Consider the following 72,089-nt stretch of genomic DNA (forward strand, 5'->3'; position numbering starts at 1 on the left):
ATTATATCGCGGTAAAAAAATGGCGGGAAACAAGACACGCGAGCAGCTTGCTGCGAGCGAACCACGCGACATCTAGTTATTATAATACACTTTTCATCAAAAAAATCGAAACACCTTGCAAGTTTACGTTTTGTCAGGATTATCAGAAAAATGTGTACATCTATACTTATAATAAATCTGTAGAGAGGTCAATTCTGTACATTAAATATTTTTTCAAAATAACTATCAGGGGGTGATAAGTGATCGATACTGATGCCAAAAATGCAATCAGTAAAATTTTTGTCTGTCTGTCTGTCTGTCTGTCTGTCTGTATGTTCCTTATAGAAACAAAAACTACTGGACGGATTTTAATGAAACTTGGTACAATTATTCTTCACACTCCTGGACAGGTCATAGTATACTTTTCATCACGCTACAATCAATAGGAGCAGAGTAGTGAAGGGAAATCCTTTTGTATGAAAAATCTAAACCACTCAAGTTAGACGTTTGAAATTTGGCATGCAGGTACCTTAGATACCGTAGAGGTGCCCTAAGAAAGGAATTCCCGAAATTCCTACGGGAATGGGAATTAGCGGGAAAATCCTTTTGTATGAAAAATCTAAACCACTCAAGTAAGACTTTTGAAATTTGGCATGCAGGTACCTTAGATAACGTAGAGGTGCACTAAGAAAGGAATTCCCGAAATTCCCACGGGAACGGGAATTAGCGGAAAAATATTTTTGTATGAAAAATCTAAACCATTCAAGTTAGATGTTTGAAATTTGTCATGCAGGTACCTTAGATACCGTAGAGGTGTACTAAGAAAGGAATTCCCGAAATTCCCACGGGAACGGGAATTAGCGGGAAAATCCTTTTGTATGAAAAATCTAAACCACTCAAGTTAGACGTTTGAAATTTGGCATGCAGGTACCATAGGTACCGTAGAGGTGCACTAAGAAAGGAATTCCCAAAATTCTCACGGGAACGGGAATTAGCGGGAAATACCTTTTGTATGAAAAATCTAAACCACTCAAGTTAGACATTTGAAATTTAGCATGCAGATACCTTAGGTACCGTGGAGGTGCACTAAGAAAGGAATTCCCGAAATTCTCACGAGAACGGGAATTAGCGGGAAAATCCTTTTGTATGAAAAATCTAAACCATTCAAGTTAGACGTTTGAAATTTGTCATGCAGGTACCTTAGGTACCGTGGAGGTGCACTAAGAAAGGAATTCCCGAAATTCCCACGGGAACGGGAATTAACGGGAAAATCCTTTTGTATGAAAAATCTAAACCATTCAAGTAAGATGTTTAAAATTTGGCACGCAGGTACCTTAGACACCGTAGAGGTGTACTAAGAAAGGAATTCCCGAAATTCCCACGGGAACGGGAATTAGCGGGAAAATCCTTTTGTATGAAAAATCTAAACCACTCAAGTTAGACGTTTGAAATTTGGCATGCAGGTACTTTAGTAAACTTAAAGATTAGTTGCAACAGGATATTACAAAATTCCCACGGGAACGGTAGTTAACGGGAAAAAACATTTGTATGAAAAAATCAAATCTAAATAAAAGGAGAAACTGACTGACTCAGTGACTGACATATCAACGCATAGCCTGAACGGCTAAATGTAGGCATTTGAAATTTGGAAGGGACATAGCTTAGGTACCGTAGAGGTGCACTAAGAAAGGAATTCCCGGAATTCCCACGGGAACGGAAATTAGCGGGAAAATCCTTTTGTATGAAAAATCTAAACCGCTTAAGTTAGACGCTTGAAATTTGGCATGCAGGTACTTTAGTTAACTTAAACCTTAGTTGCAACAGGATATTGCAAAATTCCCACGGAAACGGGAGTTAGCGGGAAAAAAACATTTGTATGAAAAAATCGAAACCGCGTAAGATAGATGTTTTCAATTCAATTCAATTAAATTATTTATTGCATTCCATGTAGTACAATGGGGTGTTACATAGGCATAGGAACTAAAACATGGACCCTGTAGGGCACAGCAACGTTGAAGGGAAGAGAGGAAGTGTGTATTAAAATTAAAACTCAATGAACAATCAATTAAAAAAAAAACAATTCAATCAATTGATTCAATCTAGCATGCATGCATACCTTAGTAAATATAAAGTTTATTTTTGGCTGTATTTTGAAAAATGGGAGTTATTGGGAAAAAAAATGTATGAAAAAATCTAAACTGCATAAGTTAGATGCTTGAAATTTGATATGCACTCCCACACACACGAAGATCTCTCTCTTATATAACACGCCACGCGGACGAAGTCGCGGGCAAAAGCTAGTTTAGGAATAAATATTAAATGTCGTTTAATAGTGAGTAATATGAGCTTATCAAATCTTAATGTTAATGTTCTAAATTTAAATGAATTTTTCATAGGCTTCGTATTTTGTTAAATGAGTCATTTTTATTCCGTATGGAGTATAAAGGAAATGGATAAAACAACACACGTAAATGAAAAAAAGCTAAAAAACGTTTATTTAATAACTTGTATTCCCTTCCCGAGCTCTAATTACTGCTTCCATACGGTTCTTCATCGATCGGATGAGAGTCACGATCACATGCTGTGGTATATTGTCCCATTCCTCTTGGATTGCATCTTGCAGCTGGCTAAGTGTTTCTGGGGCAGGATCTCTTGCTCGAATTCGTCTCTTTAATTCATCCCACAGATGTTCAATAGGATTGTTCCTTCCGTCGTTACCATACAGCATAATTTTACACTCATCAGAAAAGAGAACTTTGCTCCACTGTAGGTATGACCAATTTAGGTGCTCACGTGCAAATTTAAGGCGCGCTCTTCGATGGTCTGCAGTTAATTTCGGCCCATTTGCTGGCTTATGCGGTACCAGTTCACGATCCTTCAACCTTCTTCTAATTGTAGAGTCACTTACAGCCACCCTTCGTACAACACGAAGCCGCTGCTGCAGTTGAAAAGCGTTAAGGCGTCGATTTCTTAAAGAAGTTGTTACAATAAATCGATCATCTCGCTCAGAAGTGACCCGATTCCTGCCAGATCCTGAACGGCGCGTGAACAAACCAGTCTCCCGATAACGTTTATAGACTCTATGAACAGATGACAGGCTTAGATGCAGTCTTGCAGCCACAACACGCTGACTAAGGCCAGAATCCAGCAATGCCACAACTTGGGCGGCTTCTGTGGGCGAAGTATCCATACGTTTTAGAAAAAAAACCTTTTTTCAGACGTCCCAAAGTCACAGTATTGAAATAAAAAACAAAAAGTTTAAGGATAGGCGCCAATTTTTAGTTTTTAAACGCTAAATGTACTCCAACCCTAAACACACATTTGTCTCAAAACAGTGATTCATTTCGTTTTATAAGATAAACAAATGAAATTCTAATTTTGAATTTAGAATTTTCGCTTATTACTGTAATGGCCAAACTGCCAGCTATACATTTATGTTTTTTTTTTTTCATCGTATGAATTCTTTTTTGTGTTAAATTCGGACAGAAACAATGAAAACGGAAGTGTTTCGATTTTTTGATGAGAAGTGTATATGTCACCGTAAAATTGTAAATAACGAATAAAGAGATTATAATCTATCTCGCGAGATTGTGAACTGTCGAATAATTATGAATCGTATCATATTGCTTACAATTTAACGTATTATTTTTCGGTAGATTATAATTTATCGAAGTGAAACCGTCAAATTGTGATACGAAACGCACCTCGCAGTAGGTAGTTATTGGGCATTCTAAATCATCTTTTTTTCTCAATTTCACTCACAGCTCGCTCGCCCGACGAGCGAGCTGTTTCGCTTCATTTCGAAAAAAGATGATTTAGAATGCCCAATAACTGATTCGAAATTGTGGAGACCGATTGCAATTGAAAATCAACTAACCTTTGCTTATTGTGTTGTTTCGTACTGTGAATCATTTTAACATATCGCACCCTTCGTGGAAAAACGCAGTAAGTTGATTTTATCAACTTTTCAGGAGCTAAAAAAAACTGTCCTACTAATTAGTTATAAGTCCTGGAAATAACCTTCAAAGAGAAAATAATAGCAAAAAGTAGCCCGGATTGACCCACATTTATTAATTTTTAATTAATTGTGTATATTTAAAAAAAAATTAAAAAAACACGGTTGCGTAGATATTCCACGAAACTATAATCAAACGTTCCGTTGTAAGTACAGATACTGCTTTATTATTACGTAGTGCAAACAACATTGACAGTTGTAACTTTACCTACAACGTTGTTCACCTTCCGATTTCATCTTACTCGGATGTTGTAAGTATTAGTTACTTCGTTCTTACACGAAAAATTTTAACAACATGTTTTGCGTAAGTTGAGAAACCTATTTGTTCCACGTGAAAGTAAATGATCTTTGATAGTGTAACTATAGAAATTGCTTTTTTAATAAGGAAATATCTCAAAATGATTGTATGTATCTTTAAATACTTGTTTGTTGCAGGGGTTAGTCTAGAATGTAGAAGTATGTATGCTCATACATTATACAGGGTAGCCCAGAACTTCAAGTTCAAAATGAAAAATTAGATAGAGTGGCTCATTAGCTACTAGAAACACCCCCATGTATGTTCAGCCATTATTTATAGTTTAGGAGATATGACCTATTTTGTACCTTTTTCTAGATTTTCTACCTTACTTCAGAAATAATCATTTTGTCGCTATCCCGTTCTTAATAATTATTTTATTTTACTTCACAACTATGTCTAAAGATATATACCGCTAGGTAAAAAAATAAAAACAGTCAAATCAAAGACAAAAAAAAAGTTATTGGAAGTCAAAGTGAGAATTGGACCAAAATTGTCACAGTTGTTAAAACTTCGCCGAAGAATAATTAACACATGAGATTGGCATGGACGCTGAAAGTAGGTATCTCTAAAAAACTGCTCCATTTAATAGCCTTTTAGACACATCAAAAAAAGTACCTTTAATAGAAGCAATAAACTAAATAATTAGACCTCAAAGATTGCAAGATAGACAGATTTGAAGGAAAAATTTACATTCTCATACACTGTAGGTAGCTGCTTCTTTCTAACGTTGTTCTTTAACAACCTTTAACTACCTTTGTGGTCAAAGACACATTTTCAATAAAAAAAATCACGCTCATAATCGCTAACAGGGTAGACATAGCAACAGTCTGAAGACAAAACTTGCAGTCACTTTTGGTATTCATATTGTAATGAAGGAAAAAGTTATCCCCAAACACTGTTGGTGATTCATACTATAAGATGCTAAAATAAAATCTGTCTGTCTTGCAATCTTTGAGGGCTAATTACTTAGTTTTATGCCCCTATTAAGGGTACTTTTTTGGATGTGTCTAAAAGCCTATTAAATGGAGCAGTTTTTAAAAACACTTTCAGGGTTCATGAAAATCTCATGTGTTTATTATTCTTCGGCGAAGACTTACAACTGTAACAATTTTAGACGAATTCTCACTTTGACTTCCAACTTCCAATGACTTTTTATCTTTCATTCGATTGTTTTTATTTTTTCACCTAGCGATATACATACTTAGGCATAGTTATGAAGCAAAATAATTAGAAATTAGAAAGAAAAAAATAGAATTATTAAGAAAGGGATAGCGACAAAATGATCATTTCTGAAGTAAGATAGAAAATCAAGAAAAACCCTGTATATTGAAACAAATAAAATCAGTGTTAAATTAAGTGTTTATTCTAAAACATAAACATAAATTCTAATTTGTATTAAAAAAAAAATATTTATTTACTAGCTGTGCCGAAAGCCGTTTGACCCGCATGGGTTTTTAGTTTTCAGGGAGTTATTTCTATTTGTAATTAAAATCCAACTTTTAATTTTAAAACGTTTATTAATTAATACATGCATAATCACAAAATATATTAATACGGTATGGCACTTGCCTTTATTAGAAAAACCTTCATTTTCAGTTATTACAGTTAGTCATTAAGTGTTTTCTTGAACATTTTGCTCCTTTCCGATCACCCCCTCTTTGCTTTTCGGTAGAACCTGCAAATGACAAAATATAAAAAACTATTAAGTATGATAATAAATTACTAAAAAGAAAAACAACCATTAATACCTATTATAGTAAGCTTAGAGATGAGCCAATTTTCCAACGTATCCGAAAAGCGACAGTGTCAGTGATAAAAATGTATGTGATTGACATAAGGTCTGTCACTGTCGTTTTACGTACTTAATCGTTTGCAACTTGGCTAAAATCCCATAAAAGCCAGTTGGTTTGCATAGGAGATAACTCTAGAAAAAAACTACATTAAGCAAATCAAAAATATATCTGTGGTTGTTATGATAAGAGGAAAATGACAGAATAATTATACCATAAATACACAGGCACTGACTATTTCAGAGAAACTTTACCACGCGCCGCTTCCAGGTTAGTAGGTAAATACCTATATCAATCTAGAATACAAATACTGAAAGGATATTTCGGCATACAAAACATGGAACGTTTTCAGCTGCTTAGCTTCCCGGCCAAGTCGTAAATCAGAAATGGTACTAATATTATTTTTTTTGCCCAAAAGTAAGATGATCTGTGCGTCGGAGGGCACGTTAGGCAGTCGGTTGCGGCTTAATTAAGTATGCAGGTATGTCGTCGTTACATGAGGCATGTCATGGACCTATAGCGGCTCAGTAGTAACCCTGATACCAGGGTTGATGAGGTCAGTCAATTATTGTCTCAACCCACACGAGAGAAGAACTTTAGTAGGATACGGATAGGTACATACGAACCTTCAAGAGAATGTGTCTCATGTTGACTACGACGAGAAGATATCCCATAGTTTCTTGAAATATTTTTGCATTTCTGGTCATTCTTCCACTGGGTTGTACTGGATTGGGTTGCAGTATTAGTGGAATCTGTTAATTGTAACATAATGGTTTAAATACATTGTTTGTAGGTAGGTACATAATAGACGTTAAGCAATAAAAAGGACCCATTACCAAATCACCCTAAAAATTAAACACAAACCTAGATATTTTATCGTTATTTAGGTATTAAATAGAAGGTTAGTACCAATGCGTTAATAATAAAATGTATATCAAACTCAAGCGCACAAATAACAACAAAATCAAGGGTGTTTTTGCAAAAGTTAACTTATATACCTAGGAAGATAATTCACAACCAAGCCGAAATACTACAGATGATCACGTAACAGTTTTTTGTTCAAATATCTTTATTTTATTCATATACCAGGTGCTATGCCAGGTGATAGCGAATGTACAAAAACGGCACACCCCAATTTAAATAGGTAGTTAGTTTATAGATTAAAAGCACCGAATAGGCACATAGGCATGCTTAGTTTACTTTAATAATTAGTACAGAATAGTGCAATCATCATCACGCATTAACCAAACCAACTTACGTCAAGTAGGTCGTCAGGTAGGTAGGTAGGTAGGGTAGGTAGGTAGGTAGGATCTGCTTCTGTGTAAACCTTACTGTTTATTCCTAACCGGGGAGGGAGTCGAGAAGACACAATGAAACAACAGAGCTAGATCGAGGTCTCTATTCGACTGCCAAGTCAAGCGTGAGAGGTCGCAGCTTCCTCACAAATTACCAACTACCCTCTTATCCACTTAATATCTAACATCCCTCCACCACTATTTCCTAAACTAAATCGTACTACTATAATACAATGTTTTTTTTATTTTAAAAGAATTTCCGGTAATCAACTACTTTGCGATTGCGTTTTGGAACTGTCGTAGCTGCCTGTGGTTCTTCTCGGGGAGAAAGGACACCGCTTGTTGGTTCATCAGTCCTCGGTTCGTTTGGAACAGAAGGCAACTGCTCCGGTTGGCTAGTCTCACACTCCGCCCATTGGTCACTAACACTGTCCTCATTGCCACCTGTCTGGGCGCTGGCTGGTGTAACAGTGTGCTCCTCCTCGCCGCTGATGCTGAAGGAGGGGCTGGCCGCGGCCTGCTGCGGAGCCTGCGACGTGCCGGTTGACGGCAACCATACTATGGGCGGCATTGCTAACTCCTCGGTTTCTGTTCCCTCCTGCTCATCTGATCCCTCATCTTTTTCTTCTACATATTCCTTCTCCCCTTTATATTTCAATAGTTGGTTTGAATGTTTTTTAATTTCTTGGTTATTACCTAGCACACGTACTAGGTACACTGATGATCCAAGTTTCTTCAGAATTTGTCCCTTTGTCCATTGTTTTTTTTGTTTATTAATTATTTGAACTAACACTAATTCACCGGTTACAAAGCTCACTTTCCTTTTCCCGCTGTATTGTTTACACTGTAAGGACTGATTATCTTTTACTACTTGTTCGAGTGCCGTATCAGATGATGAGAATGGTGTAGGTGCTACTAAATCTAATCTATTCTTTAATTTATGTCCAAACAGAATTTCTGAAGGAGATCGGTCGGTGGTCGTATGTTTTGAATTTCGGTAACTAAATAGAAACTCTTGTAATTTCATATTAAAGTCCCTTTGACTGACACCTGACAAAAAAAATGATTTTATAGCTCGCTTAATAATTTTTACGTAGCTTTCGGCTTGTCCGTTGCTGGCCGGGTGATACGTCGGTGTGGTAATATGTCGTATTCCGTTTCGCTTGCAAAAATCATTGAACTCAGTAGACACAAAATATGTTCCATTATCCGTGCATATGGTATCAAATACTCCAAATCTAGCCATAACTTCACACAACTTTTCAATGACTGTTCGACTACTGTAACCACTTGATACGTCAAAGCACTCCACCCATTTAGAGTAGGCGTCTACTATCACCAAATACGTCCTATTGTTAATCGGGCCGGCTAAGTCAAGATGAACCCTACTCCAGCTGCGCGCGGGGTAGGGCCACGGTGTCAGCGGAGCGCGAGCGGGAGCGGGTCGCAACGCGGCACATACACTACATGACGATACATAGTTTTCCAAATCCTCATTTATTTTTGGCCACCAAAACCTATCCCGGGCCTCAGCTTTCATTTTGTTTACTCCCAAATGACCCTTATGTAACTCGTTGATTATCCTTTCGCGATAATTTTGTGGAATAATTATTTTGTGTCCTCGCATAATAATATCATTTTCGACTGCTAACTCGTAGCGGCATTCGTGGTATGGTCTAATTAAATCATTTGTAATTTTACTCGGCCAACCCATTAAAACATATCGCTTAACGCTTGATAACACACCGTCCTCGCGAATCCCCTCCGCCAGCTCGGACACCGTTACGAAGCGCTCACCCTCACATACAAAGTTCACGAATGTAGTCTCATCGAACGTATCACAATTATTGTTGTCTAAAACCTGTTTCTCGTCCGCCGACCGGCTTAGAAAATCAGCTGAGTTGTGAATGCTACTCACATATTCAATTACGTAATTATATGCGGATAAGAAAATCGAATATCGTTGTAACCTATTTGCCGTTATTTCGGGCACGCCCTTATTTGGATTGAATATAGTTAAAAGGGGTTTATGGTCTGTCTTTAGTACAAATAAATGGCTCAGCCCGCCCAAATAGGTACTGATGGTACTTTCTTACCCCAAAAATAATAGCCGTCGCCTCCTTTTGTATTTGGCTATACTTTTTCTCCGCGACTGACAAAGATCTAGACGCATATGATACTGGTTTTTCTACCCCCCCTTCCACTTGCGAAAGGATGGCTCCCAACCCAGTCGGCGATGCATCAACGGTTAAAATTATCTTAGCGTCGGGGTTAAAATGAGCTAAATTTTTTTCCGACGCTAAATCTCGTTTTATTGTAGCAACGGCTTCATCATGTTCTTTTTTCCAACTCCATTTAACATTTTTCTGTAATAACTCATGCAAAGGACTTAATATTGATGATGCATTGCGGACAAAATTCCGGTAATAATTTACCAGTCCCAAAAATGACTTCAATTCTGATACGTTCGTTGGCACTTTTGCTTCTAGTATAGCCTTTACTTTCTCCGGTGATTTATGTATTCCGTGTCTGTCAATAACAAATCCTAAGTATGAGACAGAGTGTTGAAAAAAGGAACACTTTTCTTTTTGTAGTACTAACCCGGCCTGCTCTAGTCGTTGAAATACCGCGTTAAGCCTTTCTAAGTGTTCTGTTTCATTTTTACCAGTTATTAAAATATCATCTAAATATAACAAAACTCCCTCTAAGCCTGCTAGTATGGTTTCCATGGCCCTCTGAAAAATTGCCGGTGCACTGGACAACCCAAACACCAATCTCGTGTACTTAAACAAGCCTTTGTGAGTATTTATACACGTAAGCACCTGTGATGACTCATTTAGTTGAAACTGATTATACGCACGGGATAAATCTAATTTCGAAAACTGTTGGCCTCCTCTTAATTTCGAAAATAATTCATCTATTCTGGGAAGCGGATATTTTTCAATTAGAAGCTGCTTGTTAAGTGACACAGAATAGTCAGCGCACAACCGGATTGACTTGTCTTGTTTAAGTACGGGCACAATAGGGCTCGCATACTCTGAATATTCCACTGGTACCAAAATACCTAAATCTACTAGTCGTTTAATTTCCCGTTCGACTCCTTCTCGTAAAGCGAACGGCAGTGTACGCGCCCTACAAAAAATAGGTTTCGAGTCGGGTTTTAATTTTAAATCTATCAAAACATTTTTACAGCATCCTAATTGGTTTGAAAATAAATTCGGGTACTTGATAGTTATGTCCTTTACTGCCTCTTTATTTGCCCAATGTATTTGACCAACTTGCAGATTAAATTTTGAAAGAAAATCCCTACCAAGTAATAGTGGTCCATTACCCCGAACTACATAAACCACAATATTTTCCACCTGTTTTTTTATACGAAAAAGGTAAAGTTAGAGTACCTAGGGCATCTATGTTACCACCGTTATAGCTTCGTAATAAAAATTTACTCGGTTGTAAGTGGTAATTAGAAAATATTTTTTTGTATACTACCTCCGGAATTATAGTAACCGCTGAACCCGTATCAATTTCAAAATTTAATATGTTTTTATCAACCTCGACCGACTCCTTCATAGGCTCGCCCTTTATGGTACGGATATTACAAATGAATCCCTTACCATCGTCATCTTCATCATCCGCACTGCACTCGACTAAATGTTGCCGAACAATACGTTTAGAACACATTCTTTTTAAATGCCCTTTCTCGCCGCATCTATTGCACGTGTACGCCGCAAACCGACACTGCTCCCTGCGGTGGCCCATGCGACCGCACCCGCCGCAGCGCGCCGCGCCGCCACCGCTACCGCTCGAGTCTGCCGCCGCCGCGCGGCTGCGCTGTTGTGGGACCTGCTGACCCCTTGTTGACACTTTCAACACTTGCAGTGGTTCTGCCGGTGCGCACGGAGCCCCTATAACTGCTTGCCGTGCCCCCGTACGTGCACTGCGCATACTTTCTGCCGAACTTAACGCCTTGCTCAAGGTTAATTCCGACATCTCCTTGGTGAACAGGTGATCCCTCTCCGGCCCGACTACCATGCCGAGCACGAACCGGTCGCGCAGTTGATCATCTAGTTCAGTAGCTCCGAAACCGCAATGTACAGCGAGCCCGCGTACACGCGCTGCCCACTCCGCCATGGTCTCGTCTGCTCGCTGTGTCGAACTATGGAACTTGAACCGCTCCGCGAAACCGCACTTTTTTGGTTGAAAATGTCCGTCGAGTAATTTTACCACCTTCTGATAGTTTAACGTTCCCACTTGAGCTGGTAATGCTAGGTCTCTCACCAACTTGTACGTCGACTCAGTTAAACTACTCAGTAAAATAGCGCGACGTTTACACCCGGCTTTGTCTTCCTCCTCCCCGAGGTCATTTGCTAAAAACCATTGTTCGAGTCTTTCTTTATACACCGACCACTCTTGAATCTCGTGATTGAATGTGGATACCGATCCTACTGACACTTTTGCCATGATGCACGCATACACACAGTTTCACACGCGAAATAATTTCAATTATCCGATCCTCGTTGCCAGTGTTTATTCCTAACCGGGGAGGGAGTCGAGAAGACACAATGAAACAACAGAGCTAGATCGAGGTCTCTATTCGACTGCCAAGTCAAGCGTGAGAGGTCGCAGCCTCCTCACAAATTACCAACTACCCTCTTATCCGCTTAATATCTAACACTTACAAAACAAAATATTTATTTATAATATTTAAAATATTAATAGTCTAATAAATAGTAATATACTAAGTAGGTAAGGTAATAGGTACCTAAAATCTAGCTAGTCTATTTATAAGTAAATAACTCACCATCTTCGATTTTGTCCAAGTTGAGCATACGTATAATCCTTGGGTTTTTTACTTCCACACAAAGATATGCACGCTTCGAGTAGCCACTATGAACAAATTAAATAGAGAGATAATTATTACATCTATCCAACATTCGTCAATCATGACTTTTTATTCTAACAAAAATCGACCTTATTATTACTACAATGCGATCGTTATTTGTAGGGCCGTATGCTGACTGACGGAATACCGTGGTAAAACTACGATCACAAATAGACAATCAGCTTTCACTCTACAAATAACGATCACAGTGCAATAATAATAAGGTCGTTTTTTATAAACTTCGTCGGCAATAATTTTGTCTATAGGTGATCTTGGTTTTACCGTGTTAAAACCACAATCAGCATACGACCCTACAAATAACGATCACAGTACAGTAATAATAGGGTCGATTTTTGGTTGAATAAAAAGTCGAGATTGACGAAAAATTGGTGGATAGATGTAATACCTCTCTAATATCTTTCTAATACCTCTCTTTGAGTGTGCAGCCCGCCGCCGCTGGCACGGCGTAAGTACAGTAACTAAATAAAACATAGGGATTTACGCTAGTGATAAGTAAGTATATTTTTACTTAGGACATTAATAAGTAGTCTATATTTGCAGGTAATTAGAATAACACGACAAATGATTCAAATTATTGTCTTTAAAAGAGTTGTATTCATATTTACGAAGAGTATAGTGTAAAATATATCATCGAAAAATGAAGATAAATGAAATAACGTAATAGTAATATCAAACCTTGCTTGGAAAAAACTACGTGATTATATTTACACCAAACCGTTACACTAAAAGATTCGCAGAATAGGCAAGTAGCTGGAGTTACAACAAATAGTAACGCTAAAACATTCGTGGAATAACGAAGTAACTAGACGTACAACCACTGTCGTGTCGTATCATGTCGTGAAACATGTCAGTACGTTTACTTACGACTCGACCATCCTAAAAAACTTTCGTGTAAAATCGAAGTAAGTGTTATTATGACTTTACTATATGGGAAAATACCAAAAAAAAAATCACGTATTTATACTTACTTTCTTATTATGGGGGAAAAATATTTTTATCAATGTTGCACAATTTCATTGTTTTTGTAATAATTTCTTCATTTTTACTGATATCTTAATGAAAATTTGTGAGAAGGTGTATTCGTGTACGCTGAATTGAATGGTGCAATAAAAAAAAAATGTCGCTAGTCCACTTACTGCGTTTTTCCACGGGGGGTGCGATATATACTTAGGTCAACAGCTCCCGTAGAATTCATTTTACTTAAGATTTTAGTACATGACAGACGGCTCCGGAGATACACACGAGTGATGAAATTTATGAAACAAAAACAATCCTTGAACCTAAATAACGTTTGTCCTGTTACGAATGGTATAAAAAAAAATAAAACAAAGAAGAGGCGAATTAATTTGGTAGCAGATGTACCCATTGTACGCACAACTTTTGCTAGACATCAGTACAACTGGCTATCGGCTTTTATATACAATGGAATAAACTCGTCCATACCTATATACTCAATGATACACCGGGAATGTAAAATACTAACTACTAAACTACTAAAATCGAAAAACTATGATGAAACTGAAAAGATTTTACAATGCCAAGCATAAAATGTTTCAGTCATACATTGGTTACACTAGTTTCTGTTTTGGAGTAGTGTGGGTGTGTGTGTGTGTGTATGTGTGCGCTTGTACTTATGTATATATATGTATGGGTGCGGGTGTGTATATGTACATGCATGCATATATATATATATATACATCATCATCATCAGCCGTACGACGCCCACTGTTGGGCATAGGCCTCCCCCAAGGATCTCCACTACGATCGGTCCTGCGCTGCCCGCATCCAGCGGCTACCCGCGACCTTCACCAGATCGTCGGTCAATAATTAGTATTATTTGTTAATGAATTCTATTTAATTTTATTGTAAATATACATAAGCGCGCACACGTATGCATGCACTGCACACATTGCCTACATGCACACACACACACACACACACATCCATCTGCACTCCTAAGTACAGAAATAAAAATATAAAACAATGATAAAAATATACATTAAGGAAAGACATAGATATAATACATACATATTTGGTATAATAAGTCACTAATTAAGTAAGTTAAGATAAGGAAGAGCCAAGCCTCCTAACACAGACTTTCCCAGTTTAAAGGGGGGCTTGGGTCAACTAGCATTTAAAAGAAAATATTGTCTAAAACGAATAAAGATTTTATTTATTTATTATTTTATTATTATTTATTTATAAAATAAAAAAAAAAAAAAAAAAATGGTTCTAAAGTACACCGTCACGGTAAACTATTACCAAATTCAATTCGATGCATAGTTTGTGGTTCGTCAAACTGTGGAAAGACAAATTTAGTAATAGGACTTTTATTACATGAAGACGGTTTACGTTTTGATAACTTATATCATCATCATCATCAATTTAAGAGCCACGCTCTTGTCGGTGTAGCATTTTCCAAATACTCTCCATGCTACTTTTACCTTTACCTTTTTTTTTTTTTTTTGATAACTTATATATTTATTCAAAATCTCTTTACCAACCAAAATATATCTTCTTAGAAAAGGTATTAAAATTGGTACCAAACGTAACATTTGAAAACTATACTGAAAGTGAAGAAATTTAGAGTCCTCATCACGCCAAGCCTAATTCCATAATAATTTTTGACGACGTAGCCTGTGAAAATCAAAACAATATTCGAGATTTCTTTTCTATGGGAAGACACAAAAATATTGATTGCTTTTACTTAAATCAAACATATACCAAAGTCCCAAAGCAACTTATTAGAGACAATGCAAATCTGATTGTGCTATTTAAACAAGATGATATAAATTTAAGACACATATATGACGAACATGTTGGGTCTGATATGTCCTGGATACAATTTCGTAAAATGTGTTCTAAAGTATGGAAAAAACAATACAGTTATGTTGTGATTAATAAAGATTGTGAAAAAAATAATGGGTGTTATAGGATGAAATTTGATACATTTATTGTTCTCGATTGAACTGGTATATTAAATACATCATTGGATCTTAGCTTTCATTTGTAAACTGAACAGCACCAAAGTCGATCCCAAAATGGAAAAAGAACTTAAACAACGAATCATAAAATCTGCCTCTGCAGTGAAGAAAAAAGTCAAGATGATGAGGAATATAAAAAATAATAATGAACAAATTTTAGAAACTATTTTCGAACCAATATCCAAACCATTAAAGAAAATCGCAGCTAAGCCTGTGAGCCCTCAAGATCATGAGAAAGATTTTGAAAATAATTTTAAAATGGAAAAAGACGAATCAATTGAAAGCGATAGTTATGATTCTTTGAGTGAAAATGATTCAAATGATGTAACCCCCAAGTCTACACTTGCAAGTACTCCAGTCAACGACTTAAACGATCATTATTATTCTACTAATGAATCAAACAAAACATTCGAGTTGGACTCAAGTCCGCTTAAAAATGCATCATCGTGGTCGTTATCATCTGATGTTATACGAGATGTTCCTTTTGGATTAAGATATGATCGTGGAAAGCTTATGATGGGTAACACACGAGTATCAGATGAAGAAGATGGTTTACATATTGGTAATCTTAATTTCGAAAAAACACAAGGTCTTATGGAATTGTTAACAAAAAAGACACCTAATCTGTCATTAGTTACAGAACGGGATAAACAATCGTATAAGGCTGCGTTGCTTGAAACCAACGCACATCGCAGAGACTATGACCCAAAGAAACAGATAAAGAGCAATAAGGGTTTGAAATATTTACGTATTATAAAACCGCTGTTCAGACATTCAAAGGAAAGAGATTTTTCAAGTACCGAAAATCTTGCACAAGGATGAGGTCTTCCCATGTTTAAGATAGTGAATCAAAATACAGATTTCGTTTATTGGGATAATCCTAACGAACTGGTAGAAAGATTAAAATTGCTTATTGCATCCCGTGACGCTGGCAACACCGGGTTGGATAATGAAATTATTTCAATTATAGAAGAATTGCGTGAAGCTAATATTATTAAATAAAATAAGATATAATGACAAAATTTGTACAGTTGACTTCTATTTGTGCATTTGTTAACACAAAAATGAACATTGATAAATTTGGTCACCACGTACATAAACGTTTGCGTGTATCAGATTATTTTGATGCATTAAACCATACTTTAGTAAAATCAGATACAGGAGACTTTGATTTAAAGTTCACCCGCTTACGAGGACTACCCTCTCCATCATTAAATGATGAAGCAGTTAATAAACAATACCTTGATACGAAATTAAAACAAATATATTCTACAAAAGAATTTGAAGAGAAAGTTAAAAGTGAAGTAGATTCTTATTTAAAACATTTAAAAGAAAAATTATATGCAGCTTTGTCAGCTAGCTATTATACTAAGCCAGAAATCGATACGATAGTTGCAACTAAACTTGATATATCAAACAAAAACAAAAAAGCAGTATGAGTAAACAGAGCATCGTGGAAGAACTACATAAACCTGCGAGGCGGAATTTTCCTCGTCGACCAACAGTTATTAAAGGAATCGATGATTTATGGCAAGCAGATCTTATTGACATGCAAAAATATTCACATTACAATAGTGGTTTTAAGTATATACTGGTCGTAATTGATACTTTTTCTAAGTTTGCTTGGACTATACCAGTAAAATCAAAAGCAAAAAATGAGATTGTGCAAGCTATTTTTAATATTTTAAAGAATTCCTCACGCAGCCCTTCTTTTTTACAAACAGATCAAGGAAAAGAGTTTTATAACGCTTCTTTCCAAAATATGATGAAGCAATATGGTATTAAACATTTTATTCAACATTTTCTACAAAAAAGGCCTCAATAGTGGAGCGATTAATCAGAACATTAAAAAGTAAAATGTATAAATATTTTAGCTTAGAAGGTAAATATGAATGGGTGCGGAAAAATTTAGGTTTAGCTGTTACATCATATAACAATAGTGTGCATCGCACTACAAAATTTAAACCAATAGATGTAAATAAAGAAAATGAACACATTATAAAAGAAAACATACTCAGCTCACAAGTTAAAAGAAAAAAATCCAAAGCAAAATACCTAATAGGAGACCAAGTTCGTATTAGCAAGTACAAAAGTGAGTTTAATAAAGGGTACACCCCGAACTGGTCTACAGAAATTTTTAAAATTGTAAAAGTTAACGATACTAATCCTATAACCTATCATTTACAAGACAAAAGTAAAGAAAATATTCTAGGTTCATTTTACGAATATGAATTACAAAAAACAAAGTTTCCAGATGTGTATCTGATTGAAAAGGTCATTAAAAGAAAAGGTAATGAACTTTTTGTAAAATGGTTGGGATTAAATAAAAATGAAAATAGCTGGATTAGCATTAATGACTTAAAATAGGAAGTATAAAACAAAGATAACCGTTAATTTGTTTCATTAAATTTCTATCAATGAAAGGAAGTGGTCTTCTAAATAACATAATCAATAATTTGCCAGTCGAGTTACATTTACCTGGTTATCAATTCTGCGGTCCAGGAACAAAACTCAAGAAAAGATTATTGATAGGCGATAGAGGAATAAATAAATTGGATGAAGCTTGTATGCACCACGACATAGCTTACACTAACAAAAATTTAGATACTAGACATAAAGCAGATTTTGATTTAATGAACATTGCGAGTCGAAGATTGAGATCGAAAGATGCAGGAAAGGGCGAGAAAATGGCTTCTTGGTTAGTAAAAAATGCTATGAAGGCTAAATTAAAAGCCGGTGCTGGCGTTAGAGCATTTAAACATGGTGTTAGTAAAATACGTTCACACTTAAAGAAACTAAAATGTAAAGACAACAAAACTGCAATCAAAATTGCTTACTTAGCAGCAAAAAAGATATTCAACAAGAAAAAAGGAATACGTTTACCGCGTTTAATTCCCATTCCAAAAAAGACTGGTGGAATATTGCCACTGATACCTATATTTGCCGGATTATCAGCACTTGGGACTCTAGCTGGTGGTGCGGCTGGTATTGCTAAAGCAGTAAACGATTACAAATCAGCACAACAAAATCTTAAAGAATCTGAACGACACAATAAAATGATGGAATCTATTGCTATTGGAAAAGGGCTTTATGTAAAACCCTACAAGAACGGGAGCGGATTATATCTAAACAATCCAAAAAACTAAAAAAGCGGCTACCCAGACGAGCTCTAACCAATATAGACATATTAGAAAATACTCAAAACTTGCCTTACTTTCGTGGTGTTTTTATGAGAGATAATCTGCCGAGAAAGCCGAGAAAAATTGAATGCGCAGTTTTGAACCTAGATAGTTTTAAAAATTCTGGAACTCATTGGGTAGCTTACGCTAAAGTAAATGATTACTGTGAATATTTTGATAGTTTCGGTAATCTGAAACCTCCTTTAGAGCTAATTCAGTATTTGAAAAACATTTTGATTAATTATAATTACTGTCAATTTCAGACATTTGGTACCGCAAATTGTGGTCATTTATGTATTAAATTTTTAAGACAGTTTTGGAAAGAATATAAAATAAAATGATGCATAACACGTGATAGTATTCATTTCAACAATGGCTTTTACTCTGTCTATAACTGGATACGAGTCTACGTTGACTACATTTTATTCACCGGCTTTGGATTTAAAAGGAGAATATGAGTGTGCACTGTTATACTTTTCTACATTTAATTCAATACCTAACATCGATTCAGAAAATAATAATTTTTTTTACGGAGAAAATGAAATTCTTGAACTACCAGAGGGTTCGTATGAACTCCAAGATATATTTGATTATTTAAAAAATAACGTAAATGATTGTGTACTAAGATTATCATCTAATAATAACGCACTGAAAACTAAACTATATAGTTCAAAAGATATTCACTTTGAAAAAGAAAATTCGTTTAGTGATCTACTTGGTTTTAGTAAAAAAAGATTAAAAGCGGAAATCTTACACGAGTCACACTTTCCTGTTAATATTATAGCTACAACCATTGTACGAATAGAGTGTGATATTGTTAGTGGTTCCTTCGTAAACGGAGTACCCAGTCATATAATTTATGAATTTGTGCCTAATGTACCACCAGGCTATCGGATTATAGAAATACCTAAAAATTTAATTCATTTTCCTGTTAATCAAAATTCCGTTAGCCAAATAAATATAAGACTGCTCGACGCAAAAAACAATTTAGTTAATTTACGCGGTGAGGAAATACAGTTGTATTTACATCTCAGGAAAAAAATGTTAGTTTACAATAAAACCACGACAACAATTCAAAACACTGTTAGTTTACAAAGCGCTTCACGAAAAATAACACATACAAAACCACTGAAAAAAATATCTAAAGAAAATAAACAGTTTCTTAAATTAATTGGTTTACTAAAATGAATATTTTAAATGTGGTAGAGTCACCAGTGTCTGATAACAGCATCGAAAGTTTCGAATTTCATTCCTACAAACCATAATTATGTAACAAGTTTCAACAAGAACGATGAAATCCGTATCCCTATTAATCAACAAGATTTGTATGTGTTGCCTTCTGCGAGTACTCTATTCATAGAGGGTAAAGTAAATGTATACAAAAATGATAATAAAGCACCAGTTACGGACATACATTTTATCAATAATGCTATCTTATTTTTGTTCCAAGATATTCGTTACGAATTAAATGGTGTAGAAATTGATAAAATTAAAAATGCAGGTATAACAACAACTATACAATCATATTTGTCTATGAATGAAAATGAATCTAAAACAGCAAGAATATGGGGTTGGTCGATTAATGGTTCCATGAATTCCAACAGTGGAATATTTTCAGTGTCTATACCTTTAAATAAAATACTAGGTTTTGCAGAGGATTATAAAAAAATCATAATAAACTGTAAACACGAGTTGGTTTTGTTGAGAAGTAACACTAACTTAAATGCTTTACGGCTGAACAGTGGCGAAGTAGTAGATGATATTGTTATAACTAAAATAGTTTGGCGTGTACCTCATATCAAAGTTTCTGATCGCGAGAGAGTTAATCTACTAAAACATTTAGAAAAAGACCGTTCTCTAACTTTAGCCTTCAGAAACTGGGATGTTTATGAGTATCCTTTGCTTCCTAAAAAATAAATAAAAAAATAAAATAAAATATCTTTATCTCGGACATTAATCCATATATTGTTAGTACAGTGACTTACAAACTAGGTTAGTAAATTAATTTAAGTACGGATTGAATGAAAATTAATTCATATATGACCTACCCTTGGTCCCTGAACAGCACACATGCGTCTGGACCCAGTGTTTTGTAAACGGGCTGTCAGGCATCTCACTAATCAACTTGAGAATATTGTTGGAGCTATTCCTTACTCTGCTTAACAGTGACGCTACCCTTTTGCGTACTATGGCAAGGAACTCATCCGTGTGTGCCAGCGCAAACATTCCCGACGCACTACAGTAGCGCGGTAGCCCCAGCAACATTCTCAGTCCATTATTGTACTGAACGCGAAGAGCGTTGACAGCCCGCCGCGTGTAGTTGACCCACAGATTGCAAGTATACAAAGTTTGGCAGTAGGCTTTGAAAAGAGTTATTTTAACCTCTGCACTACACTTTGCAAATCTGCGAGCCAACATGTTGCAGCGGACTGCCATCGCCCTCCGCTCCCTTTCGATATCACTGTCGTCCCTTAAGTCCTCCGTCACAATGTGACCGAGGTACCTAAAAGACGACACTCTTACAAGTTCCACATTGTTCAAGAACACAGGTGGCACATTCAAGATCTTAAGTTTTTTAGGTTTATAAACCAACAGTTCACTTTTTTTGACATTATACAGGAGGCCGTGGGATTCTGCATACCTCTCACAGATTTCAACCAGTTTCCTCAGTGCGGAAATCGTTGGGCTCAGCAGCGCCATGTCGTCGGCATAACTGATATTGTTTACGCAGTATCCACCCATGTGACATCCAAAACCGGCACTGCTGAGCTCAATAAGCAGCTGGTTAACATACACGTTGAAAAGCGCAGGGGAGGTAAGCCCACCCTGTCTCACCCCACATTCAAGTCTGTATGCCTCGGAGAGTTCACCTTGCCATTTGACCTGGTTAGACTGGTGACCATACCAGTATCTAAAAATGTGAACTAACTCAACGGGTACTCCGGAGTTTAGTAACTTAGTCCAAAGGATGTCATATCTAACCAGGTCAAACGCCTTAGACAGGTCAAGAAAAGCAGCGTATACAGCCGTGTTTCTATCCATATAATACCTGACGGTCTGCTTCAAAGACAAAATAGCACATTCAGTGGATAATCGTGGTCTGAAACCGAATTGGGCATCGTGCAGGTCTAAATATTTTTGAAGTTGTCTCTGAAGCAAGCCGTCCAGCACCTTGGCGGTAATTGTGGCTAATGAGATCGGTCGATAATTATTTTTATCAACTATATTACCAGTCTTGTTTTTAGCTATAGGAATTACCACCGATCTCATCAACTCGTTTGGCAAATAGGAGTGTCTCACACAAAGTGTAAACAGTAAACCCAGCAGTCTTGGGAGGTGCGGCCCGGCATACAGAAAATGCTCAATACTGAGACCGTCGTGCCCCGGCGATTTACCTCTCGTCATTCCTTTGATAATTGACTCCATTTCTCTGGCCGTGATACGATTAGGTACGCCGGACACGACAGCATCAGCACCAGCACCCTCAGTTGGCATGTCCAACCGTGGCGGTGTCACCTGAAAGTGAGTACTAAACATATTCGCAATATCTTTTGGGTTCTGAAGGCCCTCGATGCTTGTTGGTACGCTAGGCCTCGGACTTAGTTTCTTTGTGTGTTTCCAAAACCCGCGGAAATCTTTACTCTTATGATGTGTAGCTAAGATATTCATTTTTACATACTCCTGATTATCCTGACAAAACTTTAGTTTCTCCTTAAACAGTTTTCTTGACTCACACATTAAGATATAGTAATAGCCCTGCCGCGGCCTCCCGTACCAAACCCAGTTTATAAAATGTTGTCTCGCATTCTGGTGAGCCTCGCGAACATATTTGTTCCACCCAGCAACTTGTTTAAACCTACGGACCGCGCCTCCCGTCGGATCAATATTATAACTATGCTCCGCGGCCTCCTGCAAAATCTGCACCGTATCGTGGTACAGAGTATCAATAATCTTGAGATGTTCAGCATCCTTATTCGCACACATTGCGTCACAACAGGAATTAAGCTCTAGAGGAAAGTCTATTAATTTTAGATTTTCATTACAATATTCTCTGTACATGTCTATTTGTTGATCGTCACGTTCCCCCCAGATAATTCGATTAACAGTAGTGGACGGCGGCACTATTACGCGCGTCAGTGTTTGTAACTTACATTGAATTTCTAGAGGGAAGTGATCAGACCAGGATACATTATCAAGCACTTTAACATTACACACGGATTCTCGAGCGGCCTCGGAGACTAAGCAATGGTCAAGCCAACGTCTACTACCGTTTATGTCACTTATGTAAGTGAACGTATTAGAGTTCAAACCCAATTTGTTTATGTCAATACATGACAAACCTTGCTCACAACAGAAGTTGTCTAATTCAGCACCAAAACGTTCACCTGGGTGGGCGTTAAAATCACCCATCACATATACTGAGCAAATATTACTGCTTTCCACAATTGCCGCTATTTCACTTAGACATTCTACATATTCTACAAAATTTTCAGATGAGTCAGTAGGCATGTATACGGTAAACAATAGGAAAGAACGCTCAGAAATGTTGACTTTAATTGCTGCAATACGGTCACTGTTGCACTCAATCACCGATACACTGTCGAATTTCGACGTATTCCATAAGAGTGCTATGCCACCGTACGGCCTCCCCACCAAAATTCCCTTGGAAGTATCAACCGACGATTTGCCAAAGTATCCAAAAGTGGAATTAATTTTACTTAATTCCTGTATTTCATGTGGCAACAACCATGTTTCTTGAAGTGCAATAATGTCCGCATTCCGGCTGAGCGATCTTACACAATCAATAGACCTTTTAAATGACTTACAATTAAAACTTATAAAAGTAGACTTATCCATTTTTTGGTTCAATTGAATTTACATTTAAACTCGATTTTTTGTTAACCTCGCGTACACGAAAGTCAACAAAACGACGAAAAGATATTCCGTCGGGCCATAAGCTACAATCCATAAACAAACTTAATTTATGCTTAGGTACAAGCACTTTATATGAACTGTACTCCTTAGTTTGCTTTGATTTTATTTTTTGTAGGTTTACCACTACATTCGTTTTATTTTCAATATATGTTATGATATCATTTTCACTTGTATCAACGTGAACATAATTAATAAATAGCGGAATGGTTATGTCCGCGACGCGAAAATTCTGCTCGATATTGGTGCAGGTGCCTTTTTCACTAATAAATCGATTTCTATATCTCTTCCTTTGAGCGATCTTCCACTCTTCATTGTTTTTGTCTCCTGAGTCCTTCCACTTCTTCCCATTTCGCACTATCTCTGCCATACTAAGCCGCTCCTTATTCCGCTCCGTTATAGTAGGCTCCGCACGCGCAGCTCCGTCTTGCAACTCGTTCTGTGAGGCCCGCACCGCGGTTTCGACGCCACACGACGAAACCGCGGTAGTGGCCTCCACGTGCCCGTTCTCGGCGCGCTGCGGAGCAGAGATCGAAGGTGTGTCGTCCGATGCGCGCGAGGGAGACGGGGCGCGCTGCGCAGAGGCAGGTGGCGAGTCACTGACACATAACTTAGGCAAGGTCGTCTTTGTTTGATCGCAGTTAGAGGTCGTTGTGTCTTGCGAAATATGAATGATGCCGATCGGACCACTGTCATGCGAATAATGATCTTGTAAATTACGCGAGCCCCTTATATTATTCACATACTTACTACTATCGAAATGATTGACTATTGACGCCTGTTTGAGGTTAATCACGTCGTTTTGAAGCTGTGTAAACTGCTCCTTCGTCACATAATTCTCCTTAATGGACTCGATACCCTCACGTAGTAAAATTTGATCCTTAAGCAATCTCGTGACATCGATATGATCGAAAGTGACCGGGGGTAACTTTCGTAGGTCTCGGGCCACAAATATTGGCAATGTTTCTGGTTCTACATCTTTAATAACACCGACAATATCCTCCATCTCACGTTGACTTTTACCATCTCCCTTACGGGTTATTGCCCTTGGATTACTACCCTTTCTTTTTACCTGACCCATAGATTGGAGTAAAAGATTCTTGGCTGTAGTAATCTCTTCGGGACTAAACGCCGTAATGCACAGACGAATAACTCCTTCCGAATCCAACGTATCCAATTTGTTTTGAACAAATGCTAATAATTCATTGATCACTATGTTACATGACGCGCACTTCACAGTAGAGGTCGTTAACCCCGCCGGACTACTCATCGTGACGCGCACGCTCTCAACGACGCGCAAGCGATGCTAGCGATGCAAGCTAAAACGCAAAAGCATACTTGGTCAATCAAAACGTCTTCTCAAATAGAAAAACCACGCTTTATAATACACTTCTCATCAAAAAAATCGAAACACCTTGCAAGTTTACGTTTTGTCAGGATTATCAGAAAAATGTGTACATTTAGGAATAAATGTTAAATGTCGTTTAATAGTGAGTAATATGAGCTTATCAAATCTTAATGTTAATGTTCTAAATTTAAATGAATTTTTCATAGGTTTCGTATTTTGTTAAATGAGTCATTTTTATTCCGTATGGAGTATAAAGGAAATGGATAAAACAACACACGTAAATGAAAAAAAAAGCTAAAAAACGTTTATTTAATAACTTGTATTCCCTCCCCGAGCTCTAATTACTGCTTCCATACGGTTCTTCATCGATCGGATGAGAGTCACGATCACATGCTGTGGTATATTGTCCCATTCCTCTTGGATTGCATCTTGCAGCTGGCTAAGTGTTTCTGGGGCAGGATCTCTTGCTCGAATTCGTCTCTTTAATTCATCCCACAGATGTTCAATGGGATTCATGTCCGGGCTTCTTGCTGGCCATTCCATAATAGAGATATCGACTTCGTTAAGATAATCTCGTACGACGCCCGCGGTGTGAGCCCTAGCATTGTCGTGCATGAATATGAAGCCGTTGCCAATAAAATGTGCATAGGGCATCACATGAGGCTCGAGACACTCTTCGACGTACCGATGACAGTTTAGTGCAGGCAGACGTGGCCCAGACACGAAAGCAAGCTCTGTCTTACCGTCGGCGCTGATTCCTCCCCAAACCGTCCACGAACCGCCACCATAGCTGACCTTTTCTTCAATGCAGCATTGTGCATAGCGTTCTCCGTCTCTTCTGTAGACCTTGTTCCTTCCGTCGTTACCATACAGCATAATTTTACACTCATCAGAAAAGAGAACTTTGCTCCACTGTAGGTATGACCAATTTAGGTGCTCACGTGCAAAGTTAAGGCGCGCTCTTCGATGGTCTGCAGTTAATTTCGGCCCATTTGCTGGCTTATGCGGTACCAGTCCACGATCCTTCAACCTTCTTCTAATTGTAGAGTCACTTACAGCCACCCTTCGTACAACACGAAGCCGCTGCTGCAGTTGAAAAGCGTTAAGGCGTCGATTTCTTAAAGAAGTTGTTACAATAAATCGATCATCTCGCTCAAAAGTGACCCGATTCCTGCCAAATCCTGAACGGCGCGTGAACAAACCAGTCTCCCGATAACGTTTATAGACTCTATGAACAGATGACAGGCTTAGATGCAGTCTTGCAGCCACAACACGCTGACTAAGGCCAGAATCCAGCAATGCCACAACTTGGGCGGCTTCTGTGGGCGAAGTATCCATACGTTTTAGAAAAAAAACCTTTTTTCAGACGTCCCAAAGTCACAGTATTGAAATAAAAAACAAAAAGTTTAAGGATAGGCGCCAATTTTTAGTTTTTAAACGCTAAATGTACTCCAACCCTAAACACACATTTGTCTCAAAACAGTGATTCATTTCGTTTATAAGATAAACAAATGAAATTCTAATTTTGAATTTAGAATTTTCGCTTATTACTGTAATGGCCAAACTGCCAGCTATACATTTATGTATTTTTTTTCATCGTATGAATTCTTTTTTGTGTTAAATTCGGACAGAAACAATGAAAACGGAAGTGTTTCGATTTTTTTGATGAGAAGTGTAATTGGATTACAAACGAATAGAAAACAAAATGTAAAGAGTTCTATGTCAGAATTCGATCATTGTAATGTAACTAGTGTTAAAGTGTTTTTGAATCAAATATATTATCCATATGAAAATTTGAATGTAAGTTTTTCGGATAATAGAATATCTTTATTATATGAGTTATATACAAGATTCCAACAGTCGTATTATGGACGACGTGCTGAGCCGTTGTTGAGTTTGAAAGAATTTAAAGATATTGCACCACTTTAAAAGGATCAGTCGATGTCAGAGTTGAATTAGAAGCTGACCAAGATATACCCGATCAGACTGCAGCTTATTGTTTAATATTAAACGATTGTATTTTTGAGTACAAACCTTTAAGCAGCATAGTAAAGAAAATATCATGAACTCAAACATCATATTTGTTGATCTTCAAGGATTTAAAGATATTAATAATAACTTTATTGTGAAGGAGTGTGCGATAGCGACGGAGGAGTCTACTCAATTTTTTTTAGTGAAACCACCCTTTGCATATTCTACTTTATCCACTGAAGAAAAAAAACAAGTGAGGTGGTTAGAAAGGTATCGAGGACTATTTTGGAGTGAAGGTTTCGTAGACTATCGTGAATTTTTACGTTTAATACCAGTTTACTTTAAAAATAAAAACATATTTGTTAAAGGTAGAGAAAAAATTGAGTGGCTTAAAAACTTGTGTGTAGATTGTAATATTGTTGACATAGGAGAGGAAGGTTGTCCAAGCTTAGTTAAATTGCATGAAAAATACTGTATTATTAAAAACTTAAGATGTGTTCATCATTTGAAACAGTGTGCACTTCAGAACGTTATATGTTTAAAAAAATGGTATATAGACAATAATGTGTACCTTTTCAAACATTTTTATAATAATAAAGATAAATGTGACTGATTTGATTTGTTTTATTTTATTTTTTAATGTTAAGGAAGGCATGAAATTAAACACCTATTAATTAAATTTTCATTCACTATTTATTTCACACTAGCTTTTGCCCGCGACTTCGTCCGCGTGGCGTGTTATATAAGAGAGAGATCTTCGTGTGTGTGGGAGTGCATATCAAATTTCAAGCATCTAACTTATGCAGTTTAGATTTTTTCATACATTTTTTTTCCCAATAACTCCCATTTTTCAAAATACAGCCAAAAATAAACTTTATATTTACTAAGGTATGCATGCATGCTAGATTGAATCAATTGATTGAATTGTTTTTTTTTTAATTGATTGTTCATTGAGTTTTAATTTTAATACACACTTCCTCTCTTCCCTTCAACGTTGCTGTGCCCTACAGGGTCCATGTTTTAGTTCCTATGCCTATGTAACACCCCATTGTACTACATGGAATGCAATAAATAATTTAATTGAATTGAATTGAAAACATCTATCTTACGCGGTTTCGATTTTTTCATACAAATGTTTTTTTCCCGCTAACTCCCGTTTCCGTGGGAATTTTGCAATATCCTGTTGCAACTAAGGTTTAAGTTAACTAAAGTACCTGCATGCCAAATTTCAAGCGTCTAACTTAAGCGGTTTAGATTTTTCATACAAAAGGATTTTCCCGCTAATTTCCGTTCCCGTGGGAATTCCGGGAATTCCTTTCTTAGTGCACCTCTACGGTACCTAAGCTATGTCCCTTCCAAATTTCAAATGCCTACATTTAGCCGTTCAGGCTATGCGTTGATATGTCAGTCACTGAGTCAGTCAGTTTCTCCTTTTATTTAGATTTGATTTTTTCATACAAATGTTTTTTCCCGTTAACTACCGTTCCCGTGGGAATTTTGTAATATCCTGTTGCAACTAATCTTTAAGTTTACTAAAGTACCTGCATGCCAAATTTCAAACGTCTAACTTGAGTGGTTTAGATTTTTCATACAAAAGGATTTTCCCGCTAATTCCCGTTCCCGTGGGAATCGGGAATTCCTTTCTTAGTACACCTCTACGGTGTCTAAGGTACCTGCGTGCCAAATTTTAAACATCTTACTTGAATGGTTTAGATTTTTCATACAAAAGGATTTTCCCGTTAATTCCCGTTCCCGTGGGAATTTCGGGAATTCCTTTCTTAGTGCACCTCCACGGTACCTAAGGTACCTGCATGACAAATTTCAAACGTCTAACTTGAATGGTTTAGATTTTTCATACAAAAGGATTTTCCCGCTAATTCCCGTTCTCGTGAGAATTTCGGGAATTCCTTTCTTAGTGCACCTCCACGGTACCTAAGGTATCTGCATGCTAAATTTCAAATGTCTAACTTGAGTGGTTTAGATTTTTCATACAAAAGGTATTTCCCGCTAATTCCCGTTCCCGTGAGAATTTTGGGAATTCCTTTCTTAGTGCACCTCTACGGTACCTATGGTACCTGCATGCCAAATTTCAAACGTCTAACTTGAGTGGTTTAGATTTTTCATACAAAAGGATTTTCCCGCTAATTCCCGTTCCCGTGGGAATTTCGGGAATTCCTTTCTTAGTACACCTCTACGGTATCTAAGGTACCTGCATGACAAATTTCAAACATCTAACTTGAATGGTTTAGATTTTTCATACAAAAATATTTTTCCGCTAATTCCCGTTCCCGTGGGAATTTCGGGAATTCCTTTCTTAGTGCACCTCTACGTTATCTAAGGTACCTGCATGCCAAATTTCAAAAGTCTTACTTGAGTGGTTTAGATTTTTCATACAAAAGGATTTTCCCGCTAATTCCCATTCCCGTAGGAATTTCGGGAATTCCTTTCTTAGTGCACCTCTACGGTATCTAAGGTACCTGCATGCCAAATTTCAAACGTCTAACTTGAGTGGTTTAGATTTTTCATACAAAAGGATTTCCCTTCACTACTCTGCTCCTATTGATTGTAGCGTGATGAAAAGTATACTATGACCTGTCCAGGAGTGTGAAGAATAATTGTACCAAGTTTCATTAAAATCCGTCCAGTAGTTTTTGTTTCTATAAGGAACATACAGACAGACAGACAGACAGACAGACAGACAGACAGACAAAAATTTTACTGATTGCATTTTTGGCATCAGTATCGATCACTTATCACCCCCTGATAGTTATTTTGAAAAAATATTTAATGTACAGAATTGACCTCTCTACAGATTTATTATAAGTATAGATTAACGATAATGTTGTCTACTTTCATAACAATAAATTAACATTTTTTTGTGAATACTTATTACAAAAATACAAAATATTCCTTTAAAAGTTGTAAAATATATCATCACTACTTAACTTTTTTGATATTTTGTTAACTATGTTTTCGGTTTGGTCGAAAATGTCATCAACAGCGTCTTTAACAACATACTGCGCATTTAACACAACACTGTCACTATCTGCTGTCTGGGGTGATGACGATGCTTCTTCGATCAAGTCCTGGATGGTTATTTTGATAAGACGAATTCCCTTTCTTGGCTCCTTTCTAATTACGAAAGATTGAAGAGGTTTCGTTTTATTTGACTTTCTTTTAATTTTGAGACTACTGTTTGTACCAGGGTTTTCGCCTGTTCTTGAAGATTTCATGATAAATTACAATTAGTAAATTTCGCAATCATAGGTTATCTGAAACAAAATAAATAATATATTAATACTTAGATATTTGAGAGTTAGAAAACACATTAATATTAAACTTAAAACTCACTGGCACTTATATTAAATCAAGCAATCAAAATTGACGACACGTTGTAGACTAAGAGGCGCTAATTACTCACTAAATAAAAACTAGTAATGCTTACCTGAGTACGACTGGTGATGAGACTGCACTATATTGTCTAAACTTTCATTTCTTGCCGCCACTTCAGAACCCATTTGGTACATAAGTTGAAGTGCCTTGTATAGAACGTTATCACGATTGTTATGTACCACGTACTGGGCTCTAGAATTCAGTTTCACGCTTACTTCACTATCTGTCTCTTCCGTATGCAAAATTTCGAGTTTGATTATATATTTAGGAATATCGGGACTCATATTTATGATAAACGAGGCTTCTGCCGAAGATAGTTGTAGCTGCTGTCTCGACATGATCAAAATTGATAATCAGGGAGGATATACGTGTTTAGGTAACTCAGAACTGTTTGCTATGAAAGTAGACAAAAGAATGAATTATTTCTTCAAAATAAAATAAAACTGCTGAGTCTAAAGATAAAGGCAGTTGTATGAACTGTTGAGCTTGCAAATTCCAACCTAAGCTAGTGAATAGGAAATAGTATAACTTATTCATTCTGTCATATAGGGTTTGCCTTATAGCTCATGTTACAAATATGAGTTAGTTGGACTGCCACGTGATCTACCTGCAGTATTTTTTTAAGAACATGTCTCTACTTGTTTAAAGCAGGCGTAAGCAGTTATGTTATCAAGGAATGACTTTTGTTAAAAAATAATATCCATAACCCATCAAATCCAAGAAATACCACGTGAAATTGCAATGCCAGCTATAAATCTTGTATGAATATTATATTTTTTTGTTATAAACTTGTATGAATGTCAAAACATATTTCGAGAATTTGATGGTCTTCAGTTTAAGTTTTGCTTCCAGAAAAATAAAAACATACATTAATTTTAATACTTTATTACAGTAAAAACATAAACATAAAATTCTGGGTATAGACCTCCCCTCAATCAACCGGAGGGGAATGGAGCATATACTCCACTGCAATTTGTGCAAGCGTTTTGCTAGTAGCCCTCAACGGCTTAACGTGCCTTCCGAAGCACTGCAACATATATTGGTTCTTAATACTAATTAAAAGCTAAATAAATTTAATCTGTTGATATATAAAACTCAAAATATTTTTTTATGACCCCACGACAGAGTTGAAATCTGATCTCGTAATATAACACGTTTATCGTCATTTGACGATAGTGCTACCTTATTAACAGATTGTGTAAAAATTTCGTGTCTAAGAGATTTAAATATAATATTCTTTTTTCGGATCACATCATTTTCCATCAAAACTTTGTTATAATCCTTAAAATGCATCTTTTTAATCACAGACTTTTTTGTTCCCTTAGCCTTTTTTAATTCTATTTCTTCGGTCTTGATAGAATACAGTTTAGATCTTAAGCCTACAAATTCAACAATAAGTTTGCCGCCTAACTCGTCTTTAAACAAGCCAGGTATCTTTTTATTACGACAAATAATCTCATATACATTGTTTTCATCATAATTACTCGTATCGAAATACGATTCAAAGCTCAGTTTTAGGTCTTTGTATATATCTTTGGTTTTTATATAATACAAGAAACTGTCAGTATCTGTATAACAAATATTAATATCAGGTCCGTAAACTGGTTTCATTACAGAATAGTGAAAATCGTACATATGGCTTTTAGAAATGTCTAAAACCGTAAAACCTATATAAATAGGTTTATCTAAAGTTATTGTTTCTGGTTTCATCTGAATTGCAATAAAATTATCTGTAAAAATAGTTGAACTATTATAGTTGGGCCTTGATATTAAATGCTCCGCTGTTAATTGCTTCTTGGTCTTATTTCTTGAATCCGACCACTGATTTACTAATTTTACATTTAACCTTTTCTCAGTGTCCTCTAAAGTTTTACCAAAAATGCTATTATTTAGTAATTTGAAGAAGTCCTGTTCAAATTGAGATTTTGCTTTTTTACGCAACTCTGTATTCAAATCGATATACTGTTTTAAGAACGGACTTTGTTGAAATTTGATAGCTCTATGAATTGTCTTTAATTTTAAACCATGTTTTAAGCATGTTTTTAGATGCAAATAGTGAATAACGTACCTAAAGTCGTATAAATTAGGAATTAATTTCGAAGTTTTTGATCCGGGGGGTTTAAATTTTTGAGGACAAAATGGAAGGTCGTTGTGTAAGTCATGCAGATGATCAGGATATTCTAAGTCTACTTCAAAGATATAACCGTAACTCGAATTATCTGGAATGTTAAGTATATCAAGAGAATCGATTTCGGTTTTGGAAATTAATTCAAAATTTGAGTGTGGCAAAAAACCACACATTGCGAATCCATATAGATTGTTACAATCTATGTATAATAAATAGCTCTCTGCAATTTTAGAATCATAATCTGACAGGTACCTATTAGCTTTCGCGTACCTAGTAGAACACAAACAAACTCCTCCGCGAATACCTTTTTGAATCATACGAATTATTTCTAAATCTTCTATAAGTTGTAATTTAACTTCAGTCTTCAGTAACATAGCATCAAAACTTAAACTTGGAGCAGTCATATAAAACGCTGGATCTAACCTATAGTTATTTTTGCACGTTGCGCGAAAGTTTTCGAAAATATCGGCTAATAACAGTACATCAGTTTTTAGATATATGTCGGTATATTCACCTAGATTTTTCAAATTAAATGTTTGCCAAACACTTAATGCGTGATTATAATCAGACTTAGAAACGACTTCGTCGCTTATACTGCTATAGAAGCACTCTCTCGGTGGTAACTTATCTTCCGTGTAAGATTCCCAGTTAGTCATGTATTCATAAGGATAAACACCTTTACGTCTTAATAAATTAAATTGTCGATTTTCAGGATAAAAGTGTGCCAAGTGTGTAAAACCGTCTTTATTTATATTTTCTGCTAATTTCTCTAAACTGGTGCCCAAAAATTTGAAAGAATCCACAAAACGGACAGGTACGTACTCTTGCTGACCTTGGTGATTTATTGTAAAGAATTTAGTAAAAGAAATATAATTATCTTTGGTTTTGGCTATCACTTTAATGTCACCAGCAATGTTTGCTAATTCACGTATAAACAGATGACTGTCATAGCCTGATAAATTATGAAAAAAAATGGGGATGAATTTCGGCAAACGAAAACGAATATTACAGTAAGAATGTGCAGCACCGCGATAGCGACCTGTTAAATGACAGTGGTCCCTAACTTTGTCTTCAAATAACAGTTTGTTACACAAGTAGCAATAATGGGACTTAGAAAAACTTTGCTTTTCTTCATCGGTCAAGGGCAGCATTTTAACAGGATTGTTAAGAATATCATAAATTTTTAATACATCTCTTCTAAGGTATTCGATAAATTTGTCGACGCAATACTTACCGCGATAGGATACATACCGATTTAAAGAGTTATCGTAAGAGCAAACAACATAGTAACCAAATGCGGAAGGCACATGCTTTTGTAGATTTCGTGTGCACTTGTCCTGCTCTATATTATTATTTGGCTGTAATAAAGACTCGAAATCTGCGTAAATGACAAATGGCATATCCTGCATTCTTTCAAAATGTTTGAACTGTATGATAGAGCCTTGGTCTGGTAAAATGGTTTTGACCCCACTACATACGTGTTTGTCAAGTTTATCTTGGTTGCTAAAGAAGATCATACACTCATCACAAAAAAATATTTTACCGTGATGTTTTGTTATCTGCGTTCTGAGCAATCGACTTAAATGTCTTTTCAAACAATAGTGGGACTGAGTTCCGTTTTCTAGTAATAGAAGATTAACATGATATTTTCTTTTTCGTTCAGTCTTGTAGAGCGGACCAAGTACTTCGGTTTTGTTTTTTAGAGTAGTTTGGAGACCGTAAATATTGACACTGATCTTTGGATTATTCTTTTGAAATATTTTTATGTCGTTTAAACCGACCGGGAAAGACATATTGCTGGTGTTAAGCACAGTATCAAAGTGAGGATAAGATGATGTTCTGTTTGCATTATTTTTAACAGGAAATAGCGCTGCCATAATGCGCCACAAGAAACAAAAGCTATCTCGATTTTGTATGTTAACGCAAGCGCGTCTAAATTTAATGCTTTTAGGTAAATCAATAAATGCAGAACCTCTTAATGGATTATATTTGTTGATGTTAACTTCCAAATATAAATTCCCTACGAAAGACCACCCGCTGTCACGCTCTTGAAATTCATCAATTTTTGTAGAAATTATATGACTAATTTTAGAAAACAATTCATCGAAATCATAGTTTTTATGCAAAACTATGTTTTCTGTAGCGAAAGACTTTGTTTCGGTTGTATTATCTTTAGGCAAAGAGAATTCTGCAAAAAAGTCAAAGTTAGTTTTGATAGTATCAAAGGCTTCGCGACGCGCATCTAACAGGGCGCGCAGGCGTCGGCGCAGTGCGCGCAGATACGCAATCGGTGGCCTGGCTCTATACTTTTCTTCATTCTCGCAATGAACCCGGTATGACGCGATACGACTGCGAAATGCGCTGGTTATCTTTTCTATACCTTCACATTCTATAATAGAGCTGTTATTTTTATGCAAAATACTTCGCAAATGAGCGGAAAAAGCTTTACTTTTTATAGATAAATCGCAAACTGAACAATAAACGGACCTGGTAACTTTAGACATCTTGAGGACAATAAGGAGCTATTACAATATAATTTAAAAGATAAAACTAAACCAAAGAGATGTAACTAAAGAGATGTTTCTCCTTTAAAGTTCAAGATATTTGCTTGTCGAACATTCGAACGGCAGAGTCGCAGCTCAGTTAGTTTGTTAGATAGTTATGTAAATATTAGAAGAAGAAAATATAGTGTGTGTGTATTGATATATTTTCCGTCGTGGGATATCTAACTTTTATTAAGTAAATTATAATGCGCTAATAGAATTCAAAACTATTTATATTATATTTCATAGAACCCTAAAACACATATCTAGCATTAAGTCACTAAAGCAAATTAAGACAATTTTTACCCACGACGGAACGGAGCAGGTATATGCGTTTAGGGTGAGAGATGTTTGTGTGTGCGTTTGTGCAAAGAAATGTTATTAATTATCTTCTAAACTAATAATCCGATTTTGATGCGGTTTTCAATAACGGGTTTGTGTTTGATGAGTTCATGTTATTAGACAAGTGTCATGTCTGTAACTCACTAGGGGGCGCCACAATATTAGTGTTTAGAATAAATATTATCCGAAACGCCTCTTCAATTTATAATAGCAATTTATTTGCAATAGTTTTTATTAGTTAATTGTTTTTGACAGGCGTTTTTTTTTTTCGGTTCCATTGATTACACGTAATTACGTCGAACACGGTGCTGTTTCATTGCTACCTAAATCCCTTAAAAATCAGTAAAAAGGCATTGATATGCCTTTTTGCCTGATGGCATATTCATGGTCCTTCGAGCCAGATTTCAGAGAAGATCCCAGATCACAATCAATAAATTGTAGATAAATTAATACGAAGTGATTGGCGAAGATTAAAGAAAAATCAAGATCGACTATAAGTGGCACGTGGATTGTGTGGTCAAGTGAATCAAATTCATCCAATTAATCCTCATTTAATTCATAAAGTTGAACCCATCACTCAATAATCAGGTAGTATTAAGTAAACAGCCTCCGTGGTCTAGTGGTTAGAGCGTTAGGCTCACGATCTGGTGTTCCGGGTTCGATTCCCGATGGGGACATTGTCGAAATCACTTTGTGAGACTGTCCTTTGTTTGGTAAGGACTTTTCAGGCTTGAATCACCTGATTGTCCGAAAAAGTAAGATGATTCTGTGCTTCGGAGGGCACGTTAAGCCGTTGGTCCCGGCTATTAGCCGTAAAAACACCTCCACCAACCCGCAGTGGAGCAGCGTGATGGAGTATGCTCCATACCCCTTCCGGTTGATTGAGGGGAGGCCTGTGCCCAGCAGTGGGACGTATATAGGCAGTTTATGTATGTTATATATTAAGTAAAGCAAAGTGTTGTTAATTACGGTTAGTATAATTTTAATTACATTTATTACCCACGACGGAACGGAGCATTTATATGCGTTTAGGGTGAGAGATGTTTGTGTGTGCGTTTGTGCAAAGTAATGTTACCACCTATCTTTTAAACTAATGATCCGATTTTGAGGCGGTTTTCAATAGCGGGTTTGTGTTTGATGAATTCATGTTTTTAGACAGGTGTCATGGCTGTAACTCACTAGGGGGCGCCACAATATTAGTGCAAAACAATGTTGCAATATAATCAAAACGAAATGTCCGATTACAATTCTGTTTTCGGCAATGTGTGCGTGGTAGCTTATTGCATGTTCCCAAATAATAAAAATTACGTCTTTAACTCACTAGAGGGTGCTACAATATTAGTGAAAAATAGTATTGCAATAATATTAAAACGAATTGTCCGATTTCAATGCGGTTTTCAGCAATGGGTTCGTAGTTGAATGGTGCATGGTCTAAGATAAGTCTTATGATATTAACTCACTAGGAGGCGCTGCTATATTAGTGTGAAACGTTTATATTGCAATATTATTAAAATTAAAACGTATTGTCTGATTTCAATGCGGATTTCAGGAATGAGTTCGTGGGTGATTGGTGCATGTTCTCAGATGAGTGTTATAGAGGTAACTTTAAACAGAAAGCAACTGTATAATATATAATAAGGGACTTAATATTATGTGGTAGGATGAATCACACTTATTGTTTTGCGAGATCTTACCTACACATTATATAGATTATGATTCGTATATGCTCTCTAAAAAGTCTGAAATAAAATTAAGCAAAATTAAAAATTTTGAAAAAACCCACGACGGTAAAAATCTCATCGAAAAAGAATAAAATAACTCAAAACCCCCGACTTAACCCAATTATTATGTAACGAAATATTATATTAGACTTAAAAATACTTTCTAAAAAGAGTTGATATCTCGAGACATCGGTAATAGATATACTTAAGTACCTAAACAATGAATATGGATGTTTACAGTTTTTTCCTAACGTGTCTGTTTCTCGAAAATATACTTAAATGTAGCGATAATAATTTTACCATAATACATAACCGAGGAATATCCGTCGGGGGCTGCCTTTTCTATATAAAATTTCAACAAAAATTTAATCATACTCATAAGTGTATTTTATGTCGTCGTTAAACATCTACAATTCTTCAATAATTGTATTCACGTCACTAGAAAAACTTTAGCTGGGTTAATGGCAGCCCCCGACGGATATTCCTCGGTTATGTATTATGGTAAAATTATTATCGCTACATTTAAGTATATTTTCGAGAAACAGACACGTTAGGAAAAAACTGTAAACATCCATATTCATTGTTTAGGTACTTAAGTATATCTATTACCGATGTCTCGAGATATCAACTCTTTTTAGAAAGTATTTTTAAGTCTAATATAATATTTCGTTACATAATAATTGGGTTAAGTCGGGGGTTTTGAGTTATTTTATTCTTTTTCGATGAGATTTTTACCGTCGTGGGTTTTTTCAAAATTTTTAATTTTGCTTAATTTTATAGAAAAACTAGCTGGTACCCGCGACTTCGTCTGCGTACTTTTAATTTGAATATTAAGGATTATATAAAAGGAACGGTATAGCATGTGATTAAAAGAGAGTAAGTAGGTATATTTAAAAAAAATAAAAAATATCTGTTTACAGTCGTTATAAAGTACCTATGTATTCCATTCTTATCTTATTTAGCCTATACGATCCCACTGCTGGGCAAAGGCCTCCCCTTGATTTTTCCACTCCTCTCGACTTTGTGCGATCTCCGGCCAATCCTTGCGATAAGCATTGAGGTCGTCACACCATCTTTTACGCGGTCTGCCTCGACTTCTAAGCCCGCCCTGAGGTATCCAGGTGAGGTATGAGGTGTATTCCATTGAGTGGCAGAAATTACCTAGGAATATTTATCGGTCCCTTATGTCCAAGACACTTACAGGGGTCAGCGTCACGTTGTGTACAAAAATATTTTAAAATGACCTAATTTAAAACTTTTTTGTACACAACGTTTGCTATTTTGTTATTATTTGTTAAAATGTAGAAATTGTTTGGACTCGACACTCGCGAGCAGGCCACGTATACACCACGTGCGCTCCCCCACCACAAGACAGCGCCGTTGACTGCCGCCACACTTCGGCGAATGTGCGCGACGACGAACGACGACCGACGGCAGTGGCGGCGATGCAGAGTATTCGTTAAAAGGAACTTTATCTACAAAAGCCAAATTTTTTTAACTTGATACACCCAAAACTACTAAATATCATGTTCCTAGGTTCAGTGGTTAATATTTTGTATACAAAAAGTTTGGCTTCGTAGTTCCCGTTCCGAATCCGTTCCGTTCCGTTCGAATTTCGGAAAATCCGTTTGTTGAAAAACTCTGCACATCCTAAGAGACCTACGTATCAAGTTTCATGGTTTTATCTTCAAAAATGACGAATACCCATACAAACATTCAACCCGTATTTCACCCCCATACTGGTAAAAATTTCAAAATGCTTGAACAAACGATTTTTTGTTTGTTATTTAGTGCCTAAACACAAAATTTAATATTTTTATCTTGAAAAATGACGAACCTTATAAAAAATTTCAACACCTATTTCATCCCCTCAAAGATCGAATTTTCAAAAACGCTTTAACAAATTGTTTTTTTATTTCTTATCAAGTTCCTAAATATAAAGTTTCGTGGTTTTATCCCCAAAAATGACGAACTCCCATACAAACTTTCAACCCTCATTTCACCCCCTCACTGGTCGAAATTTCAGCAACGCTAGAACAAATGTTTAATTATTTTTTATCAAGTGCTTAAATATAAAGTTTCATGGATTTATATTTTAAAATTAAAATATCCCATACAAACTTTCAACCCCTATTTCAATCTCTTCGTCCCTTCTTTTCGCAATAAAAGGTATCCTATTTTCTTTCTCAGGGTCTAAAGATTGTCTGTGCCAAATTTAATCAAAATCGGTTGAGAGGTTTAAGCGGGAAAGCGTAACAGACAGACAGACAGACAGAGTTACTTTCGCATTTATAATATTAGTAAGGATTATTTTCCCTCGTTAAATAGTAAACAAACTAAGTGTAGGTGTTATAATTTCGTTGACGAACTGATTACCTATCCGTTTCTTTGTCTAAAATGAGTATTACCTTATTACTATGATTGATTACTGGGCTTAAAGTTCGTATAAATGTCTATCGAATTACCTCCTCAAGTTTAAAGCGTAGCTAGTCATGTAGTACTATATTAATTATGTGGTGTAAGTAATTAGATTTTATCTGTATGTAATGTAACAGTCAGTTGAATAAAAAAACTTATACAAATCAGATCAATTAATTGGCGTAATGTGATTCTAGAAAGAGTTTTAATGTTAATAGATAGCTAGCTATAGCTATGTGTAGGTTCCTGTAGGAATGAGATATAACTGTTTAATAAAGACAGTTGCATCAAAATTTTATCATAAATTCCCTAAATTATGGCGCCTACCTACCCTCTAAGTTAGAAAAGTGATCAAATACTAACTTGAGGTCACTCAGTTTAAAAAAAAACATCGAAATCATTCCAGTAGCTATGGCGTCATGCGCTTCTTGACACGATCACGAAATCTAGATTTCCGCGGGAATGAGGTATTTTCCCGCCATAAAAAGTAGCCTGTGTCCGTGCCTAAGATCCTATCTTTAAATTAACCAAGTCTTATAAAATTCCGTTCAGACGTTAAGGCGTGAATGAGGCAAACTTTTAAAACAAACAATTAAAAATCACTAACCTAGTTTTCTGTCTACTGCCTACGCCTTAAGTACGATAGCATAAATATTAATAGGCCATATCCTTTTCTAGATTACTATCTATCAGCTAACTAAATTTCATCAAAATCCGTTGAGCCGTTTAGGCATGATAGACAAAACTCCCAGCAAAAACCATAAAAAAATCACTAACTCAATTCAGTTTTCTGCCTACTTCCTACCCCCTAAGTACGATGACGTGATCAATTTGATCGTACAACCGTTTTTAGATAACCAACTATTACCTTACTAAATTTCATTAAAATCCGTTCAGCCGTTTAGACGTGAAAGAGCAAAAGTCCCAACAAAAACGACTACAATTCACTAAATCAATTTAGTTATCTGCCAACTGCCTACCCCCTAAGAACGATGGCGTGATTATTTATAGCCTATGACCATTTCTAGGTTATCATCTATCACCATACCAAATTTCATGAAAATCAGTTGAGCCGTTTAGGCGTGAAAGAGTAACAGACAGACAGACAGACAGACAGACAGACAGACAGACAGACAGACAGACAGAGTTACTTTCGCATTTATAATATTAGTATGGATAAAACATGAAAGTTTAAAATTAAAGTAGTAAGTAAGATGGCATTTAAATGTACGGGTACGTGAATAACCGTGAGAAAGCGAATTTCATTTCTTATTTGCGAAAAAAACACCTTCTTCTGTAAATTACACATATCCGAGAGTCTTACTGCAAGAGCTAGAAGGCTCTTAGCGCTTACCAAGGAGTTCGCAAATTCTAACAACTATAAATTCTTCTGGGCTAAAAACGGAAAAATCTTCCTAAGAAAAAAAGAAGGCGATTCTGTCATAAGGATTGATAGTGAAGAAGATCTTCAAAGTATTGCTAGGAAATGACTAGTGCAGGTTCCTGTATTCCTATGTTGTTTCACTCGCACTCGTTCCTTTGTATTATACAACTCATTTAGTTTTTTACTAAATTACACACACACTCATTTCATTGCATCAACAATCACCCACAAATATACCACATATACACGATTTTCACTTTGCCTCACTCAAACGCATTATTTATATCCTCGCAGTCTTAATCTATATACCTTCGAAGGCATGACAGAAGTCGCACACTTAAGGGAGCAGCATGTTTTGATGTATCAGAAAAAGTTGCAGCATATTATTGACATACGGCTTAAAATTCAATCCTATTGAAGATTACATTGAAACTGAAATTGATAATACCTTTCAAGTACCATGTTACCTCGTAACAGATCCCGCATTAAGTTCCAAAGTTTTGGTTACTACTACTAATACAACGAGAGAGTCTTTTTGTATACTTAATCAAAACATTTGTAGTATTAATAGAAATTTTGACAATTTGATCATGTTTGCATCATATATAGACTTGCAAATTGATGTTTTTGTTCTAACAGAATGTTTCACAAATGAAAATTACAATCCACCATCTCTGACACATTATAATATGTTTTATACTCGGAACAGTTTCAATAAAAATGACGGAGTTGTAGTTTATGTGAGCGATAGGTTTAATGTGATTGCTACTGAACCAACTTGTACTAGAGACTGCAATTGTTTGGTCGTCAAAATTAATGACAATTATACTGTTATTTGCATTTACCGCCCACCTTGCTTTAGAGACCCTTCTGATTTTATATTTTCGCTTGATGAACTGTTAAAAAGTATAACTACTAAAAACGTTTTTCTCACAGGTGATTTTAATATTAATATTTTTAATACCTCTTGTGGCAAAGTTTCAGAGTATTTGGATATTTTAGCTACGTACGGCTTGATTCAAGGAGTTGATCGACCAACTAGACCGGTTTCGGGTACTTGCCTTGATCACTTTGCAGCTAAATGCTCTTACCAGTGGCAAACTTTAGTCTATTCTCCACCAAAAATATCTGACCATACAACAGTTCTGTTATATGCGTCGGGCACTGATATAACTCCACATAATACAAGGAATCATGTATATAGTTATTTAAACTACACAGAAATAACGGAATTCCTCAGAAATGAAAATTGGGACGATTTTTATGCCAGTAAAGATGTTAATTATGCAGCTGATATTTTAATTAACAAACTCCAATATTGCATACTAAACTTTTCTATAACAAAGACAATTTCAAGAAGGAAGCAGCCATTTAAACCTTGGATTACAAGAGGTGTTGTTAGTTCTTTACGTAAAAGGGATCGACTGCACAAGAAACTAAGAAGGGCGTATAGTGATGACCTTAAACAAATGTACACAAACTATCGCAATCTTTGTAACAAAATTGTGCGACAACTTAAAAAGGAGTACTATCATAATCAATTTATACTAAATCAAGGTAACACAAAGGGAACATGGAAGGTTATTAAAACTGTTTGTGATATGAATAAAACTAAAGAAATACCTTCAGAATTGTTAAAGATTGCGGACACACCCCTGAAGTCACTTAACGAAGTTAACAAATATTTCACCACGATTGGTAGTAATCTTGCAAATGTTACTCTGAACAATCTTGGCACAGACGAAGCTACGCTTGCTGCATCTACGAGGTCTAGCTCTGCCCCCCGCGACTCCATGCTCTTGACACCAACTAACGTGTATGAGGTGGTTAAAGTAATTGATAAATTGAAAACAAAATGTGCTCACGGTTGGGACGATGTTTCAACCGGTTTTATTAAAACTTTGAAACATGTTTTGATGGAACCCATAAGCCATTTATGTAACTTAAGCTTCGAAATGGGAATTTTTCCTACCTCTTTTAAACAAGCAATTGTTTCCCCAATCCATAAAGCTGGAGATAAAGAACAACCGACAAATTATAGGCCAATATCACTTCTGACCACCTTATCTAAAGTGATAGAAAAATTGGCTAATAAGCGGCTTGTCAATTACTTGGAGTCCAATAACATTATCTCAGATAATCAATATGGTTTTCGGGCGAACAAATCGACGGAGGACGCAGTATTACAGTTGACTTCTTCAATAGTTAACCACTTAGACTCTGGAAGAAAGTGTGTTGGTATTTTCCTGGACCTGCAAAAGGCATTCGACACCGTTTCAATTCCAATCCTACTATCTCGCCTTGAAAACGCTGGGATTAGGGGAGTTGTGTTGAATTGGTTTCATGACTACCTATCCGGCAGAACCCAAAAAGTGCGTCTTGAGAAGCATATGAGTGAAAGCAGTTATTGTACTTATGGCGTTCCACAGGGGAGTACTCTCGGCCCCTCGCTTTTCCTCGTTTACATCAATGAACTGTGCAAGTTGGACTTGATGAATGGGGAATCGCTTATGTTTGCGGACGATACTGTACTGGTCTTTTATGGTTTTTCATGGGAGGAAGTGCAGCAGAAAGCTGAAATGGGACTTTGCAAAGTTACCAGTTGGTTGGAAACTAACCTACTATCCCTCAACATTAGCAAAACAAAATATATGTGTTTTAGTAAAACTGCTGCATCAACCCCGTTAGAGAGATTTAAACTCATTACTCATATGTTTCCTTGTAATAGGAGTTTTCAGCATCATGACTGCAACTGTTCAACGTTGGAGAGGGTTTCAGAGTATAGGTATTTGGGAATCATAGTAGATCATAATTTAAATTGGAATAAGCACATGGATATCTTAAGAGGACGAGTTAGAAAATTAATCTACATATTTAAAAACCTTAGAATAGTGGCAGATTTAGGATTACTTATACAAACGTATAAAGCTTTATGTGAGTCGATATTGACATATTGCATAACTGCATGGGGTGGCGCTGCTCAATCTTACTTTATAAAACTTGAGCGTGCGCAACGCGCTGTTCTTAAAGTGATAATGTCGCTACCAATGCGTCACCCTACTGTCTCAGTTTATGAAACAGCAAAAGTGTTAAATGTACGTAAACTTTATGTTTTAAGATGTATTTGTAAGTACCTTGCTTGCTCTGGCAACCCTACGGTTAAGTTGTAAACAAATTAGCTCTCGTAGTTTTTAATTATTTAAATTAATTTATCGTATATAAATTCATAAAAAACCAATTTCGTCATAATATTCTTATCATATTTTAACAATATTGTATAAATTTGTGTGGTTATAAGTGCTATAAGGCGTTTAAATTGTGATAAGTGTCTTTGTGTCAGTTAAACCGTTACAAACTCAAAAGTGCGTAATCTTTTCGGAATCTATAGTGCATTTTAAATACTTATTAAAGAATAACGATTATCAAAATTGTAAGTAACTACCACTCTTTCTTTGGTGGCTTCTCACTGACACGTTTTCTTTTCTTTTGTTGCCTCTAAAACACTATGAGTACTATGTCTTCTATGACTACTCGCAGTGTGGCAGCTCGTAAGCTAGAAGATCAATTAAAGCTGACTTTACTAGAACTTAAGAATTCTAAAGCGTTATGTGAGCAGCTACTATCAGAGAGAGAGGATAGCGAGAAGGAGGTATTAGTCATACTAGAACAAAATAAACAATTAAAGAGTGAGATGGCGGCTTTACATCAGCGTTTAAATGATGTGGAAGACCAAAATGACCAGCTACAAAGAACGGTGCATGTGTTTGACCGGAGCTGCGATGAGTTTGAGACCGCCCTCAAGCGCACCGTTGTTCTGGAACGCGAGCTGCGCGACGCGCATAAACAAATATCGGACTTTGAACTCGCGGACAGTACTTCTAAAACGTCTCGGACACAATCGCTGTTTGACGAGCTGATCACAGACTCACCTGACTTGGTCCCTGCCGCCACCCCATCTCACGAGGTGTTGTGTTCAAAGAGTAACCTCACTTGTGACTCACCACAAGCATCAACTTCACACCACCACTTGTTTAATACGGGGCAACATCTATTGAACGAAATTAATACTTGTACCGTAACGTTAGAAAACCAAACAAAAAAATATGAGTGTGAAATTGATCAGCTCCAAGCACAGATAAAAAAACTGACAAAATCCTTAGAAAATATGACACTGAACTACGAAGTAGCTCAGAAAACTATTCGAAAGCACGAGCTGGCCGCTGATAAGTTAGTGAATTTGAGTTTTCACAACGCGGAACGCTTCGATTCACTAATTAATCGTCAGTATAGTTGCAATCATTCATCCTCGCAGACTGAGCGGCCTGCTCGTGTTTCCGAGTCCTCCCCGCTGTCCGCGCCCGCGCCGGCCCATCAGCTGGTACCGGCGGCGCAGGACTTGCTCCTCACACCAATTGTTAATGACAATAATACGTCCTTCTCGTCGGCGACCGGGCAGGCGGCGCCCGCGCCGGTAAACAAAGCGCAAAATATTATTATGTTTAGTGACGAAATTGGCAAAACAATGGGTTTACAACTTAGCCATTTCTTGAGGCGGGCAGTAATTAATAATTGTATGCCGGGTGCCTCCTATTTAGACATTTTAAAAAGAATAATTTCTTATAATTTCTCGAAAAATAGTACAATCATAATCTTGGCCGGTAGGAGAGGTAACGCGAACAAAGAATTACTTTCCCATTATATTTCCTTACTTAACAGCCTACCAAATGTAGAACAAGTGATTTTGTTTGCATTGCCTTTCAGCCAAAGTCAGCTTAATTCCGAAAATAAGTTTAGGCATGATCTAAACCTGACATTGCATACTTTAGTATGCGATTATTATAATAAATTTCAGTTCATTGATACGAATTCCTATGTTAGGAATTTTTATTTGACCAAAGGTAGATATTACTATCTATCTAACTTTTACAAAAGACAAATAGCGAAGTCGCTATCCTTTTTTTTTACAATAGAATCAGCCAATTCGTTGGCTTTTAACGCGTCTGCTCCTATTGAGCAGCCTATTTTTATTTCTGACATTTGTAATTTAAATTAAATTTAATGACAACAGAGAAAAACTTTGGCTGTAGTAAGTTAAATGAGGACATATTAAATATAAAATGCAATAAGAAAAATACAAATGTAATCAACCTGGTACACCAAAACATACAAGGAATATTGGGCAAGGAACTTGAAATTGAACTTTTTTTAAACAGTAATTGTGTTGATATTATGTGCGTAACTGAACATTGGCTAAAAAAACATGAGTTCGTTTGCTTCAATAATCACCAGGTTGCCAGCTCGTACAGCAGGGAGACGGCTATCCGTGGCGGTTCATTAATATTAGTACGTAATTGTTTAAAATATAAGGAACGAACGGATATTGTAAGTCTCTCAGTTGAGCGAACTGTTGAGCTAGCCTGTATTGAACTCAGCCGGCTTATTGTATTGAGCGTATACAGACCCCCCGCTTCATCTTATGATCTATTTGAGAAAGTTATTGATGAAGCTTTATGCAAATTATGTAATAAAAGCAAACATGTTATCGTCTGCGGTGATTTTAATATTGATATTCTGGAAAATTGCTCATTAAGTACTACATTCAAATCTTTATTTCTGTGTTATAATCTTGTAAATCTTTTTTCAGAACCAACCCGAATCACGTCACAGTCCGCGAAATGTATCGATAATATTTTTAGTAACTTAGAACCTTGTGATAAATTAATAATTAATAAATTAAAGTCAGATCACTGTGGTCAACAAATATCTTTCAACTTATTTGTTGACCGCTCACTGAAAAAGGATGTTACATGCAATCCCATATCAAGTAGTCGTTTAGAACAATTCAAAGATAATATGTCAAACAAATTACCAGAACTTCCTTACTGTGATGACCCAAATTTGTTATATAACTCCCTATTTAATCTAACAAAATCGGAATTTAATAAAGTATTTAAGGCAAAAACAATTAAGAAAGCAGACACACCAATTTTTAGTGACTGGGCGACGGTAGGAATTTATAAGAGTAGAAACAGGTTGTATGAACTTTACGAAGAAAGAACATACAATCATAGCGTAGCTTTTCACGACTATGTAAAACAGTATTCAAAAGTTTTCAAACGTGTTTGTGTTACCGCGAAGGCAATGTTTGTTAGCAGTAAAATTAAAGGTAGCTCAGATATTATTAAAATGACTTGGAAAGTTATTAATAGCGAAACTGGGAAAGTCAAAGCACGCGATCTCGAGTATCAATTACAAATTGACGGTAAACTACTCACAAATGATAAGCAAGTTGCTGAAGCTTTTGAAAAATTCTTTACTGACATTCCATTTTCGACTACCAAGGACTTGAAGTCATCTCCTGCACTCGCTCAATCACTTGTAAGGGAGCACATAGATACGTCCAAAGTAGATAAACTAACATTTACACACGTGAGTCCTAGGGACGTCTTAAGAGCTTTTAAATCTTTAGAAATCAAAAAGACTGCAGATCTTCATGGTCTCTCTGTTAAAGTCATTAACTCCGTGATTGATTGCATAGCTCCCTATCTATCATGTATATTTAATAAATGTGTAGACAATGGTGTGTTTCCAGATTTAATGAAGCACAGTAAAGTCATTCCATTGTTTAAAGCTGGTAGTACTTCTGACCCTACTAATTTTAGACCAATATCTATACTACCCACGCTTAGTAAAATATTTGAAAAAATTTTATTACTGCAATTACTTCAACATTTCAATTTAAACAATTTAATGTCTAATAAACAATTTGGTTTCACAAAGGGTCGCTCAACAACCGATGCTGGTGTTGAGTTAATAAATCATGTTTTTCACGCTTGGGAGGAGTCCAAAGATGCTATTGGTGTCTTTTGTGACCTTTCCAAAGCCTTCGATTGCGTTTGTCATGATATCTTGATCGCGAAACTTCGTCACTATGGAATAACTGATAATGCCATCGCTCTTTTGGAGTCATACCTTAGTGGCCGCGTTCAGAGGGTTGATGTGCATGGCTGCAGATCGTGTGGATCTAACGTCACTATAGGCGTCCCGCAGGGCTCAATTCTAGGTCCATTTCTATTCCTAGTTTACATAAACGACCTACCTAGTCTTGTAAAACATGAGGTGGTGCTGTTTGCAGATGATACCTCCTTACTTTTTAAAGTAAAGAGACGACAAGATTCCTTTGACGATGTAAACAACGCCATTTCAGAGGTAGTGGATTGGTTTACTGTAAACAACCTGCTACTTAATGAAAATAAAACAAAATATGTTTATTTTACGTTATCGAATGTTAGTAGGCCCCTCGATTCTATTATTGTAAAAAATAAGGAATTGGACCTCACGGATACTGCTGTATTTTTGGGAATTACTTTGGACGCTAAGTTGCAATGGAGTCCTCATATTGATAAGTTGTCCAAAAGGCTCAGCTCAGCAGCATTCGCGGTCAAAAAAATTCGTTTAATAACCGATGTAGAAACCGCGCGATTAGTTTATTTTGCCTACTTCCACAGTCTAATGTCGTACGGCATCTTGCTGTGGGGTCATGCTGCAGATATGAACAGCATTTTTGTTCTGCAAAAGCGAGCCATTCGGGCGATTTACAAATTGGGACCCAAGATGTCACTTAGAAATAAATTTAAAGAAATTAATATTTTAACTTTGGCATCACAATATATCTTTGAAAACTTAATATATGTAAAAAAACATATAGGATTATTTGCAAAAAATAGCGATCGGCACATTGTTAATACCAGGAACAAAAATAAACTTGCTTTACAAGTCAGTCGATTACATAAGATTACTAAATCTTTTAAGGGGCAATGTATACGTTTTTACAATAAGATTCCCATTGACATTCAGAATTTGCCTTTCAACTGTTTTAAGACAGTAGTTAAACAAAAACTTTACAAAAAAGGTTATTATAAAGTTAGTGATTATTTAGAAGATATGAATGCATGGGATTAACTGTCTGAGAACTGATATTAGGCAGCTAAATTACTCAATTGTATACCAATATTTTATGTTTTATGTTTATTTTTATTTTTTTAAAGAACGTCTAGGGCCCTGTGCCGAGGTTTTTCTTGCAGCTTCTTTTCCCCGGCTATACAGGTTGTGAGAAGCTGCAGTAGTTTTAGGCGGATGAGACGTTCGTTATGTAAAATTGACGATTCAAAGTGTAACTATGTTACCTACTGAATAAAGATATTTTTGAATTTTGAATTTGAATTTACCACCGAATATCAGGATCAAATTTACCAATCCAAAATAAACGAATTTTTAGTTGCCCGAGGAATTTTTTTAAATCACGTTTTGCTAGACGTTTCTATGGGTATACAGCCCCTCGCTTGTACACTTTCATAATTAAAAAACTCAATATACATTCCCTCACATATTCCCGGATGAAAAAATCTGTAACTGAAATTTTATTAACTGTGCAAGAAAGTGAAATAAATGGTATTCTCACTCCAATTTGCTAGCTTTAGATGTATTATATACTAGCTTTTGCCCGCGACTTCGTCCGCGTGGCGTGTTATATAAGAGAGAGATCTTCGTGTGTGTGGGAGTGCATATCAAATTTCAAGCATCTAACTTATGCAGTTTAGATTTTTTCATACATTTTTTTTCCCAATAACTCCCATTTTTCAAAATACAGCCAAAAATAAACTTTATATTTACTAAGGTATGCATGCATGCTAGATTGAATCAATTGATTGAATTGTTTTTTTTTTAATTGATTGTTCATTGAGTTTTAATTTTAATACACACTTCCTCTCTTCCCTTCAACGTTGCTGTGCCCTACAGGGTCCATGTTTTAGTTCCTATGCCTATGTAACACCCCATTGTACTACATGGAATGCAATAAATAATTTAATTGAATTGAATTGAAAACATCTATCTTACGCGGTTTCGATTTTTTCATACAAATGTTTTTTTCCCGCTAACTCCCGTTTCCGTGGGAATTTTGCAATATCCTGTTGCAACTAAGGTTTAAGTTAACTAAAGTACCTGCATGCCAAATTTCAAGCGTCTAACTTAAGCGGTTTAGATTTTTCATACAAAAGGATTTTCCCGCTAATTTCCGTTCCCGTGGGAATTCCGGGAATTCCTTTCTTAGTGCACCTCTACGGTACCTAAGCTATGTCCCTTCCAAATTTCAAATGCCTACATTTAGCCGTTCAGGCTATGCGTTGATATGTCAGTCACTGAGTCAGTCAGTTTCTCCTTTTATTTAGATTTGATTTTTTCATACAAATGTTTTTTCCCGTTAACTACCGTTCCCGTGGGAATTTTGTAATATCCTGTTGCAACTAATCTTTAAGTTTACTAAAGTACCTGCATGCCAAATTTCAAACGTCTAACTTGAGTGGTTTAGATTTTTCATACAAAAGGATTTTCCCGCTAATTCCCGTTCCCGTGGGAATCGGGAATTCCTTTCTTAGTACACCTCTACGGTGTCTAAGGTACCTGCGTGCCAAATTTTAAACATCTTACTTGAATGGTTTAGATTTTTCATACAAAAGGATTTTCCCGTTAATTCCCGTTCCCGTGGGAATTTCGGGAATTCCTTTCTTAGTGCACCTCCACGGTACCTAAGGTACCTGCATGACAAATTTCAAACGTCTAACTTGAATGGTTTAGATTTTTCATACAAAAGGATTTTCCCGCTAATTCCCGTTCTCGTGAGAATTTCGGGAATTCCTTTCTTAGTGCACCTCCACGGTACCTAAGGTATCTGCATGCTAAATTTCAAATGTCTAACTTGAGTGGTTTAGATTTTTCATACAAAAGGTATTTCCCGCTAATTCCCGTTCCCGTGAGAATTTTGGGAATTCCTTTCTTAGTGCACCTCTACGGTACCTATGGTACCTGCATGCCAAATTTCAAACGTCTAACTTGAGTGGTTTAGATTTTTCATACAAAAGGATTTTCCCGCTAATTCCCGTTCCCGTGGGAATTTCGGGAATTCCTTTCTTAGTACACCTCTACGGTATCTAAGGTACCTGCATGACAAATTTCAAACATCTAACTTGAATGGTTTAGATTTTTCATACAAAAATATTTTTCCGCTAATTCCCGTTCCCGTGGGAATTTCGGGAATTCCTTTCTTAGTGCACCTCTACGTTATCTAAGGTACCTGCATGCCAAATTTCAAAAGTCTTACTTGAGTGGTTTAGATTTTTCATACAAAAGGATTTTCCCGCTAATTCCCATTCCCGTAGGAATTTCGGGAATTCCTTTCTTAGTGCACCTCTACGGTATCTAAGGTACCTGCATGCCAAATTTCAAACGTCTAACTTGAGTGGTTTAGATTTTTCATACAAAAGGATTTCCCTTCACTACTCTGCTCCTATTGATTGTAGCGTGATGAAAAGTATACTATGACCTGTCCAGGAGTGTGAAGAATAATTGTACCAAGTTTCATTAAAATCCGTCCAGTAGTTTTTGTTTCTATAAGGAACATACAGACAGACAGACAGACAGACAGACAGACAGACAGACAAAAATTTTACTGATTGCATTTTTGGCATCAGTATCGATCACTTATCACCCCCTGATAGTTATTTTGAAAAAATATTTAATGTACAGAATTGACCTCTCTACAGATTTATTATAAGTATAGATTGTCATTATGCATTATATAGTATATAGATATTTATGTTATCTTAATATTGTTGAGGCCCATAAATATAGTTTTAAATGCGTGATCACTCACTCACTCACACACACACACACACACACACACAGACACACACACACATACACACACACACTCCACACATGTTACTTTCACACCATTCCACATTATTATTGTTTTACTTACTTACTTATTTTTATTTTTTGTGTAAATTGTCAAAGTAATCTTTAAGTTGTTAAAGTTGTAAATTCCGGGGGAAGGCCTGATGTCCTATAATACAAGTTTACTTAGTTTAGGCATCAGCCATCCACAAAAAAATAGCTTGTACCTATTAGATAAGTCAAGTTTCTTTGTAATTTATTTTTTGTGGTTTGGAAATAAATTTATTTATTATTATTTATTATTATTATTATTAATTGCTTCTTACAGCATCGGACAAATTCTCGTAACGGCACCAGCTCCGGCGCGTCGTTATCTGCTTGATACTTTAAGCTTAAAGTCGCTTTCTCCCACCGGTCCTTCGGCTGTACCTTACGTATGTCTTTGATATTGTAGAGCCTTAGCTCTACAAATAAGTCGCCGGTGAGATCGGCTGTACGGCGCACAACTCCGTCGGCTACTCGCTTGGTGAAGGCCGACTTGATCTGCTCGGTAGCGTTCTTGTAGCGAGCCACGTCGTCGTCGCTGTCGCTTTCCAAGCACCAGCCAGAAGTCTTCTTTAAGGCTTTTTTTGGTGGCGAAGCAGCTCTGCTGCTCGAAGGCTTGCGCTTTGATGCCGTTGATTTCGGCTGCTTTTTCTTCTTGGAACTAAAGAAATAAAAGAAAGGTTTAAATGCTTATCTCAAACTACAAAATACAAAATGTTTTGTTTCTTACTTAAAAGCAGATAAAAATTAAATTTGCAGCTTTCGCAAAATGAGAAAAAAATATTTCTAAGTACTTTTGAAATAATCAACAAAACGTGAATTGTGCAAACCTATACGTGTAAGTTTGGTATAGAAAATGATCCACCTTAACAAAATTATAATTCCTATAGCAATAGCCCAGAACTCTCTAACTCATATTGAAATTACTAAGATAAAATATTCACCTCACTGAAGCAGTTGTGTCGTCGTCCGAATCCAGATGTTTGATGTCCGGGTTGCTCCTTCTAGCCCGCTTCTCATACTCAAAGTCCGACCTATCAAGAGAACAAACTAGTTTTAATTTCAATATCATATTTTTTTAAACACTAAAAATGCACTGGAACACTAAAGAAAAACTGCAATTGAAATTTGAATTTTCATTAGGTCTAAGTTAAAGTAAAATAAACTTAAAATAAGGAAGAAAGTAAAACTTACGAACATTATTTCAACGCAGTGAATCCTCGTTGTGAAGCGTGTGTGAAGTCTTTGCAGCTATGTAGGCAACGAGTTGCAAAGGGCTGAACTTTGAGGATGTCGAGCGTAGATGAGCACGCAGATAAGTACTTAGCACTCGCGAGCGATTCAATCACGTCAAAAAAATATTGTGGTCTGAGTAAGTTCAGGGTTTTTAATGATGCAAGTTGCACAACAGCCACCAGGAGTTGACAACATTTTTCTAACCTTAATTACTTACCTCTAGATAAGAGAAAAAACACTAAATTAGAATTTATGTGTTTGCATTAATGTTGATTTTGATTTGAGTTAATCATTAATAGTCGATATAGCGTGGTTTCTAGGATTTGTGCCCGGTTAATGGTAATAGGTTCGTCCTATTACATTAACCTACCCTTCGGGTTATAACTTAGGGCAGAATAGTAAGATTTAACATCAGACAAAATGCCTAGTATTTTTTATTCTCGTCAGGTATGTACGTTGTATTTAATCCTTTTAAAAGTTTAGCGTGTCTAGAGATATGTTTGTTGTTTAGGATATAATTTATTTTTTATTTGTAACCAATAATTAAACATATCTAGCGAGAAGTGGGTATCTATAACCACCTCTGCATACCCCTTCGGGATACATACGTGATGACAATTTTATACTTATTTAAAATGTTTGTTATTTCTGATTCTTACACAGCAAAATTTGCCAAGTGTGGAAAACAAAAATATCATTTTTCATTTGATAATTATTATTGCTAAGTAATTTGAAACGATACACTTCAATAGGACCGCATTAATTCAATAAAACCGCCGCTGATGGGAACCGAGTACAGTTCATTTGTATTTTTCAAATCAAATCAATAAATATTTATTCGGACAACAGCAGATTTTTTACTCTAATATTTTTAAAGATTATTTTTGGACTTAACAAAAGATTATAGTGAGGTGAGCAACGTCGTGTATGTACCTAACTAACTATATTGAATATAATATTTTATACCAATTATACGTATAACTACATACATACATAAACTCACGCCCATAATCCCTAATGGGATGGGCAGAGCCACAAGTAATCAAAGACAACTTGCAGCTACTGTTGATACGAAGTCCTAAGATGGATATGGTGAACCTTACAGTGACAGGGGATCAGCATGTAGCCCATAACAATTATTCATCATGTTAGAAAGGACACAATCCCTATGTCGGATTTTACGACATGTACTTCATTTAAGTCATTATCATTTGCGACTTTTGTAAGTAGTTACGTAAATTGCTTCGAAATATTTTGTCAACTGTACACATACACACATAACAAACATCTAACACAATCAGCAAAACAGATAGATAATACGTATACACACAAACAAAGCACATTTAACTTGTCAGCAAAAATGAACGGTCGCTGCATGAGAATAATTATTAGGGATCTGCAAGTCAAAAGTTATTTATGAATCGTCGATGAATAACGTACCTTTCGAAGCCATGAAGTACCATATATTTTCTTTTACCATATAAAAAGAATCATAATAGCCTTTCTTATCGATCGCAGTTATCAACCATGTCAACATATTTTTTGTCAGTGTCAATTCTGAGCACGGTTGCCTTTATTATTTGACCGAGATGACGCAACTTTCTCCTTAAAGGCCAAGCAGGGAGGAGTATAGAAGTGTATTCCTCATATCCAATTATTTTAACATCATAAAACTCGCACAAAATCCATCCACGGGCGATAATTCTCACTTCCAACACACTACCAATTTCGAGAGTCTGCTGCATTGTTATAACCTTGTTTCCAAACAAATGTTCATAATAATCTGAACCCACCTTTTATAATAGTGTCCTTATAAATTTAAAATACTAATAATTAAATATAGTAATATATAATATAAATATAATTTAAGAATACTGTCTACATTATAATACAAATTGTGGCGGTATCATTACTTCATTTCTCCGCTGAACAAGGAGGAAATATCATAATCAAAATCATATCTTACAAAAATGTGTAATCCACATACTTACTTCTTATTTTGAAAATTTACTTTACCTATTCATATTCAGAACCTTCACTTTCTAAACACGTTGCGCTTGTTAGTTAAAGCAAAAACTTGGACACCTATTCTTTACCTACAAGTTTATGATGTCGTTTTGTTTCGGTAAGGACTACAGATGACAATGCGACATAAAAACGATACCGTTCAATCAAATCGTATGACAATGTTTTAGTTCGTGATTCCTGTTCAGAATAAGACTTTTTGATCTACCAGGTTCATAAGTTCAGATAGCAATTTGCGATCATTTGGTTCATAGTGTTGAAACAGTGCACAAGAGTTTTAGATATATCCTTGTTGTCCGTTGCGGTACTTAAGTACACGATGTGGAACAGTACCTGCTGGAAGGTTACTTACCGGGCTAGGCAGAAAATCTGTGTCTAGGTACTAAGTACAGGGATAGCCTCGATGTATCTGTATGCCTACATAGCATTCTTACAGGCATGAGCAACCAGCACAGTACACATCAAAGCTTTGTAAACCTGGGAAAGTACGAGCAACCGGCCTAGATACAGAAAATTTGTTTAGTAGGTTAAACCTAAGGACAATTTGTCTAGATAACAAGTACAGAGACAGAACAGAACAGCCACGACATATCTGGATGCTGTAGCAAGCATGAGCAATCGGCCTAGATAATGTCAAAGCTTAGTAGATCTGAATCTGGAAGGTACGAGCCTCCGGCCTAGACAAAAGCATGTGATTTGGATGTTATAAAAAATTAAGCAAAATTAAAAATTTTGAAAAAACCCACGACGGTAAAAATCTCATCGAAAAAGAATAAAATAACTCAAAACCCCCGACTTAACCCAATTATTATGTAACGAAATATTATATTAGACTTAAAAATACTTTCTAAAAAGAGTTGATATTTCGAGACATCGGTAATAGATATACTTAAGTACCTAAACAATGAATATGGATGTTTACAGTTTTTTCCTAACGTGTCTGTTTCTCGAAAATATACTTAAATGTAGCGATAATAATTTTACCATAATACATAACCGAGGAATATCCGTCGGGGGCTGCCATTAACCCAGCTAAAGTTTTTCTAGTGACGTGAATACAATTATTGAAGAATTGTAGATGTTTAACGACGACATAAAATACACTTATGAGTATGATTAAATTTTTGTTGAAATTTTATATAGAAAAGGCAGCCCCCGACGGATATTCCTCGGTTATGTATTATGGTAAAATTATTATCGCTACATTTAAGTATATTTTCGAGAAACAGACACGTTAGGAAAAAACTGTAAACATCCATATTCATTGTTTAGGTACTTAAGTATATCTATTACCGATGTCTCGAGATATCAACTCTTTTTAGAAAGTATTTTTAAGTCTAATATAATATTTCGTTACATAATAATTGGGTTAAGTCGGGGGTTTTGAGTTATTTTATTCTTTTTCGATGAGATTTTTACCGTCGTGGGTTTTTTCAAAATGTTTAATTTTGCTTAATTTTATTTCAGACTTTTTAGAGAGCATATACGAATCATAATCTATATAATGTGTAGGTAAGATCTCGCAAAACAATAAGTGTGATTCATCCTACCACATAATATTAAGTCCCTTATTATATATTACTAGCTGGTACCCGCGACTTCGTCTGCGTACTTTTAATTTGAATATTAAGGATTATATAAAAGGAACGGTATAGCATGTGATTAAAAGAGAGTAAGTAGGTATATTTAAAAAAAAATAAAAAATATCTGTTTACAGTCGTTATAAAGTACCTATGTATTCCATTGAGTGGCAGAAATTACCTAGGAATATTTATCGGTCCCTTATGTCCAAGACACTTACAGGGGTCAGCGTCACGTTGTGTACAAAAATATTTTAAAATGACCTAATTTAAAACTTTTTTGTACACAACGTTTGCTATTTTGTTATTATTTGTTAAAATGTAGAAATTGTTTGGACTCGACACTCGCGAGCAGGCCACGTATACACCACGTGCGCTCCCCCACCACAAGACAGCGCCGTTGACTGCCGCCACACTTCGGCGAATGTGCGCGACGACGAACGACGACCGACGGCAGTGGCGGCGATGCAGAGTATTCGTTAAAAGGAACTTTATCTACAAAAGCCAAATTTTTTTAACTTGATACACCCAAAACTACTAAATATCATGTTCCTAGGTTCAGTGGTTAATATTTTGTATACAAAAAGTTTGGCTTCGTAGTTCCCGTTCCGAATCCGTTCCGTTCCGTTCGAATTTCGGAAAATCCGTTTGTTGAAAAACTCTGCACATCCTAAGAGAGCTACGTACCAAGTTTCATGGTTTTATCTTCAAAAATGACGAATACCCATACAAACATTCAACCCGTATTTCACCCCCATACTGATAAAAATTTCAAAATGCTTGAACAAACGATTTTTTGTTTGTTATTTAGTGCCTAAACACAAAATTTAATATTTTTATCTTGAAAAATGACGAACCTCATAAAAAATTTCAACACCTATTTCATCCCCTCAAAGATCGAATTTTCAAAAACGCTTTAACAAATTGTTTTTTTATTTCTTATCAAGTTCCTAAATATAAAGTTTCGTGGTTTTATCCCCAAAAATGACGAACTCCCATACAAACTTTCAACCCTCATTTCACCCCCTCACTGGTCGAAATTTCAGCAACGCTAGAACAAATGTTTAATTATTTTTTATCAAGTGCTTAAATATAAAGTTTCATGGATTTATATTTTAAAATTAAAATATCCCATACAAACTTTCAACCCCTATTTCAATCTCTTCGTCCCTTCTTTTCGCAATAAAAGGTATCCTATTTTCTTTCTCAGGGTCTAAAGATTGTCTGTGCCAAATTTAATCAAAATCGGTTGAGAGGTTTAAGCGGGAAAGCGTAACAGACAGACAGACAGACAGAGTTACTTTCGCATTTATAATATTAGTAAGGATTATTTTCCCTCGTTAAATAGTAAACAAACTAAGTGTAGGTGTTATAATTTCGTTGACGAACTGATTACCTATCCGTTTCTTTGTCTAAAATGAGTATTACCTTATTACTATGATTGATTACTGGGCTTAAAGTTCATATAAATGTCTATCGAATTACCTCCTCAAGTTTAAAGCGTAGCTAGTCATGTAGTACTATATTAATTATGTGGTGTAAGTAATTAGATTTTATCTGTATGTAATGTAACAGTCAGTTGAATAAAAAAACTTATACAAATCAGATCAATTAATTGGCGTAATGTGATTCTAGAAAGAGTTTTAATGTTAATAGATAGCTAGCTATAGCTATGTGTAGGTTCCTGTAGGAATGAGATATAACTGTTTAATAAAGACAGTTGCATCAAAATTTTATCATAAATTCCCTAAATTATGGCGCCTACCTACCCTCTAAGTTAGAAAAGTGATCAAATACTAACTTGAGGTCACTCAGTTTAAAAAAAAACATCGAAATCATTCCAGTAGCTATGGCGTCATGCGCTTCTTGACACGATCACGAAATCTAGATTTCCGCGGGAATGAGGTATTTTCCCGCCATAAAAAGTAGCCTGTGTCCGTGCCTAAGATCCTATCTTTAAATTAACCAAGTCTTATAAAATTCCGTTCAGACGTTAAGGCGTGAATGAGGCAAACTTTTAAAACAAACAATTAAAAATCACTAACCTAGTTTTCTGTCTACTGCCTACGCCTTAAGTACGATAGCATAAATATTAATAGGCCATATCCTTTTCTAGATTACTATCTATCAGCTAACTAAATTTCATCAAAATCCGTTGAGCCATTTAGGCATGATAGACAAAACTCCCAGCAAAAACCATAAAAAAATCACTAACTCAATTCAGTTTTCTGCCTACTTCCTACCCCCTAAGTACGATGACGTGATCAATTTGATCGTACAACCGTTTTTAGATAACCAACTATTACCTTACAAAATTTCATTAAAATCCGTTCAGCCGTTTAGACGTGAAAGAGCAAAAGTCCCAACAAAAACGACTACAAATCACTAAATCAATTTAGTTATCTGCCAACTGCCTACCCCCTAAGAACGATGGCGTGATTATTTATAGCCTATGACCATTTCTAGGTTATCATCTATCACCATACCAAATTTCATCAAAATCCGTTGAGCCGTTTAGGCGTGAAAGAGTAACAGACAGACAGACAGACAGACAGACAGACAGACAGAGTTACTTTCGCATTTATAATATTAGTATGGATACAGTTGCTTTCTGTTTAAAGTTACCTCTATAACACTCATCTGAGAACATGCACCAATCACCCACGAACTCATTCCTGAAATCCGCATTGAAATCAGACAATACGTTTTAATTTTAATAATATTGCAATATAAACGTTTCACACTAATATAGCAGCGCCTCCTAGTGAGTTAATATCATAAGACTTATCTTAGACCATGCACCATTCAACTACGAACCCATTGCTGAAAACCGCATTGAAATCGGACAATTCGTTTTAATATTATTGCAATACTATTTTTCACTAATATTGTAGCACCCTCTAGTGAGTTAAAGACGTAATTTTTATTATTTGGGAACATGCAATAAGCTACCACGCACACATTGCCGAAAACAGAATTGTAATCGGACATTTCGTTTTGATTATATTGCAACATTGTTTTGCACTAATATTGTGGCGCCCCCTAGTGAGTTACAGCCATGACACCTGTCTAAAAACATGAATTCATCAAACACAAACCCGCTATTGAAAACCGCCTCAAAATCGGATCATTAGTTTAAAAGATAGGTGGTAACATTACTTTGCACAAACGCACACACAAACATCTCTCACCCTAAACGCATATAAATGCTCCGTTCCGTCGTGGGTAATAAATGTAATTAAAATTATACTAACCGTAATTAACAACACTTTGCTTTACTTAATATATAACATACATAAACTGCCTATATACGTCCCACTGCTGGGCACAGGCCTCCCCTCAATCAACCGGAGGGGGTATGGAGCATACTCCATCACGCTGCTCCACTGCGGGTTGGTGGAGGTGTTTTTACGGCTAATAGCCGGGACCAACGGCTTAACGTGCCCTCCGAAGCACAGAATCATCTTACTTTTTCGGACAATCAGGTGATTCAAGCCTGAAAAGTCCTTACCAAACAAAGGACAGTCTCACAAAGTGATTTCGACAATGTCCCCATCGGGAATCGAACCCGGAACACCAGATCGTGAGCCTAACGCTCTAACCACTAGACCACGGAGGCTGTTTACTTAATACTACCTGATTATTGAGTGATGGGTTCAACTTTATGAATTAAATGAGGATTAATTGGATGAATTTGATTCACTTGACCACACAATCCACGTGCCACTTATAGTCGATCTTGATTTTTCTTTAATCTTCGCCAATCACTTCGTATTAATTTATCTACAATTTATTCATTGTGATCTGGGATCTTCTCTGAAATCTGGCTCGAAGGACCATGAATATGCCATCAGGCAAAAAGGCATATCAATGCCTTTTTACTGATTTTTAAGGGATTTAGGTAGCAATGAAACAGCACCGTGTTCGACGTAATTACGTGTAATCAATGGAACCGAAAAAAAAAAACGCCTGTCAAAAACAATTAACTAATAAAAACTATTGCAAATAAATTGCTATTATAAATTGAAGAGGCGTTTCGGATAATATTTATTCTAAACACTAATATTGTGGCGCCCCCTAGTGAGTTACAGACATGACACTTGTCTAATAACATGAACTCATCAAACACAAACCCGTTATTGAAAACCGCATCAAAATCGGATTATTAGTTTAGAAGATAATTAATAACATTTCTTTGCACAAACGCACACACAAACATCTCTCACCCTAAACGCATATACCTGCTCCGTTCCGTCGTGGGTAAAAATTATGTTTCAAATACAATAGTGAGATTAGTGTCAAAGTAGCTTGGAACCAGGTTAGTTGATTTTCAATTGCAATCGGTCTCCACAATTTCGAATCAGTTATTGGGCATTCTAAATCATCTTTTTTCTTCGAAATGAAGCGAAACAGCTCGCTCGTCGGGCGAGCGAGCTGTGAGTGAAATTGAGAAAAAAAGATGATTTAGAATGCCCAATAACTACCTACTCCTCGCGTGCTATACCATAGAGTTACATAAAATAAAATTTTTAACAAAAAAAAACCGACTTCAAACGCAAAACTAAAAAGCAATAAATAAATTTACTTCGCACAAAGTAATTAGTACGTATTTTCAATTAGTTAATTATTTTATAATTCTGAAGCCGGTGCCAAGGAAATGCTACAACGAAGTACCAATTCATATATTTTTCAATACTGATTGTTTTGTAATTTTTTGTTTGACATTGTTTTGTAATTGCTTTGATATAGGTATTAAACAATATTGTGTGTACATAGTAATTTGATATTGTAGTAGGGTTGTTGTAGCATTTACTTGGCACCGACTTCAGAATTATAAAATAATTAACTAATTGAAAATACGTACTAATTACTTTGTGCGAAGTAAATTTATTTATTGCTTTTTAGTTTTGCGTTTGAAGTCGGTTTTTTTTTGTTAAAAATTTTATTTTATTTTACGATTTTAAGTGATGGTTAGACCGAGCAAGGATGCAGACAGACAGATTTTCTGATTTATATTCATATATAATAATATAATATATTATTAGTAGTGATCACAATTATTATTGATGAACATGTTTACACACACACACACACACACACGCGCTAACGCACACGAGCACACGCGCACGTACACACGCACACACACAGACACACGCACACACACACACACATGTGTATGTGTACTACACACATGTGGTTGTCAGTGGAAGCTGCTATCATACACACTCACGCATACATATAGATACAGTAGATTTCGCGTGGTTCGCTCGCACACACACACACACACACACACACACACACACACACACACACACACACACACACACACACACGCACACACACACACATGTGTATGTGTACATACACACATGTGGTTGTCAGTGGAAGCTGCTATCATACACACTCACGCATACATATAGATACAGTAGATTTCGCGTGGTTCGCTCGCTGCTAAAGCAGCTCGCGTGTCCTGTTTATTCGAAACTGTCCCTCTTCGTATGGCGGCCATCTTGTTTTTCCGCCACTTTGTTCTTTTTCACCGGCGACAGAATTTGATCAAGATTAAAATGGGTGTCGTGGAAACAAACAAAATCCAGGTGCAATAGGTTTGCCAGGCCGTAGGATGTCTCCCTGATTGGGAGCAGTTTTCAAAGATGACGTTCCGATCACACGCCTATACATCATTTTTACCCCCAAGACATTTTCTGGAAAAACAAAATTTTGTATGGCGGCCATCTTGTTTTTTCGCCATTTTGTATTTTTTTCACCGGCCATTAAATTCGACCAAGATTTAAATAGGTTTCGTGAAAGAAAAATTGGTTCAGGTGTGATAATTTCGCCAGGCCGTAGGGTGTCACCCTGATGCGGAGCAGTTTTCGAAAATCGGGAAGTATTTCCATACTTAACATGACGATCCGACCACAACCCCGATATATATTTTATATCCCGAGACATTTTCTGAAAAAACAAAATTGTGTATGGCGGCCATCTTGTTTTTCCGCCATTTTGTTTTTTTTTACGCGCTATGGAATTTGACCAAGATTTAAATAAGTGCTCTGAAAGAAATATTGGTTCACGTGCGATAGTTTTGCCAGGCCGTAGAGTATCTCTCTGATGCGGAGCAGTTTTTGGTGATCAGAAAGTATTTCCGTACTCTACATGACGTTTTGAGTAAGCGCCCCATACATTATTTTTACCCAAACGGGCTTCTTCCAAAATCGACAAAATTTTGTATGGCGGCCATCTTTTTTTTCCGCCATTTTGTTTTTTTGCACCGGCGATTGGATTTGATCAAGATTTAAATACGTTTCGTGAAAGAAAAATTGCTCCAGGTTGTATAGTTTTGCCAGGCCATAGGGTATCTCCCTGATGCTGACCAGTTTTCGAAGGCCGGGAAGTTTTCCCGAAGCCTAAAGATCGATCCGATCAATATGACTTTACAAACGCACTAGTCGCTCCTACGATTTTTGAAAATTCCCCTCGATTTCTCTGGTCTTCCATCATCAGATCCTGACTTCCTTGACATGGGACCCCCTTGGGTATATCTCCTTTCAAACAAAAAAAGAATTATCAAAATCGGTTCATATACGACGAAGATATGCCCGAACAAACATAAAAAAAAAAAAAAAAAAAAAAAAAAAAAAAAAAAAAAAAAAAAAAAAATATACGGTCGAATTGAGAACCTCCTCCTTTTTTGAAGTCGGTAAAAACTATTAGAGTGAGCATAATGTTAATTTGGGATTCTCTTAAAATGCATAAATGTTTTTGTCATAATTTTAATTATCATAATCCTTTTTGCATAACGTTTTTTAGCATAATAGTTTTACTTTCCCATAATAACATCTAGGAATACTGGTTTGTTAGGTATAACTTATTTTTGGGATTAATAAATAGATATCCATAATTCTTTTTTAGAATAATAGTGTTTTGTCATAATTTTTTATTTTTGGGATTAATAAATAGATATCCATAATTCTTTTTTAGAATAATAGTGTTTTGTCATAATTTTTTACAGACTTCAAAAAAGGAGGAGGTTCTCAATTCGACCGTATTTTTTTTTTTTTTTTTTTTTTTTTTTTTTTTTTTATGTTTGTTCGGGCATATCTTCGTCGTATATGAACCGATTTTGATAATTCTTTTTTTGTTTGAAAGGAGATATACCCAAGGGGGTCCCATGTCAAGGAAGTCAGGATCTGATGATGGAAGACCAGAGAAATCGAGGGGAATTTTCAAAAATCGTAGGAGCGACTAGTGCGTTTGTAAAGTCATATTGATCGGATCGATCTTTAGGCTTCGGGAAAACTTCCCGACCTTCGAAAACTGGTCAGCATCAGGGAGATACCCTATGGCCTGGCAAAACTATACAACCTGGAGCAATTTTTCTTTTACAAAACGTATTTAAATCTTGATCAAATTCAATCGCCGGTGCAAAAAAACAAAATGGCGGAAAAAAAAGATGGCCGCCATACAAAATTTTGTCGATTTTGGAAGAAGCCCGTTTGGGTAAAAATAATGTATGGGGCGCTTACTCAAAACGTCATGTAGAGTACGGAAATACTTTCTGGTCACCAAAAACTGCTCCGCATCAGAGAGATACTCTACGGCCTGGCAAAACTATCGCACGTGAACCAATATTTCTTTCAGAGCACTTATTTAAATCTTGGTCAAATTCCATAGCGCGTAAAAAAAAAACAAAATGGCGGAAAATCAAGATGGCCGCCATACACAATTTTGTTTTTTCAGAAAATGTCTCGGGATATAAAATATATATCGGGGTTGTGATCGGATCGTCATGTTAAGTATGGAAATACTTCCCGATTTTCGAAAACTGCTCCGCATCAGGGTGACACCCTACGGCCTGGCGAAACTATCACACCTGAACCAATTTTTCTTTCACGAAACCTATTTAAATCTTGGTCGAATTTAATGGCCGGTGAAAAAAATACAAAATGGCGAAAAAACAAGATGGCCGCCATACAAAATTTTGTTTTTTTTTCAGAAAATGTCTTGGGGGTAAAAATGATGTATAGGGGTGTGATCGGAACGTCATCTTGGAAAACTGCTCCCAATCAGGGAGACATCCTACGGTCTGGCAAACCTATTGCACCTGGATTTTGTTTGTTTCCACGACACCCATTTAAATCTTGGTCAAATTCTGTCGCCGGTGAAATAAAACAAAATGGCGGAAAAACAAGATGGCCGCCATACGAAGAGGGACAGTTTCGAATAAACAGGACACGCGAGCTGCTTTAGCAGCGAGCGAACCACGCGAAATCTACTGTATCTATATGTATGCGTGAGTGTGTATGATAGCAGCTTCCACTGACAACCACATGTGTGTATGTACACATACACATGTGTGTGTGTGTGCGTGTGTGTGTGTGTGTGTGTGTGTGTGTGTGTGTGTGTGTGTGTGTGTGTGTGTGTGTGTGTGTGTGTGTGTGTGCGTGTGTCTGTGTGTGTGCGTGTATCTGTGTGTGTGCGTGTGTACGTGCGCGTGTGCTCGTGTGCGTTAGCGCGTGTGTGAGTGTGTGTGTGTAAACATGTTCATCAATAATAATTGTGATCACTACTAATAATATATTATATTATTATATATGAATATAAATCAGAAAATCTGTCTGTCTGCATCCTTGCTCGGTCTAACCATCACTTAAAATCGTAAAATAAAATAAAATTTTTAACAAAAAAAAAACCGACTTCAAACGCAAAACTAAAAAGCAATAAATAAATTTACTTCGCACAAAGTAATTAGTACGTATTTTCAATTAGTTAATTAATTTATAATTCTGAAGTCGGTGCCAAGTAAATGCTACAACAACCCTACTACAATATCAAATTACTATGTACACACAATATTGTTTAATACCTATATCAAAGCAATTACAAAACAATGTCAAACAAAAAATTACAAAACAATCAGTATTGAAAAATATATGAATCGGTACTTCGTTGTAGCATTTCCTTGGCACCGGCTTCAGATTTATAAAATAATTAACTAATTGAAAATACGTACTAATTACTTTGTGCGAAGTAAATTTATTTATTGCTTTTTAGTTTTGCGTTTGAAGTCGGTTTTTTTTTTGTTAAAAATTTTATTTTACAAGGCATAACAGTAGGTTAGGGTGCGGCGGGGGTGGCCCTTGGGCCACCCCTATGCCGCCAACATGTTTATCTTACACACGAAAAGTATACTGAATGATACGTTTCAGATTTTTTAATTTTGATAAATTTTTTCTTACCATGTGATGTCAGAATTATTGATTACTTACTAAATAATTAATAAATACGTACTTGATTTCACAATCTTGAAGAGCATTTATTTTATTTGACTGACACCTGTGTTTTATTCCTAACTCTATGGACTCAGAACGGTCTACTGTAAGGCCGACCAATCAGGGACAGCCGTCGGACAGTTGACAATTTGACAATTGTAAGATTGTGATTTAACAGTTTTACTTCGATAGATTATAATCTGACGAATAATAATACGTTAAATTGTAAGCAGTATATTACGTTTCACAATTTTTCGACAGTTCACAATCTCGCGAGATAGATTTTTTTTTGACGTGACTTATTGTAGATTTGCCGCAGATGGCATTAACTACTTGGCCGGACAAATGGGGAGCGCTGAAGGCTCTCACCCGGTACAACGTTTAAGACAACAGGCCTGAGGGTGCCCAGTTGGGCGCGAACCTCGGCTCAGGGCGTCGTCTGAGAGGAAAAATATTTGAAAGAATTAATCGACCCTAGTGGGTCGATAGCGATAAGCGCTGAATGAGGGAATAAGCGCTGAATGAGGGAATGAGATAGATTATAATCTAACGTTATTTACAATTTTACGGTGACATATATATAGCTACAAACCCATGTACTGACTGACTGACTGACTCACTGACAGGGTTGTTCTCCCAGAAGGAGCGTCGGGGGGTGAAAATGATGTGTGGGGGATGTGATCCAAATGTTCCGGTGAGTATGGGAAAACTTCCAGATCTTGGAAAACTGCTCCGCATCAGGGAGACACCCTACGGCCTGGCGCAACTATTATACCTGGATCAATTTTTTTTTCGCAAAACCTATTTAAATCTTGGTCAAATTCTATCGTGAGTGAAAAAAAATCAAAATGGCCGAAAAACAAGATGGCCGCCATACAAAAAATTGTTTTTCCAGAAAATGTCTCGTTGGTAAAAACTGTGTATGGGGTTGTAATTGGAACATCCCGTTTTATATGGAAATTTTTCTTGATCTTGAAAAACTGCTCCGCATCAGGGAGACACCCTACGGCCTGGCAAAACTATAAAACCTGGAACAATTTTTCTTTCGCGAAACATATTTAAATCTTGGTCAAATCCAATCCCCGCTGAAAAAAAACCAAAATGGCGGAAAAACAAGATGGCCGCCATACAAAATTTTCGTTTTTCCCGAAAATGCCTCGGGGGTAAAAATGATGTATGAGGAATGTGATCGAAACATCATGTTGAGTATGGAAATACTTTTCGATCTTCGAAAGCTGCTCCGCATCAGGGAGACACCCTACAGCCTGGCGAAACTATCGCACCTGGAACTTTTTTGTTTTCACGAAGCCTATTAAAGTCTTGGTCAAATTTTATCGCCAGTGAAAAAAAAACAAAATGGCTGAAAAACAAGATGGCCGCCATACAAAATTTTGTTGTGGTCAAATTCTATCGCGGTAAAAAATGGCGGGAAAAAGCTTCGAACTAATACAAGACACGCGAGCAGCTTGCTGCGAGCGAACCACGCGACATCTAGTAATAATTATTATATTATATTATTATTATAATATATATAGCTACAAACCCATGTACTGACTGACTGACTCACTGACAGGGTTGTTCTCCCAGAAGGAGCGTCGGGGGGTCAAAATAATGTATGAGAAAAGTGATCGGGACCTCCCGGTGAGTATGGGAAAACTTCCAGATCTTGGAAAACTGCTCCGCATCAGGGAGACACCCTACGGCCTGGCGCAACTATTATACCTGGATCAAATTTTTTTTCGCAAAACCTATTTAAATCTTGGTCAAATTCTATTGTCGGTGAAAAAAAATCAAAATGGCGGAAAAACAAGATGGCCGCCATACAAATTTTTGTTTTTCCAGAAAATGGCTCGGAGGTAAAAATGATGTATGGGAGGTGTGATCGAAACGTCAACCTGAGTATGGAAATACTTTTAGATCTTCAGAAACTGCTCCGCATCAGGGAGACACCCTACGGCCTGATAAAACTATCACACCTGGAACTATTCTTTTTCCACTAGACCTATTTATATCTTGGTCAAATTTTATCGCCGGTGAAAAAAAAAACAAAATGGCGGAAAAACAAGATGGCCGCTGTACTATCCTGCTTGTGGGGTTATTTTACGGCTCACCAACACCACAACACGCATACAATCACAGTACACCGCTCCGCTCGACCGCCGGTATGCGACTGACGCGTGACGTCAGAGTATGAGACAACCCACATTATACAGCCAATACACTACATCCCTTTTTTGTTTTAATTTAGTTTTATTGATAATGAGTGTACATTTATTAATCAATCTAAATCATTAGACAGTTTTATGCATGAGATATAGTTTACTACTAGTTAGATTAATTTTCATTGTTTAGTAGTCGAATCAAATCTTAATTTACACATTAATGGGTGAATCAAAATTTAACACCATTTTGGTGTCAGAAGTGGCATTAAGTTTCAACATTCATTTCTTCGTCGTCGATTTCATTTCGGTCTTGACACACGCTCCATTCGCCCTGAATCTTCTTTAAGTGCACTACATTCCTTCTACGAATTTGACCAGTCTCATCGCTTCGGACTGTGATATCTCCACCTTCTTTATTTTCCACTGTATGAGTTTCTGGGTTATAGTTCAAACTTAATTTATTTTCTCTATTCATGTTCTTGATATAAACTTTATCTCCTGGTGTTAAATCGCTTTCTTCTGCCTTCCGTTTCCTATCTCCATAATCCTTTCCTCTTTCTTTCCTTTCTTGATCCCTGTCCTTGACCTCAGAATCCTTTGCTATCCCTTCCATTGTATCATTTACCATAGGTAATTTATCTCTAAATCTCCTATTGAAGAAAAGCTCTGCTGGGGTTCTTCCGGTGACAGAATGTGGTGTACTATTGTACATAGTTAAGTAATCCAGTAAACTTTCCTTCCAGTCTTTATTTTCAGCTATGCTTATTTTTAGCCGTTTTAGTATATCACGATTTTGTCTTTCGACCTCTCCATTCTGTTGAGGCCAGTATGGGATTGTATTAAAGAGAGTGATATTTCTTTCTGTTAGAAATGATTTGAATTCTTCGCTGATGAATTGTCTTCCATTATCCGCTGTTATTGAAGTTGGGTTTCCTAAACGACTAAATATTTCTTTGAGTTTTGCCACAATTTCGGTAGAGGTGATTTTCCGACAAATCTTCACCTCCTTATATCTGCTGTAGTAGTCTACTACAACAAGCAGGTGATCACCGCTAGGGAGGGGGCCCATCAAATCAATCGCAATGTCAATCCAAGAACCATCAGGCAACTCGCGTCGTTTCATAGGATTTGGTGCATGTGGTGCAGATACAAGAGTGCATCCTTTACACACTTTTACAATGTTTTCGGCATCCTTGTCACATTTAGGCCACCAAACTTTCGTTCGAAGTCTTGCCTTCATCGATACGATGCCGGGGTGGCCCTCATGGGCTGCATCTAGAACTCTTTTACGGAGTGCCGAGGGAATCACGATTCTTGTTCCTCTCAATAGTATACCCTCATGGAAACATAATTCATTCTGAAATAGTTTATATAGTTTCACATCGTCACTCCATATGTTGTGATACAACCCTTCTTTTACATTTAGGATTTCTTGATCGTCCATTGAGCTATCTATTATTTCCTTAAGGGAAACTGCTCGAGGTCGGGCAAAGTCCACAATTTGGCAGATATGGTCATCTTTCAATTGTACTAAAGATTTTTCTGCACTTTTACCGAGTCTAGACAATGAGTCTGCGATATTGGTCTTACCCGATTGATAAACTACTTTGTAGCTGTACGATTGAAGGCGCATAACCCATCTCTCTATCCTAGCACATGGTTTGGACTTGGTACCGAATATAATCTCTAATGGTTTGTGGTCTGTTATAAGTTCGAATCTTTTCCCATAGAGGAAAATGTGGAAATGCTCTACTGCCCATACAAGGGCTAATGCCTCTTTCTCAGTCTGACAGTAGCGGCGTTCACAATCAGTCAGAGTTTTGTGACCATATGCAATAATCCTGGGTTTGTCTTCAGAATCAATCTGAACTAGTACTCCACCCAGGCCCACCGGGCTTGCGTCTGCTATGACCGTAGTACGATCGTTTACATCGTAGTAACCTAAGCTAGGTATATTTGTCATAATATCCTTCAATGAATCGAAGCATCGCTGTTGTTCTAGTCCCCAATGATCTGTAATATCTGTTCGCTCTCCATTTTTATTTCGAAGTAGTGTTTTAAGAGGTTCTGTTGCTGTCGCATAATTGGGGATCCATTTGCTGACGAAATTAATCAAGCCTAAGAAGCTTCGTAATTCTCCGGTAGTTTTAGGTGCTCTAAATTCTTTTATTGTGGAAATGTACTTTTCCAATGGCCTTACGCCTTCCGCTGACAGCTCATGTCCCAAGAAACTCACTTTGCTCATCCCGAAAGAACATTTGTCTTCTTTTACTAATACATTATTGTCTTTCAGAACTGACATCACTTTCTTTACTCGCGCATCATGTTCCTGCATGTCCTTCCCGTATATCAAGATGTCATCGATATAATTTACCACGCCTTCACAACCTAAAAGCATGTGCTCTAATGTTTTCTGAAAGATTTCCGGTGCACACGATATGCCAAACATAAGTCTTTTATACCTAAATAGGCCTTTATTGGTTATGAAGGTGGTTATATGTCTTGAAGCCGGATGTATCTCAATTTGGTGAAATGCGTCTTTTATGTCCAATTTTGTAAATACTTTTGCATTTTTCATTTTCGGTAGTAACTTATCCATTGTCGGCAATGGGTGATTTTCTCGTATAATAGCTTCATTAGCTCGACGCATGTCTACACAAAGACGTATTTCTCCATTTTCCTTCAACACCGGCACCACAGGGGATACCCACTTGGAAGAGCCTACGACTGGTTCTATAATATCCCTTTGTTTAAGCTCTTCAATTTTCTCTCCAATTTTAGCTTCTAAAGGTATCGGGGTCCTTCTAAAAATGTAAAAAATTAGAAGTAAGTAACGAGTAATAACACGACTTAATAATCACATCAACATCTTTAATTAGAATATTATGTATACCAAAGTATCAACAATATTTATTAGGATTTATACATCATATTATCATTCATAAATATATATTTTATGAAAATGAAATCAATACCTGTAAGGCTGTGACACGGGTGGAATGGAATCATCAATCGGTAATTGAATTAATATATTTTTGAATTTGGGAAATTTCTCAGTATTAATTTGGTTAACTTCTGCATTCAATCCTATTTTTAGCACTCCTAATGACATTGCAGTTGTTTTTCCTAGGAGGTTTCTTGTGCCATTAGTAACGACATAGAAAGTTGCGGTCTCGGATCTCATACCTATTTGTATCCGAGCTTCAAATGATCCTTTTATTTTAAGTGGTGTAGTACTGCCATAGGCCGTGAATGTTACATTAGGATTTGGTTGTTGATTAAACAAACTAACTTTGTTCTTCTTCATTATTTCCCACGTTGCCTCCGTAATTAGATTTCTCTTGCAGCCTGAGTCAATCAACATCTTAGTGTCTACTCCTCCAATGGTGCAATCAATTTCGACATCGTCATCAATATGGAAAACGTATTCGGTTTCTGCCTCTTTTTGAGTCAACTCGTTTGAAGAGCCACTCACTTGATTTATTTCACTTTTCTCTTTGTCGAATCGACCTTTCTTTCTTTCCTGGCTATATTTTTCTTCTGTTTTCCTCTTCTGGGGTAGTTTAGTCCTGCAGAATTGTCTGAAATGTCCCTTGAGACCACACTTCAGGCATGTTTTTTCTCTTGCCGGGCATTTTGCGTCAAATGTCGCATGTCTGGGATTACCACATCTACCGCATCCTTGCTGTATATTATTTGGTTTATAAAAACTCTTTTTATCTTTACTATCAACTTTATTGACTTCCTGATTCCCATTTGATCTTGTAGAGTTTTTAAATTCTTCTAGCTGTTTATTGACAATTTCTAGTGTGTTTGCTTCCGTGATTACTCGGTCCAGTGTAATTTCATCTCCAATCTGTAGTATCTTTTTCCTCAGTTCAGGTAGGTAACATTTTTCCGTTATTTGGTCGATAATGTTCTCGTCTCGATCAGCGAACTGACATTTGTCAGCTTGTTTTCTCAGTCTCACTAGGAACTTTTCAAACTTTTCTTCAGGTTCCTGTTTGAGCAGCCTGAATGAATGTCGCTCATAGATTTTGCTCTGTTTTGGTGCAAAGTATGAATCAAGTTTAGATATTGCGATTTCAAAAACGTCGACGCCGTCGCTTGGCTCAATATTAGCGCCGGGAATGTTATAAAACACTTCTTGCAAATCTAAATCAGCGAAATGTAGAAGAGAAGCCCTTTTCTTTATGTCTTTATCAACGTTAGACGCTTCCAAATATATGAGTAATGCTCTTTTCCAGCGTTCCCATCGTACACCCACCGAAGTGGATTCTCCGTTACAATCGAACTTTTCCAATGACAGGAATGACATCTTTGGGGCAACCTGAAATGATCAATTTAATGATTCAGATAAATATTATCCGCTATTTTACTCATCAATTTAATGATCGGATTATCCGCTT

General features: G+C 36.4%; 3 protein-coding genes and 1 long non-coding RNA gene across 5 annotated transcripts in view; all 4 read right to left on the reverse strand.

Annotated features, from left to right (window-relative positions):
* Positions 1-5,789: 5,789 nt before the first annotated feature.
* LOC126381148 (uncharacterized) lies at positions 5,790-13,400 on the reverse strand. 2 transcript variants are annotated; one of them, XR_007568693.1, is made up of 4 exons: positions 13,249-13,400; positions 7,341-7,409; positions 6,709-6,834; positions 5,790-5,967 (listed from the first exon to the last, which is right to left on the reverse strand). It is a non-coding gene; the product is annotated as an uncharacterized LOC126381148 (long non-coding RNA). The 2 variants fall into 2 exon arrangements; XR_007568694.1 differs by lacking the exon at positions 13,249-13,400 and adding an exon at positions 12,179-12,442.
* LOC126381144 (uncharacterized) lies at positions 7,439-11,169 on the reverse strand. The gene is made up of 2 exons (XM_050030676.1): positions 10,992-11,169; positions 7,439-8,230 (listed from the first exon to the last, which is right to left on the reverse strand). The coding sequence occupies exons 1-2, from the start codon at positions 11,007-11,009 to the stop codon at positions 7,625-7,627; spliced, it is 624 nt and encodes a 207-aa protein (XP_049886633.1). The 5' UTR covers positions 11,010-11,169; the 3' UTR covers positions 7,439-7,624.
* Positions 13,401-43,307: 29,907 nt separating the features above from the next.
* Positions 43,308-52,474, reverse strand: LOC126381136 (uncharacterized). The gene is made up of 3 exons (XM_050030665.1): positions 52,347-52,474; positions 51,684-52,063; positions 43,308-43,375 (listed from the first exon to the last, which is right to left on the reverse strand). The coding sequence occupies exons 1-3, from the start codon at positions 52,472-52,474 to the stop codon at positions 43,308-43,310; spliced, it is 576 nt and encodes a 191-aa protein (XP_049886622.1).
* A 15,137-nt stretch (positions 52,475-67,611) lies between these two features.
* LOC126381139 (uncharacterized protein K02A2.6-like) overlaps positions 67,612-72,089 on the reverse strand; it is a 5,748-nt gene continuing 1,270 nt past the window's right edge. The window contains exons 2-3 of the mRNA XM_050030668.1: positions 70,656-72,010; positions 67,612-70,484 (exon numbers count right to left, since the gene is read on the reverse strand). Coding sequence (XP_049886625.1) covers positions 67,946-70,484; positions 70,656-71,998 — 3,882 coding nt within the window. The 5' untranslated portion in view covers positions 71,999-72,010 and the 3' untranslated portion in view covers positions 67,612-67,945. The remainder of the gene's footprint in view (positions 70,485-70,655; positions 72,011-72,089) is intronic.

Source organism: Pectinophora gossypiella, unplaced genomic scaffold (genome assembly GCF_024362695.1).
Source record: "Pectinophora gossypiella unplaced genomic scaffold, ilPecGoss1.1 Pgos_37, whole genome shotgun sequence".
Classification (NCBI taxonomy): Eukaryota; Metazoa; Arthropoda; class Insecta; order Lepidoptera; family Gelechiidae; genus Pectinophora; species Pectinophora gossypiella.

Excerpts from the sequence above, each read along its gene's own strand:
- LOC126381136 (XM_050030665.1), bottom strand. The coding sequence starts at position 52,474 with ATGATATTGAAATTAAAACTAGTTTGTTCTCTTGATAGGTCGGACTTT. Across the intron at positions 52,064-52,346 it reads GACACAACTGCTTCAGTGAG|TTCCAAGAAGAAAAAGCAGC; the intron begins GTGAATATTTTA and ends TTATTTCTTTAG. Across the intron at positions 43,376-51,683 it reads ACGAGAATTTGTCCGATGCT|TTGCAGTCATGATGCTGAAA; the intron begins GTAAGAAGCAAT and ends AACGTTGAACAG.